At 40.4% G+C, this 72,089-nt stretch overlaps 1 pseudogene across 1 annotated transcript; it reads left to right on the top strand.

Moving 5' to 3' along the window:
* Positions 1–50,683: 50,683 nt before the first annotated feature.
* On the top strand, positions 50,684–55,552 carry LOC308240270 (integrin beta-1-binding protein 1-like; annotated as a pseudogene). The gene is made up of 3 exons: positions 50,684–50,739; positions 50,855–50,948; positions 55,010–55,552. The product of its transcript is annotated as an integrin beta-1-binding protein 1-like (transcript).
* Positions 55,553–72,089: the final 16,537 nt, after the last annotated feature.

The raw sequence follows: 72,089 nt of genomic DNA on the forward strand, positions 1-72,089 counted from the left end.
CCCTTCTCAGGGGTGGGAGGTAAAGGGGAGCCTTAGATGGAGGTCCCAGTGGTTCAGCATTCTGCTCCTATGTGATCCTGGGCCTCTGCCTGCACTCTCTTACCTGGTATGAGAAAACTCATGGACATGGACAACAATGTGGTGATTGTGGGGGAGTGGGGTTGGAAGAGCACATAGAAGGGACAAATGGTGATGGAAAAAATAAAATAAATAAAAAATTTAAAAAAAAGTAGCCTTGGAAAAATTGTAGACACATAACCACCATGCCACAATCACAGTTACTTCCCATAGTTCCATAACTGGCCTGTGGTGGGACTGGAACAAGAACCCTGTCTGTTTGGTGCTGGAGCCCACGTCCTTAGCCACCATGTCCTTCCTGCTGGTGCCTGGTGGAGAGAGGAAGGGTCTCACCATTCTCTGCCTTCTCTCTTGTCATGATGTTGTGATCATAACATAAGTGCAAGGGAGATTCCCCAAATGCAACCTACAGTTGTAGATTTGAGGCTTTGGAGCATCACTTTTTAAAGGAGAAACCTGAAACTAAATGCATACCATGAGAATTATGGTAGTGCCAAACTAAAATGGCAGGGAATTTGTGATACCTAAAACCTGGGCTTGAGATAGAAACTTTTAAGGAGAAAAATTCTGTAAAATAGGCTTTTAGCATTCATACAATATACTATCTAATAAACTTGGCAATTGTCATAATATTTGGTTTCATTTAGAGCACAGCCTGTTAGCAACAGGGAGTAACTTAATCTGTTAAACACAAAATTCAGTTCTCATAAAAACATAAGAATTTGCCTTTTCTTCCCTTGGGATATCTGCATCAGCAAATACTGGAATTTCTTGAGGGAAATAAGGGAGTTCTTACGTCTGTGATGCTTACCATGGCTTTGCCACTGTAGCTTTGCTAATTCAGCACTCAGGAGATTCATATATTATAAGCAAGCATTTTGCTGTGAATTTCTACTGAAAAAAAAAATCACCCTCATTTTAGCATTTTAAGAAACAAATCAATTGACCATTAATTGTTAAAGAACATAATTGTAAAGAATATGATTGAAAGAACAAATACTTGAAGATGGGGATTATCACAAATTCTGAACAGGTAGGATGGTACAATGATTAGGGAATCAGACAACCCTGGCTTCACAGTCTAACTCTTCTATTCGTTTAGCTGCAAGATCATAGGTAGGCCAATTATTTAATATTTTGAAGCATGCTTCCCTTGTCTGGAGTTAATTATATATTACTATTGTAGTACCATTATTGTGAAGATTAAGCAAGATAGTATAAATGGGGGGCTTGACCCAGAGTCAGTGTCAAAACCATGCTCCAGTCACTGCACTACCTGTGGATTTCCACAAAAGCCAAGCTCTTTCTTACCAACTGAAGTCCTCTTTGCTCAGTCAGAAACACAACCTCTATGCCCTTTGCCTCCCATGGCTCATTTTACATGTTCTTTGGTGTGCATTCAGAGGTCACCTTCTTTACGAAGTCTTTCTTATTATTAATTGTGTTAACTGTGATAACAGTTATGTTTTAAACAAATTAAAGCAGCATAATAAAATTCTTATGTGTGGAATGACATGATATCTGTGATTAACTTTGAAATACTTCAGGAGAAAATGAGGGAAAGGGAATGAATGAAGGTCGGTAAGATACTGATCACTGTCAAAGCCGGGATATAGGTACATGGTGGTTTAATATACATTTCCCTTTACTTTGGGGTAAATTGTAAATTTTTCATAAAAAAACAAACAAAACTTATTTGATCTCCCTCCCCAAGCTGAGGTGGCCTTCCAGTATACTCATTAACAATGCTATTATATTATCTCTTAAATACTCTCCTTAATAATCTGTTTCCTGCATAGTCTTCACTATTAGACCATGAGCTCTTTCAAGGCAGAGGCCTGCATATTATTCATTGATGTATTACTATTCCTGGGACAAAACATAAAAATGTAAAAGGGTCATTTGGGAGCAAATTATTTATTGAGTTGAATATACATTTTGTTTGAAATGACTCTTTTATGTTTTGAAGCCTCCTTCTCTGAGGAGTTTCTTTTCAGGACCTTCTGAGAGCAGTCTCAGCTACTGATAATGCCCTCCTATTTCAGCCACTGGCTTTTAGAATTAATTCAGGAGAAAAGCCATTATAATACATCCTGTGCTCAGAATTGAAAATGTTCCAGCACTAGTTGTCTTTAATTAGAAGTAGGCGAATTTCCACTCTGCTCAAAGAATGAAATGTACACCTTCTCCCAAAAGTTTTAAGCTGAAACTTTGCTTTAACAGATGTGTACATAACACTTCCTTAACAGTTCTCCAGGAATGGCTGTGGCCTCTAAAAATATAATTTTCTAGGTTTTGAATATAGATTTAAGGCACATTTATGACAATGTTCATGGTGCTACCTATAGGTCTCCCAAATGTCCACTGGCCCAACACTTTGACATTGTGTATAAAAGTAACAACATATATTTAAAACACATGGTATGTATTTGAAGACCTAAGTGCTGATGTCAGAATCATTCCATTTAATTGTCAAATCTCTAGCACTGTTCTGCCCACCTTGAAGCATTAAGGCTTATTATCATCAAACTAGTGGCCCAGTGCATGAAATTCATGCACATTAAAAGAGAATTAATTAGAGGAAATATTTTAATATTGCAATTTGCCCTTTATCTATAATAGAAGTGTCAGAAATGAGAGAAAATTAGTAAAATGCATATGAAAATCTTCCTCTAGTCAGAGTCTGGGGCATGCCATGGGACCCAGAGTCAAGTCCCTGCTCACCTTCACGCACCTCGAAATCATGCAAGACCCAGAACTGGCTGTCTCCACCCCCATTGGGTGATATCTAGACCTGGCCTGCCCCAGCCCCGTCAAGGCCTGCTGGGTGAGGGGCGCAGCCTCACGTCCCCTGTCAAGCCCCACCGGGTGGAGGGTGCAGCCTCAGGTCCCCCAGCACACACCAGGAAGGGAGTGCTGCCTCAGGTCCCCCAGCGCACCTTCAGGTCCCCCAGCCCAGTGCCGGGGCAGGAGGTGTTGCCTGAGCTCCCCTGGCCTGGCACCTGAGGTTCCCCATCAAGCCCCGCCAGGAGGGGGCCACAACCTGAGGTCCCCCAGCCCGGCGCTGGGGCAGGGGGTGCGGCCTGAGGTCCCCCGTCAAGTCCCGCCAGGTGGGAGGCATGGCCTGAGGTCCCTAGTCAAGCCCCGCTTGGCGGGGGGGCAGAGCCTCAGGTCCCCTGTCCCGGCCTGGGGCCATGCAGCCTCAGTTCCCTGCTGATTGCTCGTTATGGGAACCCCTCCTCCATTGTGGGCGCAGTCATCTTGTGATGGTGTGAGGGTTAATTTGCATATTACCTCTTTATTATATAGGATAATTAGAAGCCAGTTAGTCACTCAGTCAACAAATATCTCTTAACCTCTTACCGTATGTTCCAGACCCTGTTCTAGGCACTAGGAATGCAGTAGAAGATGAACCACAGAAAGACCTCTGCCCTCTGGAGTTTACATTTTGGGAAGTTCCAAGAGTTCTATCTTAGAGATGCAAACAACTAGTAGGAAAGTTCTAATTGGAAGACCTCAGTCAGAGTTATTCATTAATGTGCAATACTCATCCTTTCTCATATACTAGTCAAGGGCCTTACCATAATCATTCTCATCTCTCCCTCTGCATCATCAGTTTTCTTTCCTGTACTGATTTATTTTTCATCAACATATGCATCATGTCACAATTTTTTCTAATTAAGAAAAGACCCTCTTGACCCCACATTCCTCTCTAGCTACCACCCTGTTTTTTACAGTAAAAATTCCTGAAAAAAGTTGCTTATGCTAATTATTTCCACTTTCTCTACTCCTGAATAGTCACTTTCTCCTCTCATTCTCTCTGGAACCCATTCATATCAGCTATTCCCTTCCACTGGAATAGCTTTTGTCAAGCTCACCTATGACCTGCACTTTGTTAAACCCAATGATCAATCATCAAGTCCTTATTTTGCATGACCTGTCAGAAGCGTTTGACTGTTTATCAATTCCTTCTCTTTGAATCACATCTGGGACACTAGATTCTCCTGATTTTCCTCTTCCTTTACTAACCATTTCTTCTTAGGGGATCTTTCACTCTCCAAATTATCTTTTTCTGGAGTATTCTCCATCTCAGGAAATGGGAATTATCTCCTCCCATTTTTCCAGTCAAAAATCCTCAAGTCATCCTTCACTCCTCTCTTTCTCTTACCCAACATCCTACCCTCTAGCAAATCCTTTCAGCATTACTTTAAAAATATATGTAGAACCTGATAATTTCTCTGACCTCTACTGCTCTCATGTTGGTCCAAGCCAACATCATCTCTTATCTGTATTAGCATTAATATAGCCTTATAAAATACCTATGTGCCTTTACCCTTGCCCTCTATAGCCTGTTCATAGCAGCCAGAGTGGCTGTGCTGGAATATAAATCAGATCCTATTATTCCCTTCCTCAGAGCCCTCCAATGGCTTCCTCTCTCCTTTAGAGTAAGAGTCAAGTTTCTATAATCACCTACAAGATCTCTATGTTTATTCGTTCTTCCTGGAATACTTTCCTCACAGATATTCACATGGTTTGCTCTTTCTGCCTCTTAAATATCATGTTCGCAGTAAGACCTTCCCTGACCACTCTATTTAAAACTATAACCTTCCTCTCCCCACAAACCATACTCTCTCCTCTGTTTCATTTTCATCCATATGACTTGCCATAATTTAACAAACTACATATTTTACTTTTTTGTTTATCTTCCATGCCCCCTCCACACACATATTCTATAAGCAATAGAAGAATCAGGGATTTTTATCTGTTTTAATCATTGCTGAATCCCCAGTGCACAGAACAATGCTAAGCATAAAATAGGCACTCAGTAACTATTGATTTCTTGAGTGAATGAACACTTATTATTTTCTAGACCAAGAGATAAAGTAATCAACAAGACATGATCCTATTTCTATTAAGAGGAGAAATAGAAAAGTTACCAGAATTTCTGTTCAATATGTTAATTGCAATTCTTGGGATACATGCCAAGAGAGCTATGGGAACACATGGTAGACACTCACTAAATGCCTGTTAAATGTTGAGTGAATAATTTCAAGTTAGTTTTATTAGTAACAACAGAAATACTTATCTTGAAACATTAACAACCTCCTAATGACTCATCTTTTCATCCCCTGGGCAAGAACTGGAAAATAAAGAGATCTTGTTGATATAACACTGACCAGCTCTACCTTGCAAAACCTGAAGCATTGATCTTTGTTATTTGTTAAAATTATAAAGTAAAACTAGAGTTAAACTGAAAGCAAAAGACAAAAATGTGCCAAGATATGTAATTCCCCAGAGAATTTCAATGAGACATTAGTCTGCATTAAGATGTAAGTCTTATAGTCCTTTCAGTCAATATTTGCTGATTGTATATTTATTTTAGCCAAAGGTGAGTCAGTTTGAGGAGGAGAAAATAACAGAAGCATGAATTATTTTGGTTAATTGGAACCTTCCCCCACTGTTAAAACTTTGCACTGGAGCTATGTCTGACAACAAAGCAATAAACCAAAAAAAAAAATTGAGTCAACCAATTGTTCTGTCCACATGACACATATTTTTTTTACTTATTTTCCCACTGAATTTATATTGTGTATATGTACTTTTAAGGGTATAAAATGGGCAAGTGGAGGGGAGGTTATTATAAGATCCATTTGGGTACAGATCTATCTCTTTTTCTCATTGTCTAGCTTTTCCTGGATTGTAAGAGATCGGGAGTCAGCATAACTGTTTTGCAGCTATACCAAACATTGCATATTGGGATCCCAGATACTCATGTTTTACGTTTCTTCACATTTTGGGAATATTATACTTTTATCTGTACTAGAAATAGACTAAGTTTTCACAGGGGCCATTGATAGTTGGTACTGTGGAATAGGGGTGCTCACCTAAGCACAGTGAAAAGAATGAGAAGAGGTCCATGGGAAACTCAACATTGAAGGGGGCCCATAAGAGAGAGAATGTGAACAGAACAGTCATAGAAGTTGGAAAGGTGGTCTATTTCAGTAGACAAGGCAAGAAAGGATTTATGATGGAGGTGAGCAGTGTCACGTGCTTCTGAATGGTCAATTAAGATGAGGACTAGCCAAAAGGTGATGATTGCACAACATGTAAATGTACTAAATGTCACTAACTTGTACAGTTTAAATGGTTATTTTTATGTTAATGTGAGTGTCATCCAAGTAAAAAATAAGATTAGGGCCGAGAAGTGGATTAAGAAGTCATTAAGACTTATATGCGAGCAGCATCAGTAATGTGGTAGGAGTAGAAGCCAGACTCCAGTCAGTTGAGGCATAACTAGGTATTAAGAAAGGGATTGCAAGAAATATAGAGAAATCTTTCAACACGTAAAACAATAGGGTTAGAGTTGGAGGGTTTAAGGAGGGTGTTGTTTATTCACTATAAAATGTGTGTGTGTGTGGAGGGGTCGGGATTGGGGGGGGGGAACCTGAGTCTTTGTATTATTAACTGAGGAGAAGGAGCCAATTAGAGGTAGCAGTTGAGGATACAGAGAGACATTGGCTGTTTGATAGCAAGGACCTTGTGGAGGAGATGCTGATAGGAGCCAGAGAAAAGGTAAAAGGGTGAGGCTTAAATAGAAGGCAGGCAGGACTATGCTTATCCTCATATGGAAGGCAGGAAGTAGGGATGCCAAAGGGGATGTGGAGAGAAAGTTGAGAATATTTCCATTAACTCTCATTATCTCCATGAAATGGGAAGAAAGGGCAATACATAGAAGAATGATTAAAGCTAACCACTTGGAATAGCTCCATGAGGTTACCGGAAGCTAAGACTTCTTTCCTATAATTTATAATGGGAGAACAAAAACTGGTCTCAAGATTTTTTAATTGTTATTTATTTCAAATGTTTATATTGGGCTCATATTTTTTTATCTTATAAATCCTCACTATCCCCCCACACACATATTTCAATTTTTAATTTCACTTGTGTAATGAGTAAATATAATTGTAATAATAAAATAACAGCAAATTTAGAGAGTGATCCAATTGTAATGATCTTAAAATGCAGTGTTGCCCTAGCTGGTTTAGCTCAGTGGATAGAGCGTCAGCCTTCAGACTGAAGGGTCCCAGATTCCATTCCGGTCAAGGGCACATGCCCAGGTTGCAGGTTCGATCCCTGGTTGGGGATGTGGAGGAGGCAGCCAACCAATGATTATCTTTCACCATTGATATCTCTCTCTCTCTCTCTCCCTCTTCTTTCCTCTCTTAAATCAATAATATATATATATATATATATATATATATATATATATATATATATTTATATGAATAAAATGCAGAGTCCAAGACATCTAAAGTTCAATACCATAGCAAGTTAATTAAGTCAAGTTAATTGAAAAAAATCTAATCTCCAGATAGGTAACATGGTTGATTATCTTATGTACTAGTGGCCCAGTGCATGAGATTAGTGCATGGGAGGGAGGGTGTCCCTCAGCCTGGCCTGTACCTTCTCTAATCTGGGACCTCTCGAGGGATGTCCAGCAGTTGGACATCCCTCTCGCAATCTGGGACCACTGGCTCCTAACCACTCACCTGCCTGCAACCCTGTTGGCCTGATAGCCCCCAACTGCTCCCCCTCCAGCCTACTTGCCCCCAACTTCCCTCCCGCCAGCCTGCTCACCCCCAACTATCCCCCCTACCGGCCTGCTCGCTCCCAACTGCCCCTCTGCCAGCCTGCTTGTCCACAACTGCCTCCCCCAGCCTGCTTGCCCCCAACTCCCCCCCCGCTGGCCTGCTCACCCCCAAATGCCCCCTGCCAGCCTGCTCCGAACTGCTCACCTGCCTGCCACCCTGCTCTCTCCCAACTGTCCCCCAGCAGGCCTGTTCACCCCAACTTCCCCCTCTGCCAGCCTGCTTGCCCCCAACTGCCTCCCCTGCCAGCCTGATCACCCCCAACTGCCCCCCACCAGCCTGCTTGCCCCAACTGCCCCCCCTGATGGCCTGCTTGCCCCCAACTGCCCCCCCTGACAGCAACCAGATTGCCCCTAACCACCTCTCCCTCAGCCCCACTACCATGGGTTTGTCCAGAAGGACGTCCGGAAGGTCTCTTAGCCTAATTAGCATATTACTCTTTTATTAGTATAGATGCTTAAACAGAGTAATAGAGGTCATTAAAAGACTTTTTAGAAGATTATTGATTGATTAGAGACCCGGTGCATGAAATTCGTTTATGGAGGAGGGTTTCCCTCAGCCCAGGCTGCAACCTCTCCAATTAGAGACCCTTGATCCCACAGGGATCAGGCCTAAACCAGCAGTCAGACATCCCTCTCACAATTTTGGGACCACTGGCTCCTAACTGCTCACCTGCTTGCCTGCCTTATTGCCCCTAACTGCCTCTGTCTGCCAGCCTGATCACCCCTAACTGCCCTCCCCTGCTGGCCTGATCTTTCCCCCAACTGCCCTCCCCTCTTGGCCTGGTTGCCCCCAACTGCCCTCCCCTGCAGGCCTGATCTTGCCCCCAACTGCCCTCCTCTGATGGCCAATTTGGTTCTGATTGCTTGGTTTCTATGCCAGTCAGCATCAAAAGCTCCACCTCTTAGGCAGCAATTGGCTCCCCTCAGCACCCAGATTTGGTTCTGATTAGTCAGTGTCTATGCCAGTCAGTGTCAGAAGCTCCACCTCTTAGGCAGCCATTGGTTCTTCACAGCACCCACATTTGGTTCTGATTGGTCGGTTCCTATGCCAGTCAGCATCACCGGGCCTATCTCCAGGCCTGATCAGAGAGGCGAGGCTGAACAGCAGCCCCGGGAGGCCAGGAGAGAAAGAAAGGCCCAGCTGCTGGCAAAGCCGGGAAAGAAAGAGGGAGAGAAAGAGAGAAGCAAGTACTGATCGACAGCTGCCACTGAGGCTGTGGATCATACCCTGCCTCTCTCTCTCAGCTCTCAGCCCCCTGGGCAGTCAGTACTGGGTCACCAGGTTGCAGTGGGGCAGTCAGTGCTGGGTCACCACGGCAACCCAGCACTGGACTTCAGGGTTGGTCAGCCTACAGTCATGATTGGTCATTACAACCCTGGGCTTTTATATATTAGGATATATAATTTATTGGTTAATTTTGATTGACAATATCTCTTGCTGCCTAAATCTACCCTCCCCCTCTTTGGAATCTCTTCAGCACAACGGATTTATTGAAATTGTGATTATTTTGAAAATAGTTTATTTGTATAATCTTGTTTTAACAAACAAAAATTACCTACACTTTCACAAATATGTGTGGCATCCTGCCTGAAGGCAGAACTGGGAAAATGGGACTTTCTGGTAGCAGCAGAGGTAGCAATGCATGGTTTGGACAGGACTTTTATGTGATTACACAGCAAATTTAAGACAGTCTTCTAATTCCCCTTTCCAGCAGTTTATAACCTTCAAGTCCAAGCTCTATAGAAGTGCTTAAGGCAGAGATGTTCAACCAATGTGCCACAAGAATTTTTAAAACATGCAATACCTATTTAATTAGGGGCACTGACCTCTTTCCCTTTAAATTGCCAAATAAAAAAATGACAACAGGCAACACAACAATATCCATCCAGTGCAAATAAATAAAAATTATACCCAGTTTTTGGTCAGATTGGCAAAAATATTTTTTTGGTTGTGCTGCAGAATTTAGTAATTAGTTTATGTGTGCCATGAGTTGAAAAAGGTTGAAAATTATTGCCTTAAGACAACCATTTCTAACAATGCCACTGAAACAGACTCCTATGTTATTGGAAAGTACTATAATATAAGCAGGAGAGAGCATCTGCTTGGGAGACTGTGGAGGGAATTTCTAGTTTGGATAGGAGTTTATAGTAATGTTATCTTCTGGGTGCATTTAATTTTAAATTATTTAATTCCAAGATCTACAGTAAGTTTGAACCAAAAGACCTTGAAATTATTCAAGTTTAACTGTGTGTGTGTGTGTGTGTGTGTGTGTGTGTGAGTGGGCGCGCGCGCGCATGCACGTGCGCTTCACCGAGATTTCAGTGGTATAATATTACAACTGTTAAGATATTTGGTTATCTAGATTCCTCTGTTTCCTCCAAAATATCATCATAATATTATCATAATATTTTATTCTCTTTTTTATAACAGTACTTATTTCTAAAAATATATACCTAAAATGACTTCTGAAGGCAAATTAACTATCTTTTCTGAAATATTCCATATATTAAGACTACTGATTTCAAAACATTTATCTGGGGCAAACCATGAGCTTTTGGAGAAGAGGAGTTCATGTGGATTCTAATTCACTTTGGATTACTCACTTCCACATTTACAAGTTACCTTCACCAAATCTCTGCTATTCTGGCCATTTGAGAAGAATGGAGAAAATTGACAATAATATATAAAGCAACTGTGCTTAAAGAAACCTTCAAATATCCCCTACCTCATCATTGGCACAACTGTAAGGCAAACTGCTGTAAATGAACATGTTTTAAATTTGGATAGTATAATGAATTTTCCCATAACACTTAAGCAATTAGCTAAGCATTGGCATTTTGCATAGAATTTTGTCCATGTTATAATAATTACTTACATGTTTATATCACTTTAGAGTTTGCAACAGGCTTTGATGTACACTGTCTCACTTTAACAAGTTACCCAACAGTTCATCTATGCCAGACATATGGCATTCTATACTCTATTTCATTAAGCCCCCACAACAACCCCATGCAGTAGGGTTTGTGATCTCAGTTGGTAAATGAGCAGACTTAGGTTTGGCTTGGGTAAGTGCCTTGTGCCTGCTGATGTAGTTAGGAACTATAGCCCTACTTCTAACTCTGACTCAAGTGACCAGGAACTCTTTACTACCATGCTCTGTGGCCTCTCTTTGCCTTCTCTTTCTGCCAGTTTTACCCCCATCTCTCACTAACTTACAGTCCCTTTTTATGCAAAAGCTTTATTTATAGTCACTATAAATAGTCATATAAAAAAGTGCTAAACAATGGCAACCTAATTACAACAATAAAAAGAGTAGTTGGTCATATTTATTGAGCTAAACTGACTATCTGGCACTCCAGGGGGGCTTTAGATTCCTTATATAATCAAATCCCTACATCATACTTGTGATGCATTTGATCCTTACTCAGCTCTTTGAGGCTGGCAAAGCTAGTATTATTTTTCAATTTAAAGGTAAGAATACATGTTCCTTGAGGTTAAAGGGCAGCTTTAAGGTAACACTGCATTTCACAAATACCAATGCTTGGCCATTATGCACCATTGATGATACTCTCTATGCTTATTTAAAATTTTATTTCCACAGTGAGCACCAATACTGCAATAGAATTAATGCTTGTGTCCCTCTTTAATGTTCCTCTATTCAAATTGCTTTAAGCCCTAAGGATAAGCAAGTGATGGCCTTTTAGTTATTCTGTGTCTCTTTTTTATTTTGTCTTATCCCTGACAAAAAAATCTAACTTCTGATGGGATACATAAAGCTTCTGACACATTGAGCTTCAAGGCAAGAGTGACTCACTAGAATGAATGTGTTGTCCTGGAAGTCTAGAGAAGTGATCTTAAGGAAGAAGTGTATGTACTAAAAAACTATGTCTCTCTCTAGGATGAGTTACTGAATCAATGCCCCAAAGCACATAATCCATCTTCTCCAAAGTTCTGTGAGACACATAGCTACTTTGCTTCCCTTATATAGGAGGAAGCCAGAGCATAGGAGTCAGGACAACTGCATTGTAGACCCAGATCTACCACTTATTAGTTGTGTGACCACTTTCCTTCTCTAAATCTAAGTTTCCTCATTGCTGAAAGATGAAGGGAGGATGTTGTACTAAATACTCTCTAAATGTCTTCCTGCTTCAAAAATGATAGCTAAAGTTTGTAGAAGACTTTATGAACCACTTCTATGAACTCTATGTCATTTGATCATTATCACAATACTGCAAGGTGGGTATTTGTCTATTTCAATTTTACAGATGAGGAAAAAACAAGGGCTCAAGAGCCTAAGTGACTGGTCTAAGGTCATACAGATAAAAGTGAGAGAGTTCAGAATCAAACGCATGTCTCTTTGATCTTGAACTCCATATTCCTTTCATTACCAAACATCTACATTTGCTTATTCTATGTACAATTGTGCTAAACACTTGTCTAGATCTTACTGATTGATGTGAAAGTCCAAACAGTTGATTCAGTTGTTTGTATAGATTTTTTTCTAAATGGCCAAATATTACCTTAATTTGTTGACTTTCAAAGCAGAGCATAATATGATATAATTTTGTGTGAGAATAACCTTTTTAGATAGGGGCAATATAGAAAGTAATCTCCTGAATAGAAGTTAATATTTACAAACATCTCTCTATATTTAGGGCTTAAGCTTACTCAGAACCCAATAAATCCTGAAAAGAATTTCTCCTTCTGCAAGGCCAGCCAAGAGCTTCTTCACAATCTCTAGCAACCTCTGCTTTTCACACAAAAGTCTGATATAGAGACTCTAGCTGATATATGGCCTGTCATTTATACTTTGTGACAGAGCCCAGGGGGATAAAGATCTAGCTACAAAGACAGATTTACTTTCACCTGGGTTTCTGAAGGGGAATTCCATCTTCTCAAAAGCAGAAAACGTACACGACATTTCTTTTTTTACTTCTTTTTTTTAAAAATAAACTTTTTATTGTTGACAGTATTACAGGTATCTTCCCTTTCCCCTTCTTTACCCCCATCCTCCCAGCCCCTATCCACCCTCTCATGTCTTCACTATCCTATTGCCTGTGTCCATGGGCTATGCCTATAAATATATAAGTTCTTTGGTTTATCTCTTCTCTTCCCCCCAATCCCATATCGAGGTATGTCAGTCTGTTCCATGCCTCCTTGCTTCAGGTCTTATTTTGTTGGTCAATTCATTCTGATCATTAGATTCCATAAATAAGTGAGATCATGTTATACTTTTATTTCTTAAATTTGATTATTTCACTTAGAATAATATTTTTCAGGTCCATCCATGCTGTCCCAAAGGGTAAGAAATCCCTCTTTTTTACAGCTGCACAGTATTCCATTGTGTAAATGTCCCATAGGTTTTTTTTTTTTTAATCCATTCATCTACTGATTGGTGGAGAATTTTGGAATCTATTGTTTCAAATGGTCTTGTTAAGTTTTACTTCAGTAAACATGCTCTGATCTTCATAGAATGCAAACTCTGTGGTAAGTGGGAGGAAGAATAAATTTTAAGAGAGGGATGGTTTCAATTCATAAGGAGCTTAGATCCAAGTGGGAAAGAGAAACAAACCATAATTACAATTCCACACTGAATGAAGTAATTAATACATGAAAATATAAACAAGGAATGGGCTATGGAAGCCCAGAGTGTTGAATAAAGTAAATCTGAGGTGGCAAGGCCTGGGGAGTAGAATTGATGAAAATTTTACATTTTCTCTAAGTATTTTTCAGTCTGTTCCCTCCTCTCCATCACAAGTTCACCATCCTCTCTCACCTGGATGACCAAACAGCCTTCTAACTAGCCTCCTTGCCTCCTGGCTTGCCCCCTAAAATCTGTCCTCTACTCTGTTGCCACAGAGAGCTTTCAAATGTGCAAATTTCATGTCCCCTGATTTAAAATATTAGGTGGATCCATCTCTACTGCCTTCAGGAGACATTTGTGACCCCTTCCCCCTCATAAGGTATCCAAGTCTGCTTGGGGCCTTCCCTGGGATACCTACCTTTCCAATAGTATGTATTACTGCTCACTCATATGGATCCAACATTCTAGTCAGACTGACCATTCATACTTCTCATAATTCAGTGTGAACACTCATGCCTTAGCATTTATTGCATCATGTACTCCAATACTGCCTGGAATACTGCCTGGAGAACTACTCTTCAGGTCTCAGATCCTCAGCTCTTCTCTGAAGCCTTCTTGAGTATTCCAGGCAGCTTCTTCTCCTTGCCTTTTTTTCTGTCCCCATACTGCACCATTTACACACTCCCATTATTACAATCACCATACAGGATTGTCCTTGTTTTACTACAAGGGTTAGTGATTAAGATGGACTTCAGAATCAGACAAACTTGAGTTCATACCCAACACAATCATTTGCTATTTGTGTGACTGTGAGAAGAACATATTACACTCTGCAGAACAATTGTGAGGATTACTTAGTACAATGTGTGCAATGTACACAGCTTAGTGACAGGCACAGAGTAGATGTTCAGTATCTCTTTTAATTAGCAAGGCAGAAGATGAAAAGAGGGTACACTAAGAAGATGGTGTGGGCTTCAGGGACAGAGGAGCTGCTAAAGAAGGTTTAGGGAAATTACACTGCAGAGCATGGAGAGGATAACTTAACTTTTGGACCTGATTATATCAGGTCTATGGGAAAATGAACAGCTTTCACTGAAGCATATTGCTACACAATGACATTTTAAAGGGGATTTGAGTTAGAGTTAAGGCAATGGAAGTGGCAAGAGGGAATGTTAAAGGTTTCCATTGGAAGTTGCATGTGATATTGTACCTGGGAACCCTCACTTCTCCTATGCCAGAGATCAAGTTGGCCTAACAGACTGAGGTAAAAATGGAGTCAGTAGTGATAAGTAATGGGAAGAAGGCCAGATGTGGAGCCACCATAGATACCAGTGAAGTTTGAAGTGAGAAGTATCTTATTTCACTAGCTGTTCAGGGTTTTGACAATTCAGAGGCATGAAACTCTGTGTATTCCTTCTGAGTCAGGTATAGAAAATAGATCCTGTCCAGCCTTGGTGGCTCAGTGATTGAGAATTGACCTATGAACCAGGAAGTCACAGTTTGATTCCTGATCAGGGCATATGCCTGGGTTGTGGGCTCGATCCTCGATCATGCAGGAGGCAGCTGATCAATGAATCTCTCTAATCATTGATGTTTCTATCTCTTTCTCCCTCTACCTTCCTCTCTGAAATCAATGAAAAAAAGAGAAAAAAAATGAAAATGGATCCCAAATCCCTGCTTAATGATATGATTTCTGCCAGCCCTCTATCTTATAACTTTGTTTCCAACCTCAGAAACCAAATCCCCTTTAATTACTTTGTACCACTTTCTCCTGGAAGACCCTATATAACTTTGGACTTTGGAAACTTCTATGCCATGAGAATGGGAAAGAGCTGCACAATCTTCTTTTATGGTCTGAGGTCCTTATTAGTGAACTTTTTGATTTCAAATATCTTCCTGGAAGGCCTTCCTGAGTGTTTGACTAGTATCTTAATTCCAGTGGAATATATATCCTGATGCTCTGATATCTAGAACCAAGGCAGGCCTAAACTGGAGTGGTGACCATTTCTGGCCACTGATGTTCCTTTTGTTTGTGAAGCTTGAGTCTCTGCTCTGATAAAGGAAGAGATGAGGGAGAGAGGGAGAAAGTGAAAGAGAGGGAGAGGGTGAGGGAGGAGTGAGAACAAACAATTCACTGTGTATTTTTAAGAAATCAGCCAATAAAAATATAGACATTGGAGACAGACAGATCCAACTTCACCACTTTTTAGGCCTGTGATGTGAGCTTAGTTATTTCATCTTTCTGAGTTTCCATTCTTTCATTGGTAAAATGAAGAAGATACCATTGCATGAACATGAGCATGAACAAGTGGAAATAAACATACACAAAAACTGTGGACTTTTTTTCATACTGTGTTAAAGAAATATTGTAAAAAGCAAAAACTGGCCCAGAAGTTATCTGATTGAATGCACAGTGATTTCAATATGCATGCTGACCTGTGATGGAGTCCTGGCTTGTGTGAGAGTGATGAAGTTGCATATGGTTTCAGAGCTTCAGTGGGGCTTTGAGTGTTAAACTTCTAAAATTGAATTAAAGTCAATGTAAAGCTAACATGAAGTACCTAGTCCAATTTATGAAATATAATTGGCCCTTAGCAATTGTTAACATTATTGTTATCATAATCCCCCTCCTCCTCTTCTTCCTCCTCCTAAGCATAGCCATCATCATTGTATTATGAACAGTGACACAAGCAGGGAGATAATGATTTCTGGAACATACACTACACATCTTTGCTTTGTCAGTTTTGGTGTCACTAGCATAAACAAACATTTATTTGATATTTATTTTATTCAAACAGGTATCTTCTGTTTGTTATCTCAGTTACTAATTAAATGTTGAATAGTCTTGAGTTATAGAAATGAGAGGATATACAACATACTGTATATAGAAAGTCCCTAAAAGTTCTTTATCCTAAAAATGTGAAGCCTCCTTATATCACAGGGAACAGGTAGTGTCTTCAGGTCCTGAAGCAGTTGCTATCTATTTTTAGTCCCTACATCAAAGTGTTTTTTCCTTCTCTCTTTTGCATGAATATTAGAAGATGAGTGCTGGTTGTTGAAGGAAAGGAGCTTGAGGATGGAAATCTGCTAAATTTCATCCTTTGTCATTTAAAAAAATGATTCAAATTTCCATTTTGGAAGTATCTAAGGGTCATCTTTAGTCAATTATAACTCATTTTTGTTTTTATGTGTTATATTCTTAGATTTAAAAACTTACACAAATGGGATTATATGTTTTCTTAATAGTGGAAGTGACTAAAACTCACTAAAAATCAAAGATGTGTGTACAAGTGTTACTTAAAAATAGAAAAACAAATATTTTATAGAAAAAAGAAACTCATAAGTAGTAGTAATTCACTCTTTGCTAATGTCAAAGGGGTGAAAAACTTATTTCAGAAATTTAAAAAATGGAAATGGATGGACTTAATTTTTTGTATCCTGAACTGTTAACAAAGGACAAAAACAGGAAATACTTCAGTAGGCTGACATGCACATACACCTGGGACCAAGTAAATACTTAATCAGAACACTGGAGCTCCTGTTTCATAGTAGACCTGCATTCCTCAAGTTTGTTTATTTTAATGTTATTTTTAACAAGCCAAGTTCACTAATATTAATTGAGGATTTATTTAAATAAATGAAGGGAGGAAGAGAGGTAGAGGTAGAGAGATGATAGATAGATAGATAGATAGATAGATAGATAGATAAATACCGTGTTTTCCCAAAAATAAGACAGTGTCTTATATTAATTTTTGCCTCCAAAGACACGCTAGGTCTTATTTTCAGGGGATGCCTTATTTTTCCATGAAGAAGAATACGGTACACATTTATTGTTAAATGAAAATAAAGGAAATTTATTACCTGTATACGGTACGGTAGTACGGTAGTTGTCAACACAAACCAGACAAACTGTGAATCCTACAGTATCAAGAATTTACTCATTTATTCAATGACAATCATGTCATCATCTTCTGGAACATCATCATAACAATCCAATTCCTGAATTTCCTGGTGAATTTCTTGTGACTCCATTTCTTTCAGAATCAGTGGACCAAATCTCTCATGTTTAGCAATAGCACTGTCTTTAAATGAGTACTTCTTGTCAAGGTAGCCTGCTTGCAGTGCATTTGCAATGCAACTGTCAGTGATTTTCTCCCATGAATTCTTCACCCAAGTCACAACTTCTTGCAGTTTAGGTTTCACAAAGTTTCCACACTGATTTCTCTCCATTCTATTTTCAAAGTAGTCATTAATTTCCATGCGCAAATTGTCTTTGAATGGCTTGTTTATTGCAATATCAAGAGTCTGGAGATAGGCCGTCATTCCTGCGGGAATCATTATCTGATCTATTTTTCTTTCGTGAAGAAATGTCTTCATGTCTTTAGCGTGGTGAGTGCTGACTGCATCCCAGACTAGCAGACCTCTTTGGCTCCCTCGTATAACAAGCGGCAGCATTAAATCGACCCACTTCCTTATAACTGCTTGTGTGGCCCAGGCTTTTTCAGTTTCAAGAATAAAAATGCCCAAAACACGTTCAATCTTTTCCTTCTTGCCCTTAGAAATGATTAAAGGTGGGATTTTAGTGCCATCCAGACGAATTGCCAAAATACAGGAAACACGTGCACTTTTGTAAGCAGTGGAGGGAATGTATGCTAAGGAGGCACCCCGCTGTTCAATTGTTGTTTGAGATGATTGGCCCATAAACACTACAGTTTCATCCATAGCAATCAGGTTGGAAAGATTGTATTTAGAGAAGTCAGCATCATCAATAAAGGACTTGAATGCAAGTGCTCGCTTAATAACTTGAGTATCTTCCAACCTAAACAATGTTGTAGATCTTCTTAAAGACAGTTCACTTTGCTGAAGGAAATTATCCAGCCAGTGTTGTGATGCTTTGAAGTCTTAGGGGGCTATGTCAAACTGTGGTGCCATTGCAAGGGCAAATTCTTGAATCTGAGCCCTATTCACAACCAAAGCCTTTGCTCTCCTGTCAACAACCCATTCACAGATCAGGTCTTCCAGCTCAGAAAATAATGGTTGCCGACCTGATCCACACTTGCACTTTTTAGCATTTCCCTTGTCCACTTGTTCAATGAAGTTACCATACTCTGCTCGCCATTTTTTGGACCAATCAGATACTCAACATCTTCTCTTTGCAGAAAGCATTAAGATTTTGGCCCCAAGAGTCTTCCACGATTCCTTTCTTGTACTCCATGGAGTAGCTTTTTCTTTTTGTGCTAATTTCTAGGGGTAAAAAAAAAGGAATTGGGGTATCAAGGTGGGGAGAGGGGGATCACTCAAAATGACACAGGGGGGATCAGAGGGGGGAATCAAAATGGCACAGGAGAATCAGAGGGGGGATTACCATTTTAGTAACCCCTTTTGATCCTCCTGTGTCATTTTGATTGTCCCCTCTGATCCTCCTGTGTCATTTTGATTGCCCCCTCTGATCCTCCTGTGTCATTTTAAGTGATTTCCTCCCCCCACCCCTGTGCCACTGAACACCTTCACCAGACATCCCCCCTACCTCTTTATCAGACATTTACCCCCTGGGGCCTGCCTGGGGACTGTCACTGGGCTTGCTGGGGCCTGGATCTGGGCTGGAGCAGGGTCTGCCACTGACTGAGAACCTTCAGTCATCATGAAGGCGGCCGCGAGCATCAGGTAGTGTCACCAGAGACAGACCAGCACTCACCACCTTCGCCGCGTCCCGTCCGCTCTAATCCTCCTGTTCTTCTACACGCATCTGCGCAAGTCTCCTCCTCTCTCCCGCCCTGAGCTCACCGCTCACTCCGACCTCCGCTCTGCCTCCACACAGCAGTGACGTCAGGACTCCGCGTAACGTCACTGGTTGCTAGACACCAGTCGGGGCGGCCCTAGCGACTAGTTTACGGTAAATTAATTTTCATTCTGAGACAGAGCCTGGGGCCTTATTTTTGGGGGATGCCTTATATTTCACTCAGAAGGAAACCTGTAAGTAGGTCTTATTTTCGGAGGATGTCTTATTTTCGGGAAAACACGGTAGATAGATGATAGATAGATAGAGAATAACAGTCTTTAAGGTAAGCAGGCCAGGCAATATTATCTTCTCATTTTACACATAAGGAAGCTGAGTTTTACATCAGTTCAGGATTACACAGGCTCACACATTAGCAACAGAGCCAGATTCAAACCCAGCTCATCTGAATGCCTATCCCAGTGCTCTTCCAGATGTACTACCCCATGACTCAATTCTTCTTTGTTTCCTTTCCACTGCTTTAAAGTTTCATGAAGAACTGTATTAGTTTCCTGTAGTTGTTCTAACAAAGTACCACAAACTTGGCAGTTTACAACAATAAATATTTATTTTCTCCAAATTCTGGAAGCTGGAAATCCAAAATCAAGGCTCCAGCAAGGCCACATTTCCTTGGAAGGCTCTAAGAGTGAATATTTTCTTTCTCCTACTTACATTTTGGTGGTTACCGGCAGTTCTTGGCATTCCTTGACTTATAGCTGCATTGTTCCAGTCTCTATCTCCATTGTCACATGGCCCTCTCGCTGTGTGTCTTTGTTTCTGTGTCCACATTTCTCTCTTCTCATAGGGATAACATATTGGATGAGGGCTCACTGTATTGCCTCATCTAAATATCTACAACAATGCTAATTACAAATAAGATAACACTCTAAAATACTGGGGGTTAGGACTTAAACTTTAATGTTTTGGGGAGACACAATTCAATCCATAACAGGAATGAACCATGGCTTTCTTTCTCTAGGGTGTAATTTGACATATTGTACTAAAGACCATAATATTTTATCACATGAATAATCAAAAACATATATGGATAATGACATAAATAACTTAAGCAGTGGTATATTGTTTGGTGATTGGAATCTATATCACAGATGGCTGGTGGGTTCATACTTTTATTACACTTTCTGAACATTTTCTTGTGTGGGGGAATGTTTTCAAAAATAAGTGACCTCTCTTCTTTGAGTGATACTAAAACCTTTTAGTTCCCAAGGGGAAGGGTGGTTACTATGATAGGATATTTTTGGGAAATATCTTCAGGTATTTATTTGCATCTTTCATAATGTACATCTGGATATTGCAAAAGCTAAAATAGAAGCCATGTTTGAATGTGATTCTCAGGAGCAGTTGCTTTTGGAGGCTGCTTTGAGGGATTTTGTAACTAGAGAGGAATCATAAGAAATACCTTCAGAATGTATTTTCTTTCGATTTAGACAGGAGAGTAAGTTTAGCTTTGAGGGATGGTCCGGGTCAATCTGTGTAGTGAAAATATCCATTACATTCATGACAACAGGCCTTGAAGAAGAAGAGAAATTGAAGACTGGGAACATAGACTATTATTTTAGGAGTTTTGCTGAAAAAGGAAGGAGACAAACTTGGTAGTTACCAGAACGGAAATGAGTCAAAAGAAGGTTTAGTTTTTAAATTTTTGGTCAAGATGGGGAAAATAACAGCATATTTTTATGTTCTTGAAGGAGAACTTGAGATGGAGAACAGTGGGGGGGTGGTTAATTGGAACAAAGAAGTTCTTGTTTCAGTGAGGGGATGGAGTCTACTGCACAGTTCATCCATAGTATCTGTATGCAAATGCAAGTAGGTGGGAGTTTGTGGGAGTTCTCTTCTATTTTGCCACGAAAATAGGCAACAAGGTTACTAGCTGAGAGGGAGTTTTGGAAATGTTAGAGGTATAAGAAAAGAAAGGAAAATGTAAGAGTTTTCCAGATCAGTGCAGGAGAAAACCAACTAAGAAAATATGATTGCGAGACAGAGACAAAATAGCGGCGTAATAGACAGACATGTCCTGAGCCTTGTCCGGGAGCAGATAGAATGAACAGCTGAAACAAATAACACCCAACCCAAACTGGCAAAGGAGACTCAACGGGTGAGACAGTTTGCAGTGGGGAAGGGCATAGGATCCCTGGAAAAAGGTAAAATCAAGGATCTGGGCAGGAGAGTCTGCCAGACCTCTGAGCCCAGAGGGTCAGAGGGAATCCGCATAGCACCAAGCCGTGTCCCTGGGGACAGGTACAGCATCTGACTGTGGACAAAAGGGCCACAGGACTGCTGGACTGCAGGGGATTCTAGAACTGGGTCCACAGTCACAAAAGACTGAACCCAGAGGGTGCAGCCCGAAAGGCTGGCCAGACGGTGCAGTGCCTGTAGGAGAGGAGCTCGCAGAGGCTCAGTCTTGCCCCTCTCTGTGGCCTGAGCCTTTCTTCACTGAGCCTAGTTCACAGGACCTTTCGGATACAGACACTCACTGGTGGCTGAGGTGAGGGAGAAAGTGCGGACTCTTGGAGTCTGGGGAGAGTAGGGGGTTCAGGAGAAGTAGCAGCGAGTCTGGAGCTGAGTCATACCTGAGCCCAGGACCTGGGAAGCCATTTTGTCTTGAAGAGATAGCCCCTCCCTCCAGTTTCCAGGCAACCAATACAGACACACCCAGATCCCACCCTGAATGGTATTAAAAAAAATATCTAAATAGTCCCTGAGAGTCCAAAGGGACTGGCCTAAAGACAGTACAGAAGACTGGGATCTTAAGACAGCCAAAGGAATGAAACTTCACTTTTTCATTTTTATTTTTATTTTATTATTATTGTTTTATCTCTTTTTTTCTTTTTTTTATTCCCTGTTTTTATTTGTTGCTTTAGTTTCTATTTCTTTCTGATTTATTTTTCAACCACTATATTTTATTTTTCTTAGCTATTTTTTATTTTTATACCATTTTTGAAATCATTTTTTTTTTGGTAAATTTATTATTATTATTTTCTTCTTGTTCTCTTTCTTCTTATCCACCCATCCCCTTTATACTTCCTCTACACTGAACTGAGGACCTCCCCATATTCATCCAATTCTTAACCTTATGTTCTGTATATAAGCTCAGTCTCTACGGATTCTGCCCCCACCTACTTTGCTGGGTGTTTGGTGTTTGTATTTTTTTTTTTTTTTGGTTTATCTATTGCAGTGGTTCTCAACCTTTCTAATGCTGCGACCCTTTAATACAGTTCCTCATGTTGTGGTGACCCCCACAGGTTGAGAACCACTAGCAGGGTTGCCTAAGACCATCAGAAAACACAGATATTTACATTATGATTCATAACAGTAGCAAAATTACAGTTATGAAGTAGCAAGGAAAATAATCTTATAGTTGGGGCTCACCACAAATGAGGAACTGTATTAAAGGGTCACAGCATTAGAAAGTTTGAGAACCACTGATCTATTGGTTCTGTGGTGAGATTATATATATATATATATATATATATATATATATATATATATATATATATTTCTCCTTTTTCTTTTCTGGCTTATCTTTTTCTCTCTCTTTGATATCATTTGTGATCTCTTTTCTCTCCCCTAATTCTCTTTTCTCAGGTGGTTACTTATAGTGGGGTCATTGGTATCATGAGTATATTCGTGCTTTGTTCCCTTTGTGTTGTGTCTTGTTGAGGTGAATTTTATCCTGTCTGGCTAGGAGCTAGAGAGCGAGCCACAGTAACCAGACACTTGGAGAGGAAACTCGATCCACAAATGGGTCAATAACACCTGAGACATAACTACAGAGGCAGGAAGAAAGCAGCAGTGAGGGAGAGAGTGTGAGTGAGGGAGGGAGCAAAAGAGGAGTGTGTTGTCATCTGGTGTGTGTGTGTGTGTGTATGTGAGTAAGGCACAGTTAGATCCTTCAGTACCTTTGGGGGCAGGCTAACCGGGCTCGCCTAACTAGGCGGCCTATGCTACCATTGCAAACAGTACCAGGAGGCTAGCTTGTCTGCAGAAGCCTAGCCTTTTTGAAAGGGAGAACTGCTGTAACTGGGAGCCCAGCCTCACCTCTACCTAGGGTGTCCTCAGAGAACACCTGGGACTCTACAGCCACCCCTGCCAGGGACCTGCTACCTCGGCTGTGATCCCATGGTCAACGAGTCTCCAGCCACCCTGGGTGCAGGATCCTGTGAGCATGCTCCCCTCTCACCAGCCAAATGCTTTAGCCCAGGACACTGCAACCACATGAGCAGCACACACATGAGCAGCCTGCTCCTGTCCCAGGAGCAGTAGCCACAAGAGCAGACCGCCCACATCCGAGGACCAGCAGTCCTGTACAGCCTGCACTGGTCTGAGGAGAAGCAGCCACACACAGCCTGCACCTGTCCAACAAGGAGCCGGGTGAGCATCCTGCCCCTGTCCGAGGAGCAGCAACAGCACGTGCAGCTGACTCCCACCTGAGGAGCAGCAGCCACGCAAGCAACCTGTCACCGGTCCCCCATCCAAGGAGCAGCAGCTGCGCGAGGAGGCCATTCCCTTATAAGGAGCACCACCCAGCAAGCAACCTGCCCCTGTCAAAGAAGCAGCAGCCTCACAACCAGCCTGCACCATCTGAGGATCAGCAGCAGTGTGCATCCAGCTCCGATCCAAGGAACAGCAGCCACTTGAGCAGTCCTCCCATGTCTAAGGAAGAGCAGCTGTATGAGCAGCCTCCCCCACCAGCCAGAGGAGACACCACTGCTGCGAACAGCACCCACCAGAGGAGCCGCTGTCAACTGAGGAGCAGCCACTTCAATGAGTGCCTGAGGAGCAACCACAGCCCGGGGAGCCACTGCTGCCCAAGGAGCAGCCCCTGCATAACTCGACATCTAGATCAGTCAGTGAGACCAAAAATGGGTAGACAAAGAAACCCCCAAAGGAAAGAAAAGTTGGAATCGCCAGAAAAGCAATTAAGTGAAACAGAGGCAAGCAATATGTCAGAAAAAGAATTCAGAATAAGGGTCATGCAGTTCATAAACCAGATGGAGGAAAAAATCAACAACTTATGTAAGAATCAAGAAGAAATGAAGAGTGATATAGATGCAATAAAAAACACCATGGAAAGTTTCAACAGTATATTAGAAGAAGCAGAGGATCGGATTAGCAAATTAGAAGACAGGGAAGCAAAACACACACAAACTAAACTGCAATTGAAGAAAAAAATTAAAAGACATGAGGAGAACCTAAGGGAGCTATGGGACAACATGAAATGAATCAACATACGAGTAATAGGGGTGCCAGAACAACAGGAAGAGGAACAAGGGTTAGAAAACCTATTTGAAGAAATAATGTCAGAAAATGTCCCTGTTGTGGGGAAGAAAAAAGTCATACAAGTACAGAGAGTCCCAAACAAGATGAACCTTAAAAGACCCACACCAAGACACATCATAATTACCATGGCAAATGTTCAGGACAAAGACAGAATCTTAAAGGCTGCAAGAGAGAGACATAAAGTTACATACAAGGGAGCTCCCATTAGATTATCAAATGATTTCTAAAGAGAAACACATCAGGCCAGAAAAGAATGGATGGAAATTTACAAAGTGATGGAAACCAAGGGACTGAATCCAAGAACACTCTATCCAGCAAGGGTATCATTCAAAATTGAAGGGGAAATAAGGACCTTCAAAGACAAAAAAAAGGCTAAGGGAATTTATCACTACCAAGCCAGCAATGCAAGAAATGGTAAAGGGACTGGTGTAAAAAGGAGAAATAAAAAGATAAGAAAGAACACAGGCACAAAAAATAAAAATGGCTACAAACAATTAGCTTTCAATAATAACTTTAAATGTAAACACACTAAATGCTCCAATGAAAAGACATCTAGTGAGTGAATGGATAAAAAAAATCACCCATATATATGCCATTTACAAGAGAACCACCTCAGAACAAGAGACTCACACTGACTGAAAATGAAGGGATAGAAAAATGGAAATGAAAAAAAAGCTGAGATAGCAATACTTATATCTTACAAAATAGACCTCAAAGTGAAGGCCATAACAAGAGATACAGAAAGGCCATTTCATAATACTATAGAAAATCCTGGTAGATATCAAGGAAGAGATCGACAACAATACAATCATAGTAGGGGAATTTAATACACCACTGACATCACTGGATAAAAATCTCTAGACAAAAAATCAGCAAAGAAACCACAATCCTAAATGACTCACTAGATAAGATGGACTTAATTGACATCTTCAGACCATCTCACCCCAAAGCCATGGAATATACATGCTTCTCAAGTGCACATGGGACATTTTCAAAGATAGACCACATATTGGGTCACAAGCAAAGTCTCCACAAATTCAAGAAGATTGAAAACATACCAAGCTACTTTTCAGAACACAATGGCATAATATTAGAAATAAACTACAATTAAAACAGCCCAAAAAATAGAAACATTTGGAAGCTGAATAGCATGCTGTTAAACAGTGATTGGGTTACCAAAGAGTTCACAGAATAAATTAAAAACATCCTGGAAACTAATGACAATAAAAACACAACAATCCAAAATCTATGGGACACAATGAAAGCAGTCCTGAGAGGGAAGTTTATAGTGCTACAGGCCTACATCAAAAAACAAGAAAAAATGGTAATAAATCATCTAACACTACAACTCAAAGAATTAGAAAGATAGCAACAAAAAAAGCCCAGAGTGAGCAGAAGGAAGGAGATAATAAAGATCAGAGCAGAAATAAATTACATAGAGACCAAAAAAAAAAAAAAAAACAAAAACAAAAACAAACAAACAAACAAAAAAACACACAAAAAAACAAAACAAAACAAAACAAAAAACAATACAAAAGACAAATGAAAGCAAGAGCTGGTTATTTGAAAGGATAAACAAGATTGACGAACCTATAGCGAGGCTCACCAAGAAGCAAAGAGAGAGGACTCAAATAAACAAAATCAGAAATGAAAGAGGTGAAATAACAACAGACCACACAAAATTTAAAGGATTGTTAAAAAATACTATGAATACTATGAACAACTCTATTCCAACAATCTAGACAACCTGGAGGAAATGGACATATTCCTAGAAAAATACAACCTTCGAAAACTCAATCAGGAAGATTCTAAAAATCTCAGTAGGCTGATAACTATGGAAGAAATTGAAGCAGTCATCAAAAAGCTTCCAGCAAACAAAAGCCCAGGGCCAGATGGCTTCACAGGGGAGTTCTACCAAACATTCAAGGAAGATCTAAAACCTATCCTCCTCAGACTATTCCAAAAAATTCAAGAGGAAGGAACACTTCCAAACTCATTCTATGAAGCCATCATCACCCTAATGCCAAAACCAGATAAAGACAACACAGAGAAAGATAATTACAGGCCAATATCCCTCATGAAGATAGATGCCAAAATCCTCAACAAAATTTTAGCAAATCGGATCCAGCAGTACATCAGAAAGATCATGCACCATGACCAAGTAGGATTTATCCCAGGGATGCAAGGATGGTACAATATCCACAAATCAATAAATGTAATACATCACAAAAACAAATTGAGAGATAAAAACCACATCGTCATAACAATTGATGCACAAAAAGCATTTGACAAAATCCAACACACTTTCTTGATAAAAACTCTCAGCAAGGTGGGAATAGAAGGATCATAACTCAACATAATAAAAGCCATACATTACAAACCCAAAGCAAACATCATACTCAATGGGCAAAAACTAAAACCATTTCCCCTAAGAACATGAACAAGACAGGGATGCTCACTCTCACCTCTCCCGTTCAACATAGTACTGGTAGTACTAGCCATTGTGATCAGACAAGAAGAAGAAATAAAAGGCATCCACATTAGAAAAGAAGAAGTAAAACTGTTATTATTTGCAGATAACATAATATTGTACATAAAAAATCCTAATGACTCCATCAAAAAATTATTAGCCTTAATAAATGAATTCGGCAATGTAGCAGGATACAAAATTAACGCCAAGAAATCTATGGTATTTCTATACACCAATAGTGAACTTACAGGAAGAGAGACTAAAAAAGCAATCCCATTTACCGTCGCACCAAAAAATTAAGATACCTAGGAATAAACTCAACTGAGCAGGTAAAAGACCTATATGTGGAAAACTACAAGACACTGAAAAAAGAGATAGAGGAAGACATAAACAGATGGAAGAACATACCATGTTCATGGATTGGTACAATCAACATCATTAAAATGTCCATACTACCCAAAGCCATCTATAGATTCAATGCACTCCCCGTTAAAATCTAGATCTGCATATTTCACAGATCTAGAAAGGACTCTCCAAAAATTCATCTGGAATAAAAAAAGACCCCAAATAGCTGCAGCAATCTTGAGAAAGAAGAACAAAGTAGGTGGGATCTCAATACCAGATTTCAAGCTGTATTACAAAGCCACTGTTCTCAAAATAGCCTGGTACTGGCACAAGAACAGACATATAGACCAATGAAATAGAATAGAGAACCCAGAAATCAACCCAAGCCACTATGCTCAATTAATATTTGTCCAAGGAGGCATGAACATACAATGGAGTCAAGACAATCTCTTCAATAAATGGTCTTGGGAAAATTGGACAGAGAGATTTAAAAAAAATGAAACTAGACCACCAACTTACACCATCCATGAAAGTAAACTCAAAATGGATAAAGGACTTAAACCTAAGATGGGAAACCATAAAAATACTACAGGAATTTACAGGCAGCAAAATATCAGACATAGGCCGAAGCAATTTCTTCACTGATACTGATCCTAGGGAAATGAAAACTAAAGAGAAAATAAACTAATGGGACTACATCAAAATAAAAAGCTTTTTCACAGCAAAAGAAATCATCAACAAAACAACAAGAAAACCCACTGCATGGGAGAACATATTTGCCAATGTTATCACTGATAAGGCTTTAATCTCAAACATTTAGAGGGAACTCATAAAACTTAAAAAAAAAGGAAGATAAACAACCCAATCAAAAATGGGCAATGGATCTTCTAAATAGATACTATTCAGGTTTTTTTTTTTTTAATATATTTTATTGATATTTTACAGAGAGGGAGAGGGATAGAGAGCTAGAAACATCGATGAGAGAGAAACATCTATCAGCTGCCTCCTACACACCCCCTACTGGTGATGTGCCCGCAACCAAGGTACATGCCCTTGACCGGAATCGAACCCGGGACCCTTCAGTCCGCAGGCCGACGCTCTATCCACTGAGCCAAACCGGTTTCGGCAAAATAGATACTTTTCAACAGAAGACAAAAGGAAGGCCAAGAGGCATATGAAAACATGCTCAAAGTCACTAATCATCTGAGATATGCAAGTCAAAACAACAATGCGGTACCATCTCACACCTGTCAGAATGGCAATCATCAACAAATCAACAAAGGACAAGTGCTGGTGAGGATTTGGAGAAAAAGGAACCCTCATGCATTGCTGGTGTGAATGCAGACTGGTGCAGCCACAGTGGAGAACAATATGGAGTTTTCTCAAAAAACTAAAAATGGAACTCCCATTTGACCTAGTGATCCCACTTCCAGGAATATATCCAAAGAAACTAGAAACACCAATGAGAAAGGATATATGCGCCCCTATGTTCATAGCAGCACAATTTGCAATAGCTAAGATTTAGAAACAGCCTAAGTTCCCATCAGCAGCAGATTAGTGGATTAAAAAATTGTGTTTTTCATGGGTGTCTTGTTGTTAGCATTACAAATGAAAATTAATTTTGTAAAGTAAAAATTTTCTAGATGTAATTTACTTATAGGATATTTTTCCTTACATGATATTGCCCTACTATACCCCCTTATTTGATTAATGGAGGCTTTTGTAAATTTTATAATGCAGTCTTGATAACTTTAAATTTTAATTTTTTGCACAAAAATATGACTCCTTTAGTTTCATTGAATGTTCAGGAATTTTACCATGAGATGAACTACCAATAGAAATTTTAGTTACCACTTTAGGAACAGCTTTTTGTCCAGTACACTTAAATTTTCTTGAATATTCACTTATTTCAATTAGCCTATTTAAATTAATCTGAAAACTTGATTATTATTTTTCTGTCAAATTTGATACTCCACCAATAATCTTAGTTTACCCTGTAAATATTAGTGGAAAGGATTATTTGCATTCTTGAGTAGGCCCTGAGCATTCCTGGTGCTAGGCTGGATTTAGATATAGGACAGCTGCTGTCGGCCAAGTCACTGTCTGCAACCTGTGTCCCGATCTGAGCTGGGCGTGGGAAGCAAAGCAGCCATGGGGGCAGGAGACCTCCCTCAGATGGGGTGAGGGTTCAGGCCCCTGCGAGGTTGGGGGGGTGAGGGTCTGTGCCCCACCTCTGTTGATCCCCAAGTTCTCTCCTGATGGCCCCTCTGTGACTATGCCTGTCTTAGGTTGTTCCTTCCCTGAGGAATCTTACCCGTTGCTGGCTAACCTGTCATCCTCCAGGGCAAAGCAGGGTGATGTGAGGTTCAGTTCTGTCTCCTTGGTAGCCTATGCCCCCGTGGCCTCCACGCCCAACACCTGCCTTGGGATCCCCTGGCCTGCTGGCGGGGCCCCAGCACTGATCACATATCTCGGAGAACTCAGGTTTCTTCTCCAAGGAGGGCCCAGCTCACAGGATTGGGCGAGAGACAGATCCATGGTACCAGCCACCATGAGGCTTCAAGCTCAGCAAGAACAGAAAGCTCAGGCAACAGCTGAGGGCAATTGGATTGTGAGAAGAGGGTCCATCTTGGCACAAAATGCAAGAGGGGCCAATATAGAATGCTCCAATGCCTTCCCAGCGCCTCAATTCCTTCTGAAAGGGATTAAATCCTTTCATGTCCTTTTTTTTCAATTTTTTTTTAAATTGCTGCCAAACATTCCAAGAATTAGTTTATAAGTTTGTTTGGGATAATTGTACAATATGCTGCTGTAAAATATCTAAAATTATAATGACATTGTAGAATAATATCATGTAAGGATATTCTTTGCTCTAGGCCATGGCAATTCAATTTCAAACTGGCTGTCAATTTCTTTTTGTAACTTTATATAAACTTTGTCAGGGAGGCAAAAACACTGTAATGCTAACAGCAAGACACCCATGAAAAACACACATGATGTCTAAATAAGACAAAGGAAAATCGTTTGGGCAAAATTAAAAGGATCCCAAATCAATTATATAGAAAAGATTCCTTTATTAACTTTTGGTTGAGAATATGTTTGTATATTTTCAGAAAACAACTCCAAGACCATGTGGATTCCTGCAACAGAGAGGAATTGACAGGTCTGTTCCAACCACGAAGACAAGAGGAGAAACAGTCCAGAGATGGAAGACGCTGACGACGCCTTGCCACGCTAGCAGTCAGCAGCTATGCGATGCAGCAGGTTGCCTAGGACCAAACCAGAGAGGGTCGGACCTGCATTGTCACCATGTGCCTACCATCCAGATATCATTGCTGACATGAACACATAAGGAACTGTTTGACATTTAAATGGGGACTCAGAACTGTTGGACACTGAAATTGGGACTCAAACATTTTTTGTTATTATATGTTTATTTCTAGTCTGCAGAGGCAAGATTTTTTTAAAGGAAAGAAATGGGGGAAAATAGATACAGAGGCAAAAGAAGCATTGAACAGACTGTCAAACTACAGCGGGAAGGCAGGGGAGGTTTGGGGGAGGGGGCGGGCTGTAAGAGATCAACCGAAAGTCGTGTATGCATGCATATAAGCATAACCAATGGATACAAGACACTGGGGGGCGGGGCAGGTAAAGGCATGTACTGGGGAGGCTGGGGGGAGGTCAATGGGAAAAAAAAAAGGAGATGTATGTACTACTATTTGTAAGACTTCAAACAATTAAAAAATAAAAAATAAAAAAAAACAGTGATACATCTACACAATGGAATACTACGCTGTGGTAAAAAAGAAGGAGTTCTTACCATTTGCAACAGCATGGATGGAACTGGAGAGCATTATGCTAAGTGAAATAAGCCAGTCAAAGAAAGATAAATATCACATGATCTCACTCATTTCTGGAATATAATGAACAACATAAACTGATGAACAAAAATATATCCAGAGACAGAGAATCATCGATCAGACCATCAAACCTCAGAGGGAAGGTAGGGAAGGGTGGGGATAAGGGGGAGAGATGAACCAAAGGACCTGTATGTATGCATATAAGCCTAACTAATGGACACAGTCAACAGGGGGGTGAGGGCATGAGTGGGGGTGATGTGGGAGGTAATGGGGTAATAAGGACACATGTGTAACACCTTAATCAATAAAGAAATTAAAAAAAAGAAAATATGATTGTAAGGCAACATTAAGAGTTCACCTAAGATAACAACCATTTATTTCAAGTAAAACCAGTCACTATGGCTATAAACTTTGCTCCTTGCACATTCAACTGAATAGGTAGAGTGTAAGAGAGAATATGAATATAATGATACATGAGGAGAAGTCTACTGCAGGATTGTTGGAAAAACATTCCTGTGATTTGAGTAGGAGTAGATCCCGATTGTGTGGGAACTATAACTTTTATAGTTTGAGGAGAGGCATTCTTTGAGAAAAAAATAATACGAAATTGAAAATATAAAATTTTTTATAAAACTTTATATTGAGAATGAAAAATAAATCACAACTTATGACTTTTAGAAACTTGACCCCACAAGTACAGCAAAATAACTCATTATTTTCATTAACTGCCTGACAGACCACTATAATGTTTCTTCCCTTGTTTTGGCTAAAAATCTTTGATCGCCTCTTTTAATTACAATGATTGTATAACATTTTTCTATAGAAAGGTAAATTAGTTATTTTGGTAATATAATTAATCAATGTTTTATCATTGATGATTTAGAAACAATACTTTCAGCACCACAACTTGCTATTAGTAACAGCAAAAAAATGTTTAGAATTGTCAATTTTGGGGGAAAACTCTGTAAAGTTTATTTCATCTATGATGAAAGAAAGGCTTTTCAGGTTTTCTGGTGTAGAGATCATTACCAGTTATTTATAATCATGAAGCAATTTGTGGAATATCCTCCTACTAATGATAAATTTTATATTTTCATTGTCAGTGTCATATTTCATGGCAAATCAGAAAGAACTTATAATTTAATATTTTCCTATATGTTTATTTGATTCTCTCCTCTTCAATAAGTGGAATATGCAACAATCCAAAGATTTTCATTGGATATTTGTAATTCATGATCATGTTGATAAGAGTGAACTATCATTTTGATAAGTGTAAATGAAAACCAAGCTTTCCTATTATAATTTTACATGTTTGATGGATGGAAGAATCTTCCACAGACTTGCTTCTGGCTTTGAATGTTTGAAATCTTGCTTCTTCTTCAAAATCCACATATTCTGGGGTTGGACATGGTACGACATCCTATCTAATAAAAGAGTAATATGCAAATTAATGATCACTTTGCTACACCCACAAGCCATGTCCACAAGCTATGCCCACCTGCCAATCAGGAGCGAGTATGCAAATTAACCCAACCAAGATGGCTGCAACCACGGAGAGAGCAGGAGGAAGGCTTGGGTTTCCCCGGCGATGGAGGAAGCCAAGCTTTCCGCACACCCTGGCAGGCCCAGGCCTGCACTCCAGGCTACAAAGTTTCAATTATAGAAGATAAATAAATCCCAACAAAAATGGTGGCAGCCACGGAGCTGGACAGGGCAGGAGGCTAGGTTTGCCCCCGGTGATGGAGGAAGCCAAGCTTCTGAAGTTCTGGCCTGCCTTGGCCTCCGTTTAAGGCTACAAAGTTTCAATTATAGAAGATAAATAAATAAATCCCAACAGAAATGGCTGCCTCCACTGAGCTAGCAGAAGGCTTGGCTCCACTCCAAGCTACAAAGTTTCAATTGTAGAAGATAAATAAATCCCAGATACCAGGGCCTCCACTTGGGTCGCCGGGGGGTGTGGCCGGCCTGCAAACCACCACAGGCCCTTCTCCCAGGCCACCCCACACCCCAAGGGAACCCCCACCCTGATCTGGGACACCCTTCAGGGCAAACAAGTTGGCTGTCACCCATGCACCAGGCCTCTATCATATCTAATAAAAGGGTAATATGCAGATTGACCATCACTCCAACACACAAGATGGCTGCCCCCATGTGGTCAAAGATGGCTGCCCCCATGTGGACACAAGATGGCCGCCACAAGATGGCCAGCAAGGGAGGGCAGTTGGGAGGGATCAGGCCAGCAGGGGAGGGCAGTTGTGGGTGATCAGGCCAGCAGGGGAGGGCAGTTAGGGGTGGTCAGGCCAGCAGAGGAAGGAAGTTGGGGGTGACCGGGCCTGCAGGGAAGGGCAGTTGGGAGGGACCCAGGCCTGCAGGGGAGGGCAGTTAGGGGTGGCCAGGCCAGCAGAGGAGGGAAGTTGGGGGCAAACAGGCTGGCAGGGGAGCAGTTAGGCATCAATAAGGCTGGCAGGAGAGTGGTTAGGGGGTGATCAAGCTGGCAGGCAGAAGCAGTTAGGGGCAATCAGGAAGGCAGGCAGGCGAGCAGTTGGGAGCCAGCAGTCCTGGATTGTGAGAGGGATGTCCGAGTGCCCGTTTAGGCCTGATCCTGGTGGGATCGGGCCAAAACGGGCAGTTGGACATCCCTCAAGGGGTCCCAGATTGGAGAGGGTGCAGGCTGGGCTGAGGGACCCCCCCCCCATGCACGAATTTCATGCACCAGGCCTCTAGTATAATGCTATAATATGCTTTCTGTTGAGCATCTTCATTTCATAATACTAGGTAAGTCCACCACTATGGGCAATGGGAATATTTCTGGAAGCCATTCCTACTCTGGAATGGCTAGGGATAAATTATGTAGAAGTGATGGAGAACAAATGAAAATACATCACTAGATCCATACCAAATATATCCACAACTCAGTTCTCTCCCTTAGCTGAATCCCTAAAATCCCCATGGTCATTTCAGTGCCACTTGACATAAGCAGAAGTGTGACAGAAGAGATTCCAGTGAAAAGAGACAGAGGCCTTAACTGAGGAATTAAAATATGTTATCTTTGCAAAATTTACTAAAACCTAAGACCATGTCAGCACATTACAAGGCCCTTACCAGAGTTTTGGAGATAGTTTGTGCCCTTGATGGACTCTGAAGCTTAATTTCACTTAATTAACGTCAGGATAAAGCTTCCTTTGTTCTTTCCAGAGGCCCAGGAGAAAAAAAAAATCTCTGTCTCTTCTGGATATGGTTGTATCTCTTGGTGATATAGTAATAATAAAACAAGCTAATTCAAATGAGGGGATGTATGTTAAAGCGAAAAGTCTGCTATATAATAAAGTAGGTTTTCTGAATGTATATGTTTACAAAATTGACAAATTAGTTTACTTGTTTTTACTTATGTAGACATGTTTGCATAATTAAAATTAAGTATGTATTTAATTTCACAGAAAAAAATTCTATATGTATTATAGTAAGTACAGAGTTTGAAGCCAATCTTAAAATGATAGAGCAGAGACTGAGAATACTTGGATCCTTGATGGTATTGTTGAGCCATTGATAAGCCAACTTGCTTAATTATGGACTTCCTGTTATATGAGAGAGTAAATTACCTTACTCTTTAAACCATTTTGAGTTGGAGTTCCTATTACATATTTTCCTCTAAGCACTTATTCCCTAAAATTATATTTGTTATTTACTTGGTTGTTTTTGTCTTTCTGAATATAAGTTACAGAAAACTTTATCTTCTCTGATGTGGTATCTATAAAACCCAAAATACTATTTAGCTCATTGTAGATGCTGAATAAATATTTGTTGAATTGGATACATAAATAAAGTGTGGCATTAGCAATGAATGAGACTGACAATGAGTCTTCATTTTCATTATGTTTTACACTCCTAGCTATGTGCCCTCACAGAATGGAGCCATTTCACTAAAAGTATTGTTCTGGTATCTTTAGATTGCTATGCTGAGGCACTACCATTGCAGACATTTATCTGCTTCACTCAAGGCTAGTGAAACACTGGTTTCATTCTGTCAACAAGGTCAGCCTGGGGACTGAATGTGCAAGCCCAAAAGTTACATTGTCATGTTTTCATCTGAGAACAAAATTATGAGCTATCTAACAGTTAAAGAAGCTAGACCTCTTAGTAGGGAAAACAAACACTTTTTCTCTGGAGAGTAACTTTTGTCTGCTAAATATGCTTTGTTCCTCACAACCCATTTGTTACCACATTCTAACATTTCCCTGAACAGAATATCATCAGAGATTGCCCTGTTCTTTTTATTCCCTGAATAGGTTCCTCTCTGAAGTTATCTAGTGTCCTCGACACTTTCAGAAATGTTATCCAACAGCCCACTCTCCATCTTTGGCCAGTTTCATACTTAATTTCCTAAGTCAATAATTGCTTTCTGAAAAAGCCTATAGTGGCTCCTTCAAGTCCTGGGTGTTAAGGCCACATTTTTTCCTCTCTGCTTTAAGAAAAGTTATTGAATTCCCTGGAGACAATGATTGTAGACTGTATTACTAGTGCTACGGACAGCAACCATTTGCTATTAGAGAATTAGCAAGGCAAAGGACCATTCTGCAGATTGGAGAATACTGACTAGGTATGGATACATATCTCTCTTCCTTCTTTCCTTGCTTTCTCTTCCTTCCTTCCTTCCTTCCTTCTTTCCTTCCTTCCTTCATTCTTTCACTCTCGTGATCTAGCATCTTGCATTACAGAGAAAATAGATGCCATTAGGTAATAGTTTACCACCTAGTCCACATGTTTGGTGTTTGACTGTATCTAACCAATAATCTCATCCTTACCTGCTATTAGCATGGAGAGGTATGCTAAACTAAAGATTGATACCCTAGAGACCACCACTTCATGCCTACTCTGAACCTTCAGGAAATTTGGGGTCAACTCATTATATATCTCGTTAAACTCTTTACTTCTAGAGCAGAGGAAGTAATTATAAGGACTCTTAGTGCCTGGATTCACACAATGGCTTTGTCACTTACCAGTTGTAGGACCCTGGGTAAGTGTTCTAATTTGTCAGCACTGCCATGTACCCAGCTATAAACTGTTCTCATTTGTGAATAAGCACTATCTTATTGGGTTGCTGTGAGCCTTCAATATTAGATATTCAATGATATCATACTTGAAAAGTGCTTAGTCAGTGCCCAGTATGTGTATTATCTTGAGTCTTTTTATCAGTGTTGAAATAATCTCAAGTGTCTTCCATCTAAAAAATAAAAGTCCTTGTGGGTCCCACAAACTACTCTATTGCCTCATTTAATTGCCACAACATAAGAAATGAACAAATATTCTGTGTACATTGTACTCAGGTCCTCCTCTCCTCTCCCATTCATTCTTCAAATTCTTCCAGTCTTGTCAAGGTCACCAATGACTAGAATGTTGTAAGATACAACAGATGCTCTTCTTTCCTTATCTTATTTAAACTTTCTGAAGAATTTCCATGGCTTCTGAGCATAACCTCATAACTGCTTTTGATTTCAGGACCCCCTTGATATTAGTTCTCTTAACATTCTAGAAGAACCTGCACAACCTTTGCTGCCCAATTCTTCTCTACCCAAACTTTTACTATCATGTTCTAATGTCTCTATCCTTCTCATGTCTTCCATTACCAACTGCATTAGTCACTACAGGCTGTGTTGTGCTATGGTCACAAATTAGTCCTGAAATATCAAGGATTTAATACACAACAATGATTTATTTTTCACTCATGGTCAGTGAAAAGACCGAGCTGATGCCTTATTTTATCGCTATCTCATGAAATGGTATCAGTGACCACCAGATTAGGGAAGATAGAACATGGAGAACTTCCACTCCCCATTAAGTTCCTCCAACTTTACAGTGACAGATGTCACTTCCACAGCCAAAACTATGCATATTACCCAACCAAAATGCAAAGGAGATTTTGAAGTCATATTAAGAGCTTAGAAAGAAGAAAAGAACTTCATATGGTGAGTTCTGTAAATTTCTACTGCAGTATCTATATGCCAATAACTCACCAAATGATATGTCTAAATCAGACCTGTCTTCTGACCTCCAGATCTGTTGAAGTTGAAACTCCTGATTACAAGTGATAGAAATTTAACTCAGATGAATTATGGAGATTAAATAATTTGTCTGAAAGATTATTAGCCTTTAAAAATATAGAGTCTACAACATCTTCCAGGAATGAACTGGAACCAAGGAAACTAGAACCCAAGAAGGACTATGTGCAGTTACTTCTTATATTCCTTTTTCTGTATATGTCTAATTCATGATTTCCCGTGCTTCTACCTGAATGTTTCTGCCTCCAGTCATCATAGCAGAAGAAGATAACTGCAGCCCCTGGGTTTCAAAGTCCTTTGTTTTGGCCAGCAGAAGAGGGTATGACTCCTCTTCATCAGTCTTGTGTTCCAAATGCTAACAAGGAATGCTTATTGTCCCAATTGGGGTAGGTGTCAGCTCCCTGGCTAATTTATTGTGTCCAGAGGTCGGCAACCAAGTTAGTGATTGGTAAGAGGTATGCAGTGGGATAGGCAATCCCTAGAAATTAAGGGAAGTTCAGAAACAAACAAAAGAGTAGATGTCAAATTAAAAAAGAAATTGTTATAGATTGAGCAAAAAGTTAATGGATGCTCACCATACTGATGATCCTATTCTGGACACTAGACATACATTACTGAACACAATATGATAAAGCCCCTGCCCTTAAGGAGCTATATTCTTCTGGAAGAAAACTAATATAACAAAATAAACAATATAATCTGATGTGATCATAAATATTACACAATAAAATGAAATAAATGGGATAACAGTGGTAAGGAGTGACACTCTTGATAGGATAATCAGCAATGGGTTGGCTCTTTGAAGAGGTAGTATTTGAACAGATACCTAAATGAAATGTGAAAGCTATTTATGAGACTATCTCAAGAAAGAGTGTTCCAGGCAGAAAGAAGAGCAAATATAGAGGTTCTGAGGCCAGAATGAGTGAGATATGTCCTAGTAAGAGCAAGAATGTCAATGTGACTGAGCAAAGTGAGCTAGGGGCAGGATGGTGGGAACTGAGCTTGGAGAAGCAGGCAGGGTCAGGTCATGAAGAGGCTTGTTGGCTCTGCTCAAGAATTTGGATTATAATCTGAACATAGTGGCAAGCCTCTGAAGAGGTTTGAGAAGCAGTGTGGCATGAGCTGATATACATATTTTAAAGATTATTCTGGCTGCTCTGTTGATAGTAATCTCTAGCAGAGTGGGAGCAGAATTAGGGAGCTCAATAGAAGACTGTGGCAGTTGTTCAAAGGAAAGAGGGCATCAACTGGTACTGGGGTGGTAACAGTATGGATAGTGAAAAGAAGTGGTTGGACTGTGTTTATATTTTGAAAATAGAGCTGCCAGGTCCTCTGATAGACCAGGTATAAGGAGTAAGAGAAAGGGAAGGATCTAGTGAGATTCCTAAATTTTCAGCTGGAGCACCCAGATAGATGGCAATATCATTTATTGAGATGGGAATGATAAGGAGAAGCAGGTTTAAATATTGAGTGAGGATTCAAGTTATGGATTTTTGGAAAAATTAAACTTGAACTAACAGATGTTCACAAGGTGGGAGCCACTGGCTTATCTTACCTAATAATAGACAAACATGTATATTGACCATACCTCCGCTACACCCACAGCCAATCAGAGTGAGTATGCAAATTAACCCAACAAAGATGGTGGGTTAATTTGCATATGCAGGCACAGAGTGGCAGGGAGGGGCGGGACTCTGCTATGAGGGTGAGGGGGAGTGGCGGAGGGAGCTACAGGAGCAATGCTCTGGACAGAAGCGAGGACTTGCTGGATCCCCAGCAGCTGGGAGTGAAGCCAGGGGAAGGAAGGCCTATTTTTGCATGAATATTGTGCAATGGGCCTCTAGTTGATAATATAAGTCCAAGGGACTGGATGTGTCAGAGGCACGTCAAACCAAGCATGCTTGAAACCAAGCTCACAAGCTTCCCACATTTTCCTCTTCAACCTGTAGCTTCTCCCTGAAAGAAGATATCCAATCACCAAGTTACAATTTATTTCAAAGCCAAAATAGCCCTTGAATCCCACCACTTGTCACAGAAATGATCATGCCATTCCCTTGCTCAAAACTATTCAAGAACTGCCGAAACCGGTTTGGCTCAGTGGATAGAGCGTCGGCCTGCGGACTGAAGGGTCCTGGGTTCGATTCCGGTCAAGGGCATGTACCTTGGTTGCGGTCACATCCCCAGTGGGAGGTGTGCAGGAGGCAGCTGATCGATGTTTCTCTCTCATCGATGTTTCTAGCTTTCTATCCCTCTCCTTTCCTCTCTGTAAAATATCAATAAAATATATTTAAAAAAAAAAAAAACTATTCAAGAACTTTTCAATGCTCAAAGATAAATCTGAACCCTTTCCCCTGACCCACAAGGTTTCAGGTGACTGAACCACTGCTGTCCTCTCAAGCTTTATCTTATATCTCAGATGGTTCTTCTCTGGTGCATTCTGTTTGTGTCATACTGGCCTTCTTTCAATTCCTTGAACAGATACAAACTCTCTCCTGCAGACCTGTCTGTTTATAAAAATACTCTTTCTCCAACTCTGTGCAATTTAATTTCAATAGCTAGTATAACTTTGTGGTGACAAGGGCAGGCTCTGCAGCTGCAGAATCTAGGTAAACCATCTAAATTTTCTGTGTATTTAAGTTGACTGAACTTATTCAATGAAGATACATACTTTTGTGAGGATTAAATGTGTTCTCTGGGTCCAATTTCAGTGTCCCATCCTCTTGATGCTGGTTGTCCAGACCTAATTTAGCTTTCCCTTGTAGATGTGCCCATGGTCCACTCTATATATCTTAATTTCCCTGATCACAGTTGTACTTTTGGGTGACCCTAAAGTTAGAGATACTCCATTCCTGGGTCATTTACCTCTGGCAGTTAAACACATTGGTTCAACATATATCACAAAATGAAGTACTACATGTGCTACACAGCACTAAGCACAGTGTTCTAGAGAGGTATTATCACTAAACCTGCACCTAACTCTGTTAACAGTTTCAACATTAGTCATTAAAGAAAGTAGTTCACGTAAAAAAGTAATTCCCTTTAAACACAGGGTTTCACGGATATATTACTACAGTGAGTCATTCAGACACCTACCTCTGTGAAAAGTAGCTTAAACATATGTTCTTAAAGAAATGTACATGTAGCTTGTGTTGTTAAACAGTGTTTCACACAGATGTCGCTGCAGTGACTCATTCACATATCTAATTGTGTTAAACACCATTTCAACATAGGTCACTAAAGAAAGTAGTGCATGCACCACATACCACTAAACATAGTATATCACAGAGATGGCATTATAGTCAATAGCACATGCATCTTGCCCTGTTAAACAGAACATTTTTAGCATATTTAGGGAGGAAAGAGTGGGTCAAAGGCAGGGCTTCTCAGTCTTGCTTGCTCCTTCTCACTCCTCCAATTTCTATCTCATTCCACAGCCTGCAATTCCCATAGGATAATTTCCATAGTCCAAGGGATGAGTACACACATACATGCTTCTACAAGAAATCCACTTATAGGTTCACTCCAATACTTAGGAATGTTTTATTGTCCTTGGACTGGAGCCCTGTACAGTTCCCATCTCCACAGAGAGCACCCCCACCTTCAGACCTCCTCTGTGTATTCCCCAGCAGCTTTAGGAAGGGTCCACCATACCTAGAGGGACTAGGTAGGCCTTCAGTAAAATCCATGCTTTCCATCCTGGGCCACAATTATTTCCCATCACCCATGTCTCAAACTTGGGTCTAGTTTATAATAAATCCTGCTGCTTAGGTCGAGCACTTCATCAGGAACCCCAGATAGACTTCAACACTCCCCTTCCATTCTCTTTGACATCTCCCTGCTGGAGTGAAGGGTTAACTAACATGCTTCCTCCTTCCAGGTGATCCAATGGGTACTTGAAAAAAGACATAAGCATACATACAGACATACGCATACACCCAAATAACACATACAGATTCTCCAAACAGAGTTGCCTAAATCTTTATTAAAGAAGAGAAACAATTCCTGACAGCACAGTGATCAGCTCAGCTCAGGACCCCTCTGGAGGTAGCATTTTACTCTATTATGCAAAGCTGTGTCAGTCTCTCTTTGTTCATTTTAGTGCTTTTAAGACTGTGCCCTGGGGGCCTGTAGGTGCATAAGAAATTTCCATTACCAGGCAGCTTACCTCTTAATGGCCACCACTTAGCTACACAAACACCTGGCAGAAGCTCTAAAATGAAAGTTTTCTTTGTCTTGCATTTTTGAGTGTGGTCACTTTGCTGGGCAGGGCGCTCAGCTGTAATCTCAGTGGGCCCAAGGGGGTCCAAATTGAGGATCTAGTATCCTCTAGTCTCAGTAACTGCCTGGACTGGAGATGCTGATGGGATAACAAGGTGCTGTTCTTGAGGTTACCTATAAAATGATTTGAATGATTTTTAACATCTATATTTGCCTCAGACTGACTGTTCTGTGTTTGTCCCCATATCCTTGTACCTGGCACATAGTAAGTGCTTAATAAATATTTAATCAATGAATGAATCTTCTGGAAGTATAAGTAGGTGATCATACTTTTAGATATAAGGGAGAAAAGAATTCAGAGAGCTATAGTGACAGAGCTGGTGGTGGAAGGTATGAGAACAGAAAGGGAACTGGCCAAGTTCACTAGGCAGTAAAGGACTCTAGGAGGTGAATTTGTATAGGATTTGTTCTGCCAGCTACCATTGGTCCAGATGAAGAGGTGAAGTCTTGAGGCCCAGGGCTATAATGCAGACAAAAACTCAGCTTCATGAAGTGGCAACTTTCCTAAGGAGGAAGCCAATGCAGGGGAGAAAGGATAAGTTCCAGAGGCCTGAGCAAGCACCCTGGTAGGGAAATAGTCCTGGTGTACACAGAAGCTGGATACTGGCAATTAGAACTTTGGCTCACGGTTGCTGGCAACAGGGAGCTGATACACAAGCCCAGATGAACTCATCAATAGAAGTCACCAATTCACATACCCAGAATATGGATCCTAAGCACAGAACTATGAGGTCTGAGCAGCAGGCCTGGAGTAGCAGCAAAATTTGAGTCAATATTGTAAGAAAGAGGTTGTGCATCCTGTCTAAGGCAAGAACTAGGCTCCAAGTGTTGGCAGGATGAAAACCCCAGGTGGAAACTGACTTGACTGTGGGAAAGTTTACAAACTAATGGCGGAGAGCCAGGCAGCTCCTGACAACAGAGAATGATGGGATTAAAATGTATACCTGAACTATTCCAACCTCCTTGGCACAGTCATGTTCATTTCTATTTATTCCTATATACATTCACTTTTGCTTTTCTTTTTTCTTCTTTTTGTCAATTTCATCTATTACTTCCATTATTATTATTATTATTATTATTATTGCTGCTATTGTTAAATAGGTAATATATGATTATGAATTTATATTCATTTATATAAGATTCTGACTTCAACATTACTTCTCTGAAATTCAGCTCAAGACCAATATATTTTAAGAAATCTTTTTTACCCTGACCCCATTCTGATGTTTTAATGTGTCTCCTTGGAAATTCTGATTCTGTTTCTTCTTTATTTTTTCTGTCCCATTAATATTATCTCAATTATGGTCACTTTGTAAACTAGAATTTCATTTACACCATTGAAAGATTTCAAGGATAGTATCTATTTCCTTAGTAATGCCCATTATCAATTCATTCACCGAAAGCACATATTGAGTACTTTTTCTGTACTAGATGTTGTTTAATGTACTGATTAATTGCTTTCAAAAGGAGAAGCTGCTGATCGGTACAGAAAATATATTTATTGTCAGATATCTTTAAAAAAAGAATTAAAGAGTAAAGTAGTTAATATTGTGAATGCTGATTAAGCAACCAAACTCAGTCCAATTTTATGGTAGGACTAATAGTTGGTCTAACATAACTGGATTAGCCATTTGCCAATTTTTTTTTTTTTTTTTTGCACAGCCTCAAATGTAGCCCTCTGATACCTGTTCCACTGACAGGGGAGTTAGCTGTTCTTGCTAAAGGTCATCATTATTGCAGGCTGCTCTAGTTTATTGCTCTTAACCTGGAAGTATTCCCTTTAACAGGCTCAATTTTCATAAATTCTTTTCTGCTCCTTGGACCAGCCATAATTTAGTGTCTCCAATTAAATGAGAAAGCTAAAATTTCATACATAGTTAACTGCACCTTCAATCAATATTTGGTGCCTAGAAAAAAGTCCCTAATGGACATTTGCCCCTACAAGTCATGCTGCACTGAAAAATTGGTGCCTGTTTGTAGACTGTTTCTCCTTCAAATGTTCAAGTTCAGTAATGATATCTGTTGGACAAGTGGAGAATGTTTTAAAGATAATTAGCATTCAATGCTACTCTAAGGTATCCAACAGAGAGATGGAAGTGACTTTACTTCCTTCCGGTAGATGAGTCAATGGTTATATTATCTACTGTTCAACTCATGCTAAAAGAGTGAGGGTCCCCAAGAAGCTATTTATTTTATTCCAATAGGTTATAACTGTTTGGAAGAAGCAGTTCATCAGCACAGTTGCTGACAGGACCTCACCAATAATGGATTATTCAGATATGGCAACTCCCCCTATGTACTACTTCAAATCCCTGGGAAGAAATATTTTCAAAGGTTCACACAGACTTCTGACCATTGTGGGAAAGGGGCAAAACCCTGGCTGGGAATTCAAGAGATCTGGGCTCTGGGTATATCTCTGCCATCAACTCCTTATGTAAGCTCGAACACGGTCCTTCTAAAATCCTGTCTCTGTTTCTCCCTCTCTAGGACTCTAAATTTTGCCATTTGTCTCTACAAACTGCAAGAGGACTACTAACAAGTCCACACAGCAATTGTTCATAGTTGCATTATTCATAATAGTGCAAAAATGGAAATAACCCAAATGCTCATCAATTGGTGAATGGATAAACAAAATGCAGTATTCCCACACAATGGAACAACATGATGAAGCTTGACTACATCATACTAACTCTATGAAGAGATACACAAAAGGCCACATATTATATCACCCTATTTATATTAAATGGACAGAATAGTAAAATTAATAGGGACAAAAAGTAGATTAGTAGTTAGTAGGAGCTGGTAAGGAGGTTGGCGAGCACAGGTTTCCTTTTGGGGATGATGAAAATGTTCTAGAATTGGATGGTAGTAATGGTTGCACGACTTTGTGAATATACTATTAAAAACCACTGAATTATACACTTTAAAATAAAAGAATCATGAGAGTAGCTTGTTGAAAAATATGGATTCCAATCCTCTCCCTTATAGGTCCCACAATCAGAAAGTCAGAGGTGGGTACTGAATAATCTATATATTTAACAAATGGAGAGGTAGCTCTAATTGTCAGATAAGTTTATTTCAAAAGAACTGTTGTAATGACCTTTTCCTAAGGGCTCTTCCAGGTCTCTATAAATTCTTTGTTATTCACATTACTAATTTGTTAATCCATGTGACATGTGCTGTGTCATTGAAGCAATGTACCAGACAACACCCTAGAGAGGTAGACGTGGGTAGTACTTTGGATGCAGGGGATGATTCTAAATGCCTTTTAAATTTTAATTCACATTCTATTAAACCAAAATACAGTCATGTTCCACTTGATGATGCGGATACTTTCCGAGAAATGTGTCATTAAGCGATTTCATCATTGATTGAATATCATAGAGTGCACTTACACAAATCTAGATGGTATATCCAACTATACACCTAGGCTGTATATATAATCTTAAGGGACCACCATTGTATATGTGGTCCATCATTGACCAAAATGACATTATGAGGTGCATAACTGTACTACAAAGAGAGAGCCCAGCCCTAGCTGGTTTGGCTCAGTGGATAGAGTGTCGGCCTGCAGACTGAGGGGTCCCAGGTTCAATTCCAATCAAGGACACATGCCCGAGTTGCGGGCTCAATCTCCAGTAGGAGGTGTGCAAGAGGCAGCCGATCAATGATTTTCCCTCATCATTGATGTTTCTATCTCTTTCTCCCTCTCCATTCCTCTCTGAAATCAATAAAAATATATTTTAAAAGAGAGAGAGAGAGAGAGAGAGAGAGAGCCCAGCCCGGCTGGGCTTGGCTCAGTGGTTGAGCATCGACTTATGAACCAGGAAGTCATGGTTCAATTCCTAGTAGAGGCACATGCCCGGTTGCAGGTTAGATCCCCAGTGTGGGGCATGCAGGAGGCAGCCGATTGATGATTCTCTTTCACCATTGATGTTTCTAACTCTCTCTCCCTTCCTTTCTGAAATCAATAAAAATATATTTAAAAAAAAACCCACACACAGAGAGCCCAGCACACCTACTTAATAAAATCATTTTAGGTGGAAAAAATCAGGGCATCAAACTGTGGCTTTCAACCAAATTACCCTCCTCAGGTCTAGTCCTGCAGAGCTCATGGATGTCTTTCAGAATCCCCATGGTTTGGTTAAATTGATAACTGGAGAGACTTGATGTTCTTTTGGAGGAGTTTGAATCATATGAAAGACTCCACACTGAGGCATTATTTCTGAGGCAGCTCTAGTTCATGGCAACACAGAAGGCTGAATACATCCAAGGTTTGAGGGAAAGCCTTTCTAACTCATAGATGGGTGTGTGGGGGTTCACAGCAGATAACTGTCTTGGCATGGGAAAAGCATTGCTTCTCACACTATCAGTGGCTGTCACAAGGCCTTGAAAATTCTGAGGTTGGCCTTGAGAAAAAAATGAAACCACTACATAATGATGAGATTGAAATTTCAGAAATAGTGCCACATTAACTAATGCTTAATGTTTGGAGACAAATTGTCTGGAAGATGCTAATGTTTTCTAATGCAATAGAAAATTATGTATTCTCAACCAATAATAGGCACTCAGTAAATTTTTAGAACTGAATTGAAGAAAAATAAATGATAGAACGGGCTTTAAAAAGAGGGGGGGGCACCTAAAGAGTTCACAGAATTTATGTATTCTTGGCAAATTCTCCTGCTGCCCATTTTCTCTACATCTCGAGAACTCTAATGGTCTTCAAAGGGGCCTCTGCAGAACAAGAGAAGTGAGGTTAGAGAAGGAAGAGAGAATGATGTAAACAAATCATTCACTTTTCTTGCAAATATATTTCTGCTTTATATAGAGCTAACCAAGAATATCCTTTAAAAAAAAAACCCCACAGCCAAAACCGGTTTGGCTCAGTGGATAGAGCATCAGCCTGCGGACTGAAAGGTCCCAGGTTCGATTCCGGTCAAGGGCATGTAACTTGGTTGCGGGCACATCCCCAGTAGGAGGTGTGCAAGAGGCAGCTGATCGATGTTTCTCTCTCATCGATGTTTCTGACAATCTATCCCTCTTCCTTCCTCTCTGTAAAAAATCAATAAAATATATTAAAAAAAAAAAAAACAAAAAAAAAAAACAAAAAAAAACCCAAAAAAACCCACAAAACTAGAGTGCTGGTAGGCTCATGAAGATTTTCTGGTTCTAGCCCCCATGCCTCTTGACAGAACTAGGTAGGGCAAATCTGGAACAGGATTATCTATGGACTTCCCTCCATCTGGTTGGTTGCAGCAGGGATTCACACTTATTTCTTCCCTTCTTTCTTCTCCCTCCATTCCCCTCTCCCTCTTCCCTTTACTTGCTCTACCTCTTATTTCCCTGCCTCATGACCTGATCTAGATTCTAAGGAACCAGAGATAGTGATTTTAGCTCCTGGCTCACTGTCATCTCTCCAATCCTATTCCTGTATTAATTAATTACTGGTGATTTCAATACAAATGTAGATGATCCTTCCAACAGCCTGGCCTCTCAGTTCTCGACCCCTTCCCTTTTTCCACTAGCCTTGTTCTCTACGCATCCTCAGCCAGCCACTACACTAGCTCATTCATTACCAATAACGGAAACCCCTACAGCTTCAGTTTTATGTATCCTATTCTCTTTTGGTCACTTTTTTTTAAAAATATATTTTATTGATTTTTTACAGAGAGGAAGGAAGAGTGATAGATAGTCAGAAACATCGATGAGAGAGAAACATCGACCAGCTGCCTCCTGCACACCTCCCACTGGGGATGTGCCCGCAACCAAGTTACATGCCCTTGACCGGAATCGAACCTGGGGCCTTTCAGTCCGCAGGCTGACGCTCTATCCACTGAGCCAAACCGGTTTTTTTCTTTTGGTCACTTTTGATCTTTCTGGATCACTTCCTTTAATACCGTATCTTCAAGTGTTCTTTCAACTGTAGCATTTTAATTGCTTTCTGTATATATCCTCAAATCCTTTGCTCCACTCTCACTTTGCTTAGCAAGACCACAACCTACTTTACAAGTGTACTTGTATGACCATACATGCCTAGGAACAACCTCACAGTGATGGTTGCTCGTCTCACTTTACATTCACAGCCATGATTCTCAAGTCAATCTTTATTATTGCTCAGCAGCCATACACTACTCGCCAGGTCCTTATACTTTGCCATTCTCCAAGATGATGATTTCATACCTCTCCTCACTCCCTAAACCTCCACCTCCTCCTCTCCATCTTAATTTTCAGCTTATAACGTGCTTCCTCTTCACTGAGAAAATGCAGCCAATCAGAACAGTTTCTTTAGACTCCTGCCATGGCATCTACTGGCCTCTCTTCCCTCCTATTAATTTTATAAACTGTTTGTGATAAATCTAATCTGCAATTCTTACTTCTCCTCTTACTTGACTTAGCAACAGCTTGTTTACAGAGTTGAGTATTCCCTTCTCCTAGAAATGCTTTAATCACTTAACAATCAGGGATCCCAAACTCCTAGTTTTTCTCCTCACTCTCTGGCTGCTCCTCCTCAGTCTTCTTTGCTGACTCCTCTTCATATCCCCAATCTCTAAATACTGGATTTGCCTTGGACTTCTCTATCTGCACCCAGGGTCATTCCTGGGACTTCTCTATCTACACCCATTTCCTTGGCAATCTCTGCCAGTCTCTTAGCTTTAAATACAATCTACATGTTGATAACTCCCACATTTATATCTCCAACCTAGACGTGATCATTCTGTATAAAAAAATGCAACCTTCCTATATCCCCAGCAATTGCCAGTTGCACTTAATAGGTTGTATTTTGTTTGTATTTTGGCATGTAGCAACATTTAAGGAACTATGTGATTTTTTAGAGATGTTTAAGATTTCCCCTATTAGAATTAGCTCCATTGAGACAGAATTATTTTCTGTGTTAATGCTCAAGATGGTACCTTCTATGTAGTAGATTATATTAAATCAGAATTTCCAGAGGAAAAATCTTGGCAATTAGTATATCTTACATGAACCCAAGGTAATTAATGTTTAACAGGGAAGTTGGGGGAGTTCTGGCTTAATCAAACCTTCTATTAGCTGGCCCCTCTTTATTTCCCTGACTTAATTTTTTTCATTCTCTATCCTGCTCATATTGCTCTACCACACTGGTCTTTTTTTTTTAATTGAGGTATAATTCACATAATGTTATATTAGTTTCAAATACAAATATTAGATATTTGTATATTGGGTTGGACAAAAGTAGGTTTACAGTAGTGAGTACACAAAACACAGTTTATTTTTGTATTATTAATTATTGCTTATTTTTTATACAAACAACTGTGAACTGCCTAGCCAATGTGGCTCAGTGGTTGAGCATAGGTCCATGAACCAGGAGGTCATGGTCTGTTTACTGGTCAGGGCACATACCCGGGTTACAGGTTCAGTCTCCAGGAGGGGTGTGCAGTAGATCAATGATTCTCTCTCATCAATGATGTTTCTATCTCTCTCTCTCCCTCTCCTTTTCTCTCTAAAATAAATAAAAATATTTTTTTAAAAAGCAATATTATTAAAAGGCAGCACAAGATGTTTTTAAATAGGGACAAACAACTGTAAACCTACCTTTGCCCCACCCTGTATATTAAAAAAACTAGAGGCCCAGTGCATGAAATTCGTTGACTGGGGGGGGGGGTGTCCCTCAGCCCAGCCTGCACCCTCTCCAATCTGGGACCCTTCAGGGGATGCCCTATGGGATAGGGCCTAAACCGGCAGTCAGACATCCCTCTCACAATCCTGGACTGCTGGCTCCCAACCGCTCGCCTGCCTGCCAGGCTGATCACCCCCTAACCACTCCCCTGCCAGACTGATTGATGCCTAACTGCTCCCCTGCTGACCCGATTATGCCCAACTGCCCTCCCTTGCTGGCCTGATTGCCCCCAAATGCCCTCCCCTGCTGGCCCAGTAACCCCAAACTGCCCTCCCCTGCCAGGCAGGTCACCCTCAACTGCCCTCCTCTGCTGGCCCAGTCGCCTCCAACTGCCCTCCCCTGCTGGCCCAGTAACCACCAACTGCCCTCCCAGCCACCCCGGTAGCCCCCAACTACCCTCCCCTGCCAGCCCGGTTGCTCCCAATGGCCCTCCCCTGCCAGCCAGGTTGCCCCCAACTGCCCTCCCCTGCAAGCCTGGTCACCACCAACTTCCCTCCATGCTGGCCCAGTCACCCCCAACTGCCCTCCCCTGAAGGCCTTGTCCCTCCCAACTTCCCTCCCCTGCAGGCCTGGTTCCCCGCAACATTCCTACCAGCAGGCTTGGTCCTCCCCAACTGCCCTCCCCTGCAGGCCTGGTCACCCCAAACTGCTCTCCCCTGCTGGCCTTGTCACCCTCAACTGCCCTCCCCTGCAGGCCTGGTTGCCCGCAACTGCCCTCCCCTGCAGGCCTGGTCGCCCCTAACTGCCCTCCCCTACTGACCTGATCACCCACAACTGCCCTCTTCTGCAGGCCATCTTGTGGTGGCCATCTTATGTCCACATGGGGGCGGCCATCTTGTGTGTTGGAGTGACGATCAATTTGCATATTACTCTTTTATTAGATAGGATTATCACCATAAAAAGACCTGTAACATTCATCACCATACAAATTTACAAAATCATTTCTTTCTCTTGATGGGAAATTTCAAGCTCTGGCACACTGGTCTTTTTGTAGTTCCTGTGTAACATGATAAACATCTTCCAACCACAGGGCCTTTGCATTCTATTTTATCTCTGTTGGGAATCTTTCTCCAAGACTTGTCAGTTTATTAGGATGATAATTTAGTTAAGAAGTTTAGCTAAGTTTATTCAGAGTTAATAAATATTCAGGTTTATGCTTAAAATATCCCTTGAGAGGTTTTTCCTGCTCCTATTATGCTCCATTCCCTACTTACTTTACTTTTTTTATAGCACTTATCACTACCTTGAATTAGGTAATATTTTTTTTTAATTTTTGTCTGTGTAGATTGCAATGTAAAAATAATAATGTAATAGCTAACACTTGTTGCCTTCCAAATAATATTATAAGAACTTTGCATATAATATTTTTTCAATCCTCAGAGTAACTCTTACATTGTTATTATTACTATACTCATTTTACAGATGTAGAGACTGAGGCACAGAGGGGTTAAGTAGTTAACACCTCGAGAATTAAGATACCAAGAACAGAATTGTTACCAAAGACAGGAAATGCCAGGGTAATGAATAATTCATATTCCATGTAGTCCATTGGCTTTCAAACTTTTTTTTAACCACTTGAAGCTCTTTCTCAAAAGCAATCTTTTCTGGAAGACTGCTACAGCAAGGATGCAAAAAGAGGCTTCACTGTTGGCAGCTAAAGTGGAAGGATGTGTGGACCCCAAGTGAGTGGTGCCCCTGGAAGGCCTCTAACCAAATCCAAGCACCTCACTTTATAAAAGAAACGTTTGAGTCTATAAAACAGCATGGACACTCTACATTCCGTATATCTAACAACAGGCTTGATCTCAGCTCAGAGAGGGCAACTGAATCTCTAGCTCAGGGTTTACAGGCTCCAGGTGGAATCCTGGAGTCCTTGACAGCAAGGAAGCAGGTGGGATTTAAACTAAGGAAGTGAGAAAGGTGCCCATCACAACTACAGCAGGTATAGCTGAGGAGGCTCAATCTTGGCCCAATCAGAATAACGACCTGACTGCTGTCACCTCTTTATTATTAGCAACTGATCATTTTAATGAAAGGTTTAGGCTGAGTTTGAGAAAAACAAAACAAAACACTGATGTTAAAGTTCTCCAATTGTATAGATCTATATCACCTTCATTCTAAAGCACAGGAATTGTTGAAAATATTATAAATCACTCTCAAGTGCCTAAGTTCAAATATTATTTTACTATGCAAATTACAGTCATAAAACATAATGAAACACATTTGAATATCTAGTACAAAAGTCGTCATATAAATATAAAATAGGAGTGAATGAATGTGGTCAATGTTTTATTTTATGAATGCAATTTGCCTCCTGAGGCCTTTAAAGAGCTTCTGGCCAATATTTGGAGAGCCCAACTGAATTCCATGACCAGGAATTTCATTGTTTTAATTGTAAAAGAAACAAGAATATGAATGTATATATGTGCCTTTGTGGTAGATGCAGATAATAAATATAATTTGTCTTGTTCTCTGCGTTTTCTAATTACTCCCCCACCTCAGTTTTGAGTATTTGTCTAGCTTGGCCATTCCTTGCCTCAAGATTCTTACAGGTTGGAAATCAGAAGTATGCCCTGGACCACGCTACTTACAGGGCTGAGCCATGGAAAGAACTCCAAGCAGTATGGCTGCTGAAATCTATATAATAAAAGCCTAAGCGACCATTATGGCAGAATGACCAGAACGACTGGTCGCTATCATGCACACTGACCACCAGGGAGCAGATGCTCAGTGCAGGAGCTGCCCCCTGGTTGTCAGTGCGCTCCCATAGGAGGAGTGCTGCTCAGCCAGAAGCCTGGCTCATGGCTGGCGAGTGCAGCGGTGGTGGCAGGAGCTTCTCCCGCCTCCACAGCAGCACTAAAAAGTAGTGAGCCAAGCAGTAAGGAGCAAGCAAGTGGGAGGTAAGGAGTTAGGGATCCCAGATTGTGAGAGGAATGTCTGACTGCTGGCTTATGCCCAGTCCCTGAGGGATTCCAGACTGCGAGGGAGCACAGGCCAGATTGATAGACCCCTCCCTCCAGTGCACAAATTTTGTGCACTGGGCCTCTATTAGTTGAATATTAGGCTACCTTAATGAAGAGTCATTTCTTCAAAATCCCAGGAAATGCTACCTATGTCATGACCATTAGTACTGCTCAATGATTTGATGTTACCTAAGTCCCTGGAAATTTTGTTTAATCCCAAGTGGTAGAGACCACACGTATGATTGAGTTTGGATAGCCTAACATTCCAGGAGTGTAGGACCTGAAAAGTGGAATTAAGAGAAAACAGACTAACAACTGTCAGACAGGAGGCGGGGTAGGGGACTGAGTGAAAAAGGCGAAGGGGTTAGAAACAGACAATAGTGTTGTGATTACCAGAGGGAAATGGGGGTGTAGGGAGGTAAAAGAGGGGATAAATGTTAACAGGAGACTTGACTTTGTGTAGAGAACACACAATATAATATACAAATGAGGTATTATACAATTTTACAATAAAATAGATGGTTTACAGAGAATACTAAAAAGATAATACAAAAAATATTTCTTAAATTTCAACCCAAATGTGTTCATTTCTGAAAATAAAAGTCTCATCCTAGGCCATGTACTTTGCTTTTGTTCATCTCCTTCCTTCCTTCTTTTTGTCAATTATATCTTACTAGAGGCCCGGTGCATGAAATTCATGCATGGGGGGGGGGGTGTCCCTCAGACTAGTCTGCACCCTCTCCAATCTGGGACCCCTCAAGGGATGTCTGACTCCCTGTTTAGGCCCGATCCAGGTAGGATCGGGCCTAAACAGGGAGTCGGACATCCCTCTCACAATCCAGGACTGCTGGCTCCCCACTGCTTGCCTGCTTGCCTTCCTGATTGCCCCTAACCGCTTCTGCCTGCCAGCCTGATCACCCCCTAACCACTCTCCTGACAGCCTGATTGATGCCTAACTGCTCCTCTGACAGCCTGATTGTGCCTAACTGCCCTACCCTGAAGGCCTGGTCACCCCTAACTGCCCTCACCTGCAGGCCTGTTTCCCCCCAACTGCTCTCCCCTGCAGGCCTGGTCCCTCCCAACTGCCCTTTCCTGCATGCCCAGTCACCCCCAACTTCCCTCCTCTGCTGGCCTGGTGACCCCTAACTGCCCTCCCTTGCAGGCCTGGTCCCTCCCAACTGGCCTCCCATGTTGGCCATCTTGTTGCAGCCATCTTGTGTCCACATGGGGGCAGCCATCTTTGACCACATGGGGGCAGCCATCTTGTGTGTTGGAGTGATGGTCAATTTGCATATTACTCTTTTATTAGATAGGATAGAGGCCTGGTGCATGGGTGGGGGCCAGCTGGTTTGCCCTGAAGGGTGTCCCAGATCAGGGTGGAGGTTCCCTTGGGGAGTGGGGTGGCCTGGGCAAAGGGCCTGCGGTGGCCTGGGCGAGGGGCCTGTGGTGGTTTGCAGGCTGGCCATGCCCCCCAGCGACCCAAGCGGAGGCCCTGGTATCTGGGGTTTATTTATCTTCTATAATTGAAACTTTGTAGCCTTGAGTGTAGGCCTGGGTCAGCCAGGGCAGCAGGGAAGCTTGGCTTCCTCCATTGCCAGGGAAACCCAAGCCTCCTGCTTGCTGCAGCTCCGTAGCCACAGCCATCTTGGTTGGGTTCATTTGCATACTCATTCCTGATTGGATGGTGGGCATGGCTTCTAGGTGTAGCAGAGGTATGGTCAATTTGCATATTAATCTTTTATTAGATAGGATTAGATCTTTTTTATTACATGGTTAATACAAGATTTGATTTTTGTTGTCTAAGACTCTGAAGGTGCCATTGCTGAGATCCAGCTCAAGACTGATGTTTCCTAAGAAATCTTTCCTACCCAGATCCTTATCTCTACTTTAGAACTTTAGGTGTTAGTTTGTTCCTCATCACCAGGACTCAATTCAATAATCTAGTGTTGATGGAGTGCCTGCTCTGTGCAAAGCAATGTACCAGATTGATTACTTTTAGAAGGAGAAGATTCTGACCACATTTAGAAGAGGAGAGCCTCAACGAATTATGCATTCAAGCTTGACGACCTTCAGACCTTGTAGTCACTCTCTTTGCTCCTGGATTTGGAAAAATTTATGATTCTTGGCTTCAGGAAACATTTTTGTCCCTGGATGATTCTCTGTCCTTTTCTATTTGTGTGATGCTGAGTTTCTATTCATTGTAAAATTCAACATATCCATTGCAAAATGTATCTTCATTACACTGAGTGGCCAGATTATTATGATTGCTGAATGCCACTCAGTGTACTTATGCATAAGGGAAAGCTTGCAAATCTTGATATGGCAAGGGACCAGGAGATAGTGGGCCCAGCCTCTGGCTAGTAAGTCCTTTGCTTCTTTCTAACTACCCACAATGCAGTTCTTATATATGGAAAAACCTTATTTTAAAATCCCAACTCTGTGGTCAGTCTACACTGAGTGGCCAGATTATTATGCATTCAGAGATCATAATAATCTGGCCACTCAGTGTATTTCTTCTAGTCCAACAATTTTCAACCTTTTTCATCTCATGGCACACATAAACTAATTACTAAAATTTTGCAGAACACCAAAATACATATATATTTTGCAGATCTGACAAAAATATAGGTATAATTTTGATTCATTCACACCAGATGGCTATTGTTGTGTTGGCTGTCATTTTTTTTCTCATTTGACAATTTATGGGAAAAGACGTAAGTGCCCCTGACTAAATAGGTATTGCTTGTTTTAAAGATTCTTGCACCACACCAGTGTGTCACAGCACACAGATTGAAAATTACTGTTCTAGACTATGGTTTGGTTTAGTATCTCTAGTGTGAATTTTCTTAAAATGTAGCTGAGTCCCCTAGTGTATTTAATAAAATGCAGAGTCCTAAGCCCGATTCTGGACCTTCCAAAATAATATGGGAAAGTGGCTGCCCCTGCCTGGGCTGCTAGGCGTTGGGTGTCCAACCACAGATGACCCCAGGGAAGGGCCAGCGGCTGTGAGTCTTTAGACTCCAGTCTTGGCAGCATTTCTCAGTCCAGCACTGTGGCCAGCCTTGATATGGACTCCACCAAAAGCTTAGGACAAAGCAACAACAACTCAGACACCTGTGCGGAATTTCGAATAAGATATGTCGGTGTCATTGAGAAACTGAAAGTCTATGAAGGAAAAAGTCTCAAAGGGCCACTGGACCTGATAAGTTATATAGATTTTGCCCAGCAAGATGGAAAGTTGCCTTTTGTTCCCCTGGAGAAATAATTTATTATGGGAGTTTCCAAGTGCAGTGAAAAGTATCCACATTAGATCAGTATGCAGTGTTGCACAGGCACACCCTCTACCTGATCATCCAGATGGTGTGCTATGAAGATGGCCTGGGAAAAGCCTACTGGCTCTGAAGACCACCTATGCCAGCAACGAAGAGTTTAGCCTGTGAGTGTACAAGTGCAGCAGCCTGGAACAAGCACAAGCCATCTGCAAAGTTCTGTCCTCCGCTTTTGACTCCTGTTGACAGCTAAGAAGGTGTGAGTCTGCCACCAAGCAGAAGCTAGAGTCACAGGAAGGAAATTTTGGCTGTTTTCTAAACAGTTGTTTTCAATCTGCAATGCTGGACTAGCATGAAGTGACCCCTTGTTCTAGATATTCTGAGGAAAAAAATGCAACGTTTAAAACATCAGCCATTTGTTTTTCTATTAAACTATGTCTTATTAACAGTGAGTTAATTCAATAAAATTATGATTGGGACTAATCCTATATAATAAAGAGGTAATATGTAAATTGACCCTCATGCCCTCATACAAGATGACAGCCCCCACATGGTCAAAGATGGCCACCACAAGATGGCCGGCAGGGGATGGTAGTTGTGGGCGACCAGGCCTGCAGGGGAGGGCAATTAGGGGTGACTGGGCCTGCAGGGGAGGGAAGTTGGGGGGGATGAGGCCTGCAGGGGAGGGCAGTTGGGGGCGACGAGGCCTATGGGGGAAGGCAGTTGGAGGTGACCAGGTCATCAGGGGAGGGCAGTTGGGGGTTACCGGGCCAGCAGGGGAGCAGTTAGGCGTTGATCAGCCTGGCAGGGGAGTGGTTAGGCGGTGATCAGCCTGGCAGGCAGAAGCGGTTAGGGGCAATCAGGCAGGCAGGCAAGTGAACGGTTGGTTGAGAGCCAGCAGTCTCGGATTGTGAGAGGGATGTCTGACTCCGGTTTAGGCCCAATCCCACAGGGATTCCCTGAAGGGTCCCAGATTGGAGAGGTTGCAGGCTGGGCTGAGGGACACCCTCCCCCAGTGCACTAGGCCTCTAGTAATAATAATAATTAATAATGGAAACTGCATACACAGAAATGAGTCTAAAGCACACCAATATTTGAGAGCTCTAGTAGCTCTGTGGCCACTGCCATAAGTTCTAACTACACCCTCAGTGTATCCACTTTGCCTTGTCTTCCTTTACCCACACAGAGCAGACTGCCTTCTCTTTATGAATGGCTCTTACTAGTCTCTTTATGAAGCCAGGTCTCAGATGAAAAGCAGATTTACCTGCCAAGGACAGAGCTCAGTGACCAACAAAACCCATCATTTACATAGCCACTTCTATTGCCCTTTCTTGGGGATATTCTTCACTAATTGAAAAACCCAGGTATCTTAAGGATTGTGGTCTTCTAGAAGCTTTCTTAATTTAGGCTGTACCATAAAACTCTAAACGAACATTAATTATGATGTAGGCAACAATCCCACCATGGAAAGAGGAAGTTCTGTGTATGTTTAAAGCCATACACTCACATAGAATCCATTTTCAACATTTTTGAAATATTGTATATTTGCATTAATTCCAATACTATTTATCATGCATGCTTTATATGCTGGATACTATGATAGGTAATAAGGGGCTAAAATACTAAGGGTGAATTCTTATATGTGGTCTGTATTTTCACATTCTGATTGGCATTTGTCTGATCAGCTTCCTAGAGAGTTAAGTTAAAAGAAAGTAAATAATTTATTCTTCAAATATTTAATGAGCACCAGGCACTGTGCTTGGTGCTAGGGACATAATAGTAACCAAGACAGATGTAATATTACCCTTTTTGGACTGGCAGTGTAATGGAGGGTACAGGTAATAAATGGGAAAATGAACAGATAAGACAAATACATATTGTGTAATGCATAAACTCAATGCAAGCGGTGGAATGGTACTGTTTCTAAGGGGTAGCATATACAATAAGTGGATGGATTCAAGATATATTTTGGAAGTGTAACCATTTAGATTTGCTTAAGAATTGGATGTGGGGGATGAAAGACCAGAAGTAATGAAAGCTGATTCCTAGATTTCTATCTTGAGCAACAGAGTGAATGGTGGCGCCATTTAGTCATATGAAACAGATAAGGCATATGATATTTTGGTGATAGGCTGAGGAACTAAAATCACTAAATTAGATATGCTTTAGTTGAGATTTTCTTTGAGAAATTCAAGAGTATATTTGGATATGTTAGCATGAAATGCAGGAAAAGGCCAGAGCTAGAAATATAAAGTTGGGAGTCATCAGCATATACACTGAGTGGCCAGATTATTATGAGTTCAGAGATCATAATAATCTGGCCACTCAGTGTAGACTGACCACAGAGTTGCGATTTTAAAATAAGGTTTTTCCATGTATAAGAACTGCATTGTGGGTAGTTAGAAAGAAGCAGAGGACTTACTAACCAGAGGTTGGGGGCCACTATCTCCTGGTCCCTTGACATATCAAGATTTGAAAGCTTTCCCTTATACATAAATACACTGAGTTGCCATATTATTATGCATTCAGAGATCATAATAATCTGGCCACTCAGTGTATAAAGTAATTTTCATAGGTAGAGAATGTGGAAACAGAGAGAGAGATCAAAAAGTGAGAAAGCCCTTGAAGATATGCTCAAACTCACTAGTGATCTGAAAAATATAAATTAAATCAACAATGAGATAACTCAATGGTAAGTTTCTCTGCTATTGTGTAGGACTTCCTTCTCCTTTCTCATTTCATGGCCACCCCACCAAGGTTTTTATGTTTTAACTCTGGAGATAAATAATACATTGATTTATATTGGGAGATGGTATCCTTCAACCAGTAAATAGGCAATAAAAAATATGTTGCACCTTAGTTTTCTCATGTGTGAAAAGATGACTATTTTGCCCCCTTAATCCTTTGTCTGGCCTATACCAACAGGCTCCTAATTGATTTTCTTGCCTGAGAGTTCTCTTTCATTCTACTCTGTTTTGTCAAAATGATATTTCTAAAAATACAAATGATCAAGTCATTCCCCTCATTTAATATGTTGTGTGACTCCCTAATGTCTTCAGAACCAATATCCCCAACCAGGAGTAAGGCAGCATGATATTAGAAAAAGATTAGGGGTTTGGAGGTTAGACAAATTAATTTGACCACTAACTGGCTGTATGACCTTAATGCAGGTTATTGCACCTCTCTGGATTTAGATTCCATACCTGTAAAACACATGATAAGAGTTCTTAACTTATAGAGCAGTGGTTTTCACACTTTACTGTATCCCCTGAAAAGCTTGTTAAAACACAGAGTGCTGGGACCCATCCTTAGAGTTACCTGTTCTGTAGGTTTGGGATGGACTCAAGAATCTACATTTCTAATAAGTTCCTAGATGATGCTGATGCTGCTCGTCCCAGGACCATACTTGCCAAACCACTATTGCAGGTTATTGTGAGGACTAGAGACAATGCATGTCAAGAGCCTCACTGCTACTTCATCTACAAATGGAAGTTGCTATTGTTGCTTTTATGTCCCTTTGCTGTTTGGTTTCTACTTCTCCAGTTTCATTGCCCACCCCCAGCCGGCACACATCCTGTGTACCAACCACAGCAAACATTCACTGTTCCCTGAGCCTTCTGTGCAGTTTTTGTCCTTTGGGGCTTTTGCCTGTTCTTGTCTTTCTTTTAAGAATTTCACTACCCCTCTTCCCACCCACACCACAATCCCACTTTTGAAGAACCTCCTTCTGTTCAAGGTTCAGCTCAAATGCCCAGAAAAATTTTGTGACTCTTTTTCAGTTGGGATTATAATAGTCGCTCCTATCCATAGGGAATATATTCTAAGAACCCCAGTGGATACCTGAAACCACAGATAATATCAAACCCTATATATACTATGTTTTTTTTCATACACATATATATCATGATAAAGTTTAATTTAAAAATTAGGCACAGTAAGAGATTAACAACAATAACTAGTGGTAAAATAGAACAATTATAATAATATGCGGTAATAAAAGTTATGTGAATGTGGTCTCTCTCTCTCTAAAAATATCTCATTGTAAACAACCCTTACTTGCAGTAAATGGCTCATTATCATTTGTTTTAGGTGATCCCTTGCTGAAGTATTTATATAAATTCAATGTGTTTGGGCACAACATGTTGCCCTCAATTGGAACACATTTTCACTTCATGTTTCCATGCACAAATTGAATGGTTCCCCCCTGCCCCATCTCAACTAAGCACTTATCATGCACTGTGCCTGAACTTTTTGCAGTTTGAGGTGCAACAACAAAACTAGCACAAATTTATTTTCCTTCACAATTACACAGATGGATTTGTTCTTACCATAGATCTTAGAACCATCGGCATACTTTGTTTTTCTTTCCTTAATAAGTTAAAGAGTTCACCTTTTCCCTTAAAGGAAGCACTTTATGGCTCCCCTTTGCCATATCTAAATTTTCAGCATCACTACTCTTGCACTTTGGCACCATTATTAAGTAAAATAAGGCTTATTTAATCATAGCACTGTGATACTATGACAATCGACCTGATAATCGAGACAGCTACTAAATGACTAATAAGCTGGTAGCTTATACAATGTGGATACACTGGATAAATGGGTAATTCAAATCCTGGGTGGGATGGAGTAGGACAACATGGGATTTCATCAAGCTACTCAGAACAGTGAACACTTTAAAACTTATATATTTTTTTTATTTCAGGAATTTCCATTTATTATTTTCAAACCCAGCATGACCATAGGTAACTGAAACCACAGAAAGTGAAGCCATGGGTAAGAGGAGGACGATTACAATTGGTCTTTCCTAACAACACTTCATCTACCTGTTTTGTTCATTTATTCATTCATTTTGTAAATATGTATTGAGTGTCTAATATGTGCCAGTCTTTGTGCTAACTGCTGGGAATAGTGTTGAACAAAAACAAATATTGTCCCTGCTCTCAAAGAGCTTAGTGGCTTAAAGGAGAAAAGCAATGTCACTCAAGTAAACACAAATGAATGTAAAATTACAATAGTGACAAGCAATAAATGGGTGGGGTCATGCTGCTTTATGCACTTATAACAGAGGAAGGTTCACAGAAGTTTAAAATGGGACATTTTCATATAAATTGTTGAATTCTGTAAGGTTGGAATGGGGGAACAATAAAAAAATGACTTGGATTTGCATAGTGCCTTTATATAGTGAAACTATTTTCTGGCTTGTTATGAAGATTATTTTATTAATTCTTATAATATCATGATATGTAATCTCATAGCTAACACTTATTGATCACACTGGAGGCCGGGTGCATGAAATTTATGAACTGGGGGTGTGTGTATCCCTCAGCCCAGCCTGCACCCTCTCCAATCTGGAACCCCTTGGGGGATGTCCAACTGCCAGTTTAGGCCCGATCCCACAGGGCCTAAACTGGCAGTCAGACATCCCTCTCACAATCTGAGACTGCTGGCTCCCAACTGCTCGCCTGCCTGCCTGCCTGATTGCCCCTAACTGCTTCTGCCTGCCAGCCTGATCATCCCCTAACCACTCCCCTGCCAGCCTGATTGATGCCTACCTGCTCCCCTGCTGGCCTGGTAACCCCCAAATGCCCTCCCCTGGAGACCCAGTCTCCCCTAACTGTCCTCCCCCATAGGCCTAGTACCCCCCAACTGCCCTCCCCTGCAAGCCTGGTCGCCCACAACTACCCTCCACTGCTGGCCATCTTGTGGTGGCCATCTTTGAACACATGGGGGCGGCCATCTTGTGCGAAGGTGTGAGGGTTAATTTGCATATTACCTCTTTATTATATAGGATACTATGTTCACACCAGTATTCTAGCTAGTATCAGAGGTGTAAAGGTAAACAAGACATTGTTTTTGCTCTCAAGTTGCTCACAGTCCAGTGTGCCAGGTTGTATTGCACACAAAATTCAACCCACAAAGTTTGAAATTTGGTGGGGCAATAAGTGAAGTAGCTGACTATGCTTCACTTATTCCCCCACCAAATTTCAAACTTTGTGCAGATAGTGATATTTTCCCACTTGTTCACCAGTGTTGCTCAGGATGAAGAACAGTACCAATATATAATGGACAGGCAATAGTATCTATTAGATAAATGAATACATACCCACTCTCACTGCCCATGTTCAGGGTTCTATCTTCATTCATCTAGACTTTACAACCTGGTCTTCCTGACTCTAGTGATACCACCTTCAATCCATCCACCATACCACAGCAAAACAAAACCATGTAACTCTCCTTTTAAAAAACCTTTCAACTACTCCCTTTATGCTCTTGGGAAAGCCCATACATTTTATGTAGGCTATTAGGCCCCTTGTGATCTGGTTATAATCTGTGTCTTCTGTTTCAGCTACAGTCCAGCACCAGCACCCCCATATGGTCCAGCCAGAGTTTTAGTTCCTTAAAAGCTTAATTTCCCTACTTTGGGATAAAGCTTTCAAATACTTCCTCATCTCCTTTGTTAAATCCTCAGTTTTCAATCTGGGGATGGAAAGATGGAGTTATTTATTAATGTGCAAAAAAATGAAAGATAATTCCAATGGCTTTACAATACCCAATATTCTTGTAGCTCCTAATTTAGCCACCTTATTCAGAAATTAATTTCAAATGAATATGTGATAGTTTGATGAATGAGCACAACAGTTTTTATAGAAGTTGATATAAGCAATAGTGACCTGTCCTTAAAGGGAAGCTCCTCTATTTTGTAAATAAATGGGACACCAAGAATACTGTCCCTTGTGACTCTGTTAAGGACAGAACATATCTCTGCATTTTAACTTTCTTAACTTACAAATGGAAAATCAATCTGTCTCCTTACCTACTGAGCGCTTTAGGATCACAAATGAGTCTGCCCATAAATTTAAAGCATAGTGTAGAAAAATCAAACATGAAGGCAATGGCTGGATAATGTGGCTACTACTCTAAGAAAAGTTCCAGTCTCAGGAATGTCTGCATCCTCTTTCTGCCATATTGTTGACTTTCTGCCATTTTGGTGCCATATGAAGAAACTTCATTAAAATATTTTGGCACTTCTGCTTTTAGTAGAACTAAGAAGCTTTTAGTAGAACTAAGAAGCCATGAAGCATCCAAAGAGGGCATAAAAATGAAACACATCCTCAGGATGAGTATGGAACTCTTTCAGACTCACAAAAAGTTTCACTTCAGTCTGCATTTCAGTTTGGGGTTGGAGTCTGCATGATTTCCTTCACTTAAGGGAGCAGATCCATGCCTATTTTCTGACTATTAACTTCTTGGCTAAAATGGCCTACTGGCCTCCTTGAGGCAGACTTTGGCAATTCTAACAATGTCAGGCAGTGGAGATTTCCATGTAGAGATAGACCTCTGCTGTTCATTGCCTTTATCCTAAAAGTCAACATAGACCTCTAAGCAAACACTCTGTGGCCTGAAACAACCCTGGGAGATAATAACTGTATCCTAAAAAGAACTTCAGACACAAGTCAGTTTATCTCATATTATGGTTATCTGTGTGCATATTTTCTCCACTAACATGTGAGCCTTTATAAGGCAAGGATTCTGATCATTATATTTTATTCTCCTTATTCAACTTCCCATTACCACCCCCACTCCACTCCCACCATCACCCCCTGCTCTGACACAGTGTCTTAAAGGTCTTCATGAAATTTATTGAATTAAAAATTATCTTATATCCATGTTAGTATGCTGACCAACCTGAATTTTTTATAGAGTAGAATGCAATATACTAACAGGTGGTTGAATTTCCAGGAATACTTCCCAAGGCACAGGCCCTGAGTAGGGAGGCTTCCAAATAACAAAATTATACTTTTTTAATTTAAAACTTACACTTCATTTATTTATTGAAAAATATTAAGTTACTATTTTTTAAATTGTCTTTTAATGATGAGAAAAATGGCAGTCATGCTAATTGTTAATGAAATATCATAATGCATCATTTTTCTACCCTAAATCTTATTTATAAAGTCAACTCATCTGAAAAAAGAAATGGCCCCAGCCATTTCCCTTTTCCTGCTAGTGATACATGAGTTCCTAGAAAATCCAGGCAAGACCTGGAAACATAGAATGTACCAAGGTTGTAAATTATGCCACAGCCAATAAGGAGAAGCAAAAGAAGCCCTGGACACTGCATGCTGGTAAGCTGCTGGCAGCTGAAATGGATTCTATTCTCCTCTCTGTTTCTAAGAAAGGAATTATAATTATGAAAGAGCAAGCTACAACATTTGGATGCTTGGATAACTATATCTTTGATTAGAATCCATCCTGTCAGTATGTAGGCTTGGAGCCTGGTTAGATAAAAAGATTCTAGAGAGTCCCAATCAAGAAGCATTTTGGAAGTTGAAGCTTGGCAGATCCCTGGAAGGGCAGTGTGAGTAATTTTCCTCTGAACTACTTATTGTTGCTCTGGATACCAAAGGCTATCAGTAAAAATGAGTACAGAAATGCATTTCTAAATCAGAAAGTTGAGAAATTGTCAGCTCAGGTCCTTCTGGGTCCCTTTCAAATTAGTCATTTGCTATTTTTCAGCCTTCCAGTTCCTCTGGCTAAAAACCTTGTAGTGAAGAGAATTCCAATGGCTTTACAATACCCCATATACTTGTAGCTCCTAATTTAGCCACCTTGTTCTGAAATTAATCTTTGAATCTTTTCACATTCCAAATCCAAACCATCAAGGAATGCTATTGGCTTTACCCTCAAAACATGTCTAAAATCTGACCAATTCCAACCGGTTGCTTTCTTGCATCAATGCGTTTATACTTTTCATCAAAATAGGAAATTATTAAATTATTACTTCATCAAATATTTTTTTTCTGTTTCCAATCTTCTCCTTTGGAAACTCCAATTAAACACACACATGCAGCTTAAAGTTGTCACAAGGTTCATTGATGTTCTGTTTATTTTGGAGGTAGATTTCTTCTTTGCTCTATGTTTCTTTTTGGATAATTTCTATCACTTTGTCTAATTAATTTGTTAATCTTTGGTCATGCAATGTTGAATCTGCTGCTAATCCTAATCCAGAATCTATTTCATTTGAGACTTCATCATTTTCATGTGTAGAAGTTCAATTTGAGTCTTTTTTTATATCTTCCACTAGAGGCCCAGTACACAAAATTTGTGCTTGGGTACTGTCCCTAGGTCTGGCCTGCGATCAGGGAAATCTTCCCAAGCTGCTGGCAGCCGGCTCCGCCCTCCGCTGCCACCCACCCCCAGTTCCCTGTTCGCCATTGGCTGATCAGAGCCTGCCGGCCGGGGAAAGGGACTGAGAGGTTGGCTGTTCCTGCCAGCTCACCAGCCCCGCCCCCACCATGGGTCACCCTGTGTTTGTGGGGCCACCAGTGGGGCAGGGTCCTTGGCCTGGCGCTGCTGCATCCCCCACTACCCACCCCCAGTTCCCCATTTGCCATTGGGCAATGGGAGCCTGCTGGCTGGGGAAAGGGACCGAAGGTGGTCAGTGCACCTCATAGTGACTGGTTGAGTGGTTATTCTGGTTGGTCTGCCATTAGGGTCAATTTGCATATACCCTTTTATTATATAGGATGTCTCTAACATACTAACTCTTTCTCTAGATTCTTGAATATGTGAAATACAGTTTTTTTTAATATAGTTTTATTGATTTCAGAGAGGAAGGGAGAGGGAGAGAGATATAGAAACATCAATAATGAGAGAGAATCATAGATCAGCTGCTTCCTGCATACTCCACACTGCATATCAGCCTGCAAGCGAGGCCTGTGCCCTGACCTGGAATCGAACCATTATGTCTGCTGAGCCATGCCAACAGGGCTGGAATACAGTTTTAATGTACTTATCTGCTGAATCTATTATCTGGGTTAATTTTGGGTCAGTTTTAATTGACTTTCTTCCCATTATAGGTAGTATTTTTCTCCTTTTCACATCGGATAATTTTTGCTAGGATGCCAAAATTTGAGACTTATTCTTTTTTTCTTTGTAGGGTATTGTATATATTTTTTGTTTTCCTGTAGATATTCTTCAATTATATATTGACTGCATTTCAGCTTTTGGCGGAGACAATGGGAGCGAAATTGCTTTTTCTTTTTCTTTTTTTTTTTTTAATATATTTTATTGATTTTTTACAGAGAGGAAGGGAGAGGGATAGAGAGCTAGAAACATCGATGAGAGAGAAACATCGATCAGCTGCCTCCTGCACACCTCCCACTGAAGATGTGCCCTCAACCGAGGTACATGCCCTTGACCGGAATCGAACCCGGGACCCTTCAGTCGTCAGGCTGACGCTCTATCCACTGAGCCAAACCGGTTTCGACATTTTTCTTTTTTTTTTTTATTAAGGCATTATATGTGTACATATCTTACCATTGCCCCCCCCCCTTACCCAACTCCCATACATGCGCTTACCCCACAATGTTTTGCATCCGTTGGTTATTCTTATATGCATGCATATAAGTCCTTCGGTTGATCTCCTATTTCCCCCACCTCTCCCTAAACTTCCCGCTGTAATTTGACAGTCTGTTTGATGCTTTACTGCCTCTGTATCTATCTATTTGTTCATCAGTTTATAATGTTTTTTATTATCCACAAATGAGTGAGATCATGTGGTATTTTTCTGTCATTGACTGGCTTATTTCACTTAGCATAATGTTCTCCAATTCCATCCAGGTTGCTACAAATGGTAAGAATTCCTTCTTTTTTATGGCAGCATAGTATTCCATTGTGTAGATGTGCCATAGTTTTCTGATCCAGTCATCTGCTGATGGGCACCTATGCTGTTTCCAAATCTTAGCTATTGTAAATTGTGCTGCTATGAACATAAGGGTTCATATATCCTTTCTGATTGGTGTTTCTAGTTACTTAGGATATATCCCTAGGAGTAGGATTACTGTGTCAAATGGGAGTTCCATTTTCAGTTATTTGAGGAAACTCCATACTGTTCTCCACAGTGGCTGCACCAGTCTGCATTCCCACCAGCAGTGCACGAGGGTTCCTTTTTCTCCGCATCCTCGCCAACACTTGTCGTTTGTTGATATCTTGATGATAGCCATTCTGACAGGTGTGAGATGGTATCACATTGTCATTTTGATTTGCATCTCTTGGATAATTAGTGACTTTGAGCACGTTTTCATGTGTCCCTTGGCCTTCCTTCTGTCTTCTTTTGAAAAGATTCTATTTAGGTCCATTGCCCATTTTTTTATTGGATCACTTATCTTCCTTTTATTAAGTTGTATAAGCTGCCTGTAGATGTTGGAAATTAAACCTTTATCAGTGATAACATTTGCAAATATATTCTCCCATACAGTGGGGTTTCTTGTTGTTTTGTTGATGGTTTCTTTTGCTGTGGAAAAGCTTTTTATTTTGATGTAGTCCCATTTGTTTATTTTCTCTTTGGCTTCCGTTGCCCTAGGGGCAGTATCAGTGACGAAGTTCTTTGGGCATATGTCTGAGATTTTGCTGCCTGTGGATTCCTCTAGTATTTTTATGGTTTCCCGTCTTATATTTAAGTCCTGTATCCATTTTGAGTTTATTTTCGTGTATGGTGTAAGTTGGTGATCTAGTTTCATTTTTTTCCATGTATCTGTCCAATTTTCCCAACACCATTTATTGAAGAGAATGTCTTGACTCCATTGTATGTTCATGCCTCCTTTGTCAAATATTAATTGTGCATATTGGTTTGGGTCTATAGCTGGATTCTCAATTCTATTCCATCGGTCTATATGTCTGTTCTTGAGCCAGTACCAGGCTGTTTTGAGAACGGTGGTTTTGTAATACAGCTTGAAAACTGGTATTGAGATTCCACCTACTTTGTTCTTCTTTCTCAGGATTGCTGTGGCTATTCAGGTTCTTTTTTTTTTCCAGATGAATTTTTGGAGAGTTCTTTCTAGATCTGTGAAATATGCCATTGGTGTTTTAATGAGGAGTGCATTGAATCTATAGACTGCTTTGGGTAGTATGGACATTTTAATGATGTTGATTCTACCAATCCATGAACATGGTATGTTCTTCCATCTGTTTACATCTTCCTCTATCTCTTTTTTCAGTGTCTTGTAGTTTGCTGCGTATAGGTCTTTAACATCATTGGTTAAGTTTATTCCTAGGTATCTTAATTTTTTTGGTGTGATGAAAAATGGGATTGCTTTTTTAGTCTCTCTGTAAGTTCACTATTGGTGTATAGAAATGCCATAGATTTCTTGGCGTTAATTTTGTATCCTGCTACATTGCTGAATTCATTTATTAAGTCTGTTATTTTTTTGAAGGAGACTTTCGGGATTTTTATGTACAATATCATGTCATCTGCAAATAAGGACAGCTTTACTTCTTTTCCAATTTGGATGCCTTTTATTTCTTATTCTTGTCTAATTGAAATGGCTAATACTTTCAGTACAATGTCAAACAGGAGTGGTGAGAGTGAGCATCCCTATCTTGTTCCTGTTCTTAAGGGAAATGGTTTTAGATTTTGCCCATTGAGTATGATGTTGGCTGTGGGTTTATCATGTATAGCTTTTATTATGTTCAGGTATGATCCTTCTATTTCCCACCTTGTTTAGAATTTTTATCAAGAAAGGGTGTTGGATTTTGTCAAATGCTTTTTCTGCATCAATTGATATCACTATGTGATTTTTATCTCTCAATTTGTTTATGTAATATATCACATTTATCGATTTGTGGATATTGTACCATCCTTGCATTCCTGGGATAATTCCTACTTGGTCATGGTGTATGATCTTTCTGATGTAGTGCTGGATCAGATTTGCTAGAATTTTGTTGAGGATTTTGGCATCTATGTTCATTAGCGATATTGGCCTGTAATTCTCTTTCACTGTGTTGTCTTTATCCGGTTTTGGTATTACAGTGGTGCTGGCTTCATAGAAGGAGCTTGGAAGTGTTCCTTCCTCTTGAATTTTTTGGAATAGTCTGAGGAGGATAGGTTTTAGTTCTTCCTTGAATGTTTGGTAAAACTCTCCTGTGAAGCCATCGGGCCCTGGGCTTTTGTTTGCCAGAAGCTTTTTGATGACTGCTTCAATTTCTTCTGTAGTTACTGGCATGTTGCCCGTTTAGATTCTTCCTGATTGAGTTTTGGAAGGTTAAATTTTTCTAGGAATATGTCCATTTCCTCCAGGTTGTCCAGTTTGTTGGAATACAGTTGTTCATAGTATTTTTTAACAATCCTTTGTATTTGGGATGGATCTGTTGTTATTTCACCCTTTTCATTTTTGATTTTTTTTTATTTTGGTCCTCTCTCTTTGCTTCTTGGTGAGCCTGGCTAGAGGTTCATCATTCTTGTTTATCCTTTCAAAGAACCAGCTCTTGGTTTTGATGATCATTTGTATTGTTTCTTTGGTTGCTATGTCGTTTATCTCCACTCTGATCTTTATTATCTCCTTCCTTCTGCTTACACTGGGCTTTTCTTGTTGCTCTCTTTCTAACTGTTTGAGTTGTAGGGTTAGGTAATTTATTACCATTGTTTCATGTTTTTTGCAGTATGCTTGTAGAGCTATGAACTTCTCTTTCAAGACTGTTTTTGCTGTTTTCCATAGATTTTGGATTGTTGTGTTTTAATTGTCATTTGTTACCATGATGTTTTTTTATTTCTTCCTTGATCTCTCTGGTAACCCAATCATTGTTTAATAGCATGCTGTTTTAGTCTGAATGTGTTTGATTTATTTGGATTGTTTTTATTGTAGTTGATTTCCAGTTTTATGCCACAGTTGTCTGAGAAGATGCTTTATATGATTTCTGTCTTTTTGAATTTGAAGAGACTTTGCCTATGTCCCAACATATGGTCTATCTTTGAAAATGATCCATGTGCACTTGCGAAGAATGTATATTCTGTGGCTTTGGGTGAAATGCTCTGAAGATGTCAATTAATTGCATCTGGTCTAGTGAGTCATTTAGGATTGATGTTTCTTTGCTGATTTTTTGTTTAAAGGATTTGTCCAATGTTGATAGTTGGGTATTAAAGTCTCCTACTATGATTGTATTGCTGTCAATCTCTCCCTTGATATCCTCCAGGAGTTTTTTTATTTTTTGGGTGCTCCTGTATTGGGTGCATATATGTTTACCAGAGTTATTTCTTCTTTTTGGATTGCTCCCTTTAGTATTATGAAGTGGCCTTACTTATCTCTTCTTATGTCCTTCACTTTGAGATATAATTTGTCAGATATAAGTATGGCTATCCCAGTTTTTTATTTTTCATTTCCATTCGCCTGGAAGACCTTTTTCCATCCCTTCACCCTCAGTTTGTGTGCATCGTTTTTTCTGAGGTGGGTTTCTTGTAGACAGCAGATATATGGGTCTTGTTTTCTTATCCAGTCCATTACATTATGTCTTTTGATTGGGGCATTTAATCCATTTACATTTAAAGTTATTATTTATAGGTACATATTTGTCGCCATTTTTATTCTTTACCCCTGTGTTCCTTCTTCGCTTCCTATTTCTTTTTTTTATAGCAGACCCTTTAACATTTCTTGCATTGCTGCTTTGGTGGTAATAATTTCCCTTAGTCCTTTTATGTCTGTGAAGCTCCTGATTTCACCTTCAATTTTGATTGATAGCCTTGCTGGGTACACTATTCTTGGATTCAGACCCTTCCTTTGCATGATTTTGTATATTTCTTTCCATTTACTTCTGGCCTAATGACTTTCTGTTGAGAAATCTGTTGCTGGTCTGATGGGGGTTCCTTTGTATGTAACTTTCTGTCTCTCTCTTGCTGCTTTTAAGATTTTTAATTTGTCGTTGATGTTTGCCAATTTAATTATAATGAGCCTTGGCATCGGTCTTTTGGGATTCATTTTGCTTGGGACTCTGTGAGCTTCTTGGATTTGTGTGGGTTTTTTCTTCCCTATATCAGGGAAATTTTCTGTCATTATTTCTTCAAACCCGTTTTCCAATCCTTGCTCAGTTTCCTTTCCTTCTGGAACCTCTATTATGCGGATGTTGTTTTGTTTCGTGTTGTCCCAAAGTTCCCTTAGGCTCTCCTCCTGCTTTTTATTTTTTTTTCTAGAAGTCGCTCTACTTGTGTATTTTTTCCCATATTGTCTTCTGGTTCACTGATGCGGTCCTCTGCTTCTTCTAGTCTACTCTTGATGCTTTCTATTGAGTTCTTTACAGCAGCGATGTCATTTTTCATTTCTTCTTGATTCTTCTTCATTTCCTCTTGGTTCTTACCGATATGGTAGAATTTGTCTTCCATTCTTTTCAACTACCTTATGACCATTTCTCCGAATTCTTTCTCTGACAGGTTGATTGCCTCCATTTCGTTTACTTCTTATTCTGGTGATGCCTGCTTTTCTTTCATATGCGGGCTGTTTCTTTGCTCCCCATGGTCTCTCTTCTCCGGATGTCTGATTATGTAGTTCTCTCTCTCCTGCGTTGATTTAAAGGCACAAAATACAATACAACAAGGTACAACACACAAGGCACTGAACAGAAATGTATTCACGATATTAATAACCTTTAATAAATGTGACCACCAGAGAACGGTAAATTATGGGTTAGGAGAGAAAGAAGAAGAGGAGAAAGAAAGAAAGAAAAAAAGGAGAAAAAAGAAAAAAAGAAGGAGTGTCAAAATGAAATTCTGAAAAGGAAAAAAAAAAGTAAGAGAGACTGGAAAGAGACTAAGAGATAAAGGGGAACAAACTATATATATGGGGAGAAAACTCCAATAGAACAACCACTAATCCCAGCAAATGCTAGCAACAAGTACCCGGGTATTAATACAAACTACAACACCAACTAATATCAAGTGAGGCAAGGGAAAACAGAAGAAAAAAACAAACAAAAACAAAGCAAACAAACAAAAAAAAAACAAAAAAAATAAGCAAAACAATCTTTAAAAAAAGCATAAAAATTCGATATAATCAACATTCAAGCAAACAGCAACCAAAGGACAGAGAGAAAGACAATTTTTGGATAGTTAAGACAGGGAAGAGAGAGGTGTGTATGGACTTGAAGCAGGGGATTGTAGATTAGATATATAAGTAGGGTGAAATTTTATCAGGGGTTAAACACAAAGAATAGGGAAAATCTAAAGCAGGAAAGGGGTAAGATAAACAGGACACCAAAAGGGGAAAGGTTAGTAAGAGAGTGATGGTATAAAGTTAGAGTTGAGATAGAGTAAAACAATGTAAAGGAAAGATGAAACTAGGATGTAGAACAATAATCCCAAAGTAAAAAAAAAGAGCCAAAGCCAGTTTGGCTCAGTGGATAAAGCTTCGGCCTGTGGACTGAGAGGTCCTGGGTTTGATTCCAGTCAAGGGCATGTACCTTGGTTGTGGGCGCATCCCCAGTGCGGGTGTGCAGGAGGCAGTTTATCGATGTTTCTCTCTCATCGATGTTTCTAGCTCTCTATCCCTCTCCCTTTCTCTCTGTAAAAAATCAATAAAATATATTTAAAAAAGAGAAAATAAAATACTTAAAAAAAGGTAAAATAGTAGTAGTAATGATGCTGATTGAAAATTAAAATGTAATAATTAAAAAGGTAAAATCAAGTGAGGAAAAAAGAAAAAAATTAGTTTCTTGAGTAAAAGATGCAAAAAATGAAAATAAAAAAAATAAAAATTAAAAATAAAATGTGCAGTAGTGAAGGTCATTTACTTCCTCTATTGTTCCTTTTAGCACACCTGTTTCTCAGTCTGGACAGTATTGCAGTTCTCTGCGTTCCACTGCTCCTCAGTGTTGTAAGCCAGTCCTGATTTTCAAGCAGGCGGTGTGTCTTAATTTCTCGTATTCCTTTATTTTTGATTACACAAGAGTCAATTTGTGATTCAGCCCCTGGGTGGCAGTGTTTCTGGATTGACTTCCAGATCTCTTTTGCCTCTCTAGCCTGTATTTACATCC

This window comes from Plecotus auritus (genome assembly GCF_963455305.1).
Source record: "Plecotus auritus genome assembly, chromosome: X".
Taxonomy (NCBI): Eukaryota; Metazoa; Chordata; class Mammalia; order Chiroptera; family Vespertilionidae; genus Plecotus; species Plecotus auritus.